The sequence below is a fragment of the Oncorhynchus tshawytscha genome, unplaced genomic scaffold, assembly GCF_018296145.1.
Source record: "Oncorhynchus tshawytscha isolate Ot180627B unplaced genomic scaffold, Otsh_v2.0 Un_contig_3886_pilon_pilon, whole genome shotgun sequence".
Classification (NCBI taxonomy): Eukaryota; Metazoa; Chordata; class Actinopteri; order Salmoniformes; family Salmonidae; genus Oncorhynchus; species Oncorhynchus tshawytscha.
Genome location: NW_024609328.1, coordinates 76,731 through 140,824, shown reverse-complemented (window position 1 = coordinate 140,824; position 64,094 = coordinate 76,731). Strand labels below are relative to the sequence as shown.

Below are 64,094 nucleotides of genomic sequence, written 5' to 3'. Positions count from 1 at the left end.
AGCCTCTGTTATTGGTAATGGTGAGAGGTTAGTATGTTTTGTTGTAGCCTCTGTTATTGATAATGGTGAGAGGTTAGTATGTTTTGTTGTAGACTCTGTGCCTCTGTTATTGGTAATGGTGAGAGGTTAGTATGTTTTGTTGTAGCCTCTGTTATTGATAATGGTGAGAGGTTAGCATGTTTTGTTGTAGACTCTGTTATTGGTAATGGTGAGAGGTTAGCATGTTTTGTTGTAGTCTCTGTTATTGGTAATGGTGAGAGGTTAGTATGTTTTGTTGTAGCCTCTGTTATTGATAATGGTGAGAGGTTAGCATGTTTTGTTGTAGACTCTGTTATTGGTAATGGTGAGAGGTTAGTATGTTTTGTTGTAGCCTCTGTTATTGGTAATGGTGAGAGGTTAGCATGTTTTGTTGTAGCCTCTGTTATTGGTAATGGTGAGAGGTTAGTATGTTTTGTTGTAGCCTCTGTTATTGGTAATGGTGAGAGGTTAGCATGTTTTGTTGTAGCCTCTGTTATTGGTAATGGTGAGAGGTTAGCATGTTTTGTTGTATCCTCTGTTATTGGTAATGGTGAGAGGTTAGCATGTTTTGTTGTATCCTCTGTTATTGGTAATGGTGAGAGGTTAGCATGTTTTGTTGTATCCTCTGTTATTGGTAATGGTGAGAGGTTAACATGTTTTGTTGTAGTCTCTGTTATTGGTAATGGTGAGAGGTTAACATGTTTTGTTGTAGTCTCTGTTATTGGTAATGGTGAGAGGTTAACATGTTTTGTTGTATCCTCTGTTATTGGTAATGGTGAGAGGTTATCATGTTTTGTTGTAGCCTCTGTTATTGGTAATGGTGAGAGGTTAGCATGTTTTGTTGTAGCCTCTGTTATTGGTAATGGTGAGAGGTTAGCATGTTTTGTTGTAGCCTCTGTTATTGGTAATGGTGAGAGGTTAGCATGTTTTGTTGTATCCTCTGTTATTGGTAATGGTGAGAGGTTAGCATGTTTTGTTGTAGCCTCTGTTATTGGTAATGGTGAGAGGTTAGCATGTTTTGTTGTAGTCTCTGTTATTGGTAATGGTGAGAGGTTAGTATGTTTTGTTGTAGCCTCTGTTATTGGTAATGGTGAGAGGTTAGCATGTTTTGTTGTAGCCTCTGTTATTGGTAATGGTGAGAGGTTAGCATGTTTTGTTGTATCCTCTGTTATTGGTAATGGTGAGAGGTTAGCATGTTTTGTTGTATCCTCTGTTATTGGTAATGGTGAGAGGTTAGCATGTTTTGTTGTAGTCTCTGTTATTGGTAATGGTGAGAGGTTAGCATGTTTTGTTGTAGCCTCTGTTATTGGTAATGGTGAGAGGTTAGCATGTTTTGTTGTAGCCTCTGTTATTGGTAATGGTGAGAGGTTAGCATGTTTTGTTGTAGTCTCTGTTATTGGTAATGGTGAGAGGTTAGCATGTTTTGTTGTAGCCTCTGTTATTGGTAATGGTGAGAGGTTAGTATGTTTTGTTGTAGCCTCTGTTATTGGTAATGGTGAGAGGTTAGTATGTTTTGTTGTAGTCTCTGTTATTGGTAATGGTGAGAGGTTAGCATGTTTTGTTGTAGCCTCTGTTATTGGTAATGGTGAGAGGTTAGCATGTTTTGTTGTAGCCTCTGTTATTGGTAATGGTGAGAGGTTAGCATGTTTTGTTGTAGCCTCTGTAACTTTCTCAATCATTATAATTCATGATTCATTCATGATTTGTCTTAATCATCGAGTCATCAGGATTATTTTAGTAGTGTTATCTACAGTCCTGGCCAAAAGTTTTGAGAATGACACAATTATTTATTTTCACAAAGTGAGCTGCCTCAGTTTGTATGATGGCAATTTGCATATACTCCAGAATGTTATGAAGAGTGATCCGATTAATTGCAATTAATTGCAAAGTCCTTCTTTGCCGTGCAAATTTTACTTAATCCCCCAAAAACATTTCCACTGCATTTCAGCCCTGCCACAAAAGGACCACCTGACATCATGTCAGTGATTCTCTCATTAACACAGGTGAGTGTTGATGAGGACAAGGCTGGCAATCACTCTGTCATGCTGATTGAGTTCGAATAACAGACTGGAAGCTTCAAAAGGAGGGTTGTCCTTGGAATCATTGTTCTTCCTCTGTCAACCACGGTTATCAGCAAGGAAACACGTGCCATTATCATTGCTTTGCGCAAAAAGGGCTTCACAGGCAAGGATATTGCTGGCAGTAAGATTGCACCTAAATCAACCATTGATAGGATCATCAAGAACTTCAAGGAGAGCGGTTCAATTGTTGTGAAGAAGGCTTCAGGGTGCCCAAGAAAGTCCAGCAAACGCCAGGACCGTCTCCTGAAGTTGATTCAGCTGTGGGATCGGGGCACCACCAGTACAGAGCTTGCTCAGGAATGGCAGTAGGCAGGTGTGAGTGCATCTGCACGCAGTGAGGCGAAGACTTTTGGAGGATGGCCTGGTGTCAAGAAGGGCAGCAAAGAAGCCACTTCTCTCCAGGAAAAACATCAGTGACAGACTGATATTCTGCAAAAGGTACAGGGATTGGACTACTGAGGACTGGGGTAAAGTCATCATCCGGAAAAAAGCTTGTCCGGAGAAGACAAGGTGAGCACTACCATCAGTCCTGTGTCATGCCAACAGTAAAGCATCCTGAGACCAATCATGTGTTGGGTTGCTTCTCAGCCAAGGGAGTGGGCTCACTCACAATTGTTCCTAAGAACACAGCCATGATTAAAGAATGGACTAACACATCCTCCAAGAGTAACTTCTCCCAACCATCCAGGAACAGTTTGGTGACGAACAATGCTTTTTCCAGCATGATGGAGCACCTTGCCATAAGGCAAAAGTGAAAACTAAGTGGCTCGGGAACAAAACATTGATATTTTGGGTCCGTGGCCAGGAGACTCCCAGACCTTAATCCCATTGAGAACTTGTGGTCAATCCTCAAGAGGCAGGTGGATAAACAAAAACCCACAAATTCTGACAAACTCCAAGCATTGATTATGCAAGAATGGGCTGCCATCAGTCAGGATGTGGCCCAGAAGTTAATTGACAGCATGCCAGGGTGGATTGCAGAGGTCTTGAAAAAGAAGGGTCAACACTGCAAATATTGACTCTTTGCATCAACTTCATGTAATTGTCAATAAAAGCCTTTGACATTTATGAAATTCTTGTAATTATACTTCAGTATTAACATCTGACAAAAATATCTAAAGACACTGAAGCAGCAAACGTTGTGGAAATTACTATTTGTGTCATTCTCAAAACTTTTGTCCACAACTGTACTCACTTATAAAGAAAACTCCAGTCACCATCTGTAATGAACAAAATGGGAGACAGAGAGCTGGTTTCAAGCGCAGGGTGCAGCAGGTGTTTATTGTAAAGGACCACAGGCGGAGGCAGGTAGCTGGGTCCAGGGGCAGGCAGAAGGTCAAACACAAAAAGGCAACAGTACAGGCTGGGAAAAGTCTACTAACGTCGCCCGGGAGATAGGTTGATAACAGGAAATCCAATTTATTTTATTTTATTTTTTATTTCACCTTTATTTAACCAGGTAGGCTAGTTGAGAACAGGTTCTCATTTACAACTGCGACCTGGCAAAGATAAAGCATAGCAGTGTGAACAGACAACACAGAGTTACACATGGAGTAAACAATTAACAAGTCAATAACACAGTAGAGAAAAAAAGAAAAAAAGGGGAGTCTATATACACTGTGTGCAAAAGGCATGAGGAGGTAGGCGAATAATTACAATTTAGCAGATTAATACTGGAGTGATAAATGATCAGATGGTCATGTACAGGTACCCACTCCACTCCACTCCTGACCCACTCCAATTTGCTTACCGCCCAAATAGGTCCACAGACGATGCAATCTCAACCACACTGCACACTGCCCTAACCCATCTGGACAAGAGGAATACCTATGTGAGAATGCTGTTCATCGACTACAGCTCGGCATTCAACACCATAGTACCCTCCAAGCTCGTCATCAAGCTCGAGACCCTGGGTCTCGACCCCGCCCTGTGCAACTGGGTTCTGGACTTCCTGACGGGCCGCCCCCAGGTGGTGAGGGTAGGCAACAACATCTCCTCCCCGCTGATCCTCAACACTGGGGCCCCACAAGGGTGCGTTCTGAGCCCTCTCCTGTACTCCCTGTTCACCCACGACTGCGTGGCCATGCACGCCTCCAACTCAATCATCAAGTTTGCGGACGACACAACAGTGGTAGGCTTGATTACCAACAACGACGAGACGGCCTACAGGGAGGAGGTGAGGGCCCTCGGAGTGTGGTGTCAGGAAAATAACAAAACTAAGGAGATGATTGTGGACTTCAGGAAACAGCAGAGGGAACACCCCCATCCACATCGATGGAACAGTAGTGGAGAGGGTAGCAAGTTTTAAGTTCCTCGGCATACACATCACAGACAAACTGAATTGGTCCACTCACACAGACAGCATCGTGAGGAAGGCGCAGCAGCGCCTCTTCAACCTCAGGAGGCTGAAGAAATTCGGCTTGTCACCAAAAGCACTCACAAACTTCTACAGATGCACAATCGAGAGCATCCTGGCGGGCTGTATCACCGCCTGGTATGGCAACTGCACCGCCCTCAACCGTAAGGCTCTCCAGAGGGTAGTGAGGTCTGCACAACGCATCACCGGGGGCAAACTACCTGCCCTCCAGGACACCTACACCACCCGATGCTACAGGAAGGCCATAAAGATCATCAAGGACATCAACCACCCAAGCCACTGCCTGTTCACCCCGCTGTCATCCAGAAGGCGAGGTCAGTACAGGTGCATCAAAGCTGGGACCGAGAGACTGAAAAACAGCTTCTATCTCAAGGCCATCAGACTGTTAAACAGCCACCACTAACATTGAGTGGCTACTGCCAACACACTGTCAATGACACTGACTCTACTCCAGCCACTTTAATAATGGGAATTGATGGGAAATGACGTAAATATATCACTAGCCACTTTAAACAATGCTACCTTATATAATGTTACTTACCCTACATTATTCATCTCATATGCATACGTAGATACTGTACTCTATATCATCGACTGCATCCTTATGTAATACATGTATCACTAGCCACTTTAACTATGCCACTTGGTTTACATATTCATCTCATATGTATATACTGTACTCGATATCATCTACTGTATCTTGCCTATGCTGCTCTGTACCATCACTCATTCATATATCCTTATGTACATATTCCTTATCCCCTTACACTGTGTATAAGACAGTAGTTTTTTTGGAATTGTTAGTTAGATTACTTGTTCGTTATTACTGCATTGTCGGAACTAGAAGCACAAGCATTTCGCTACACTCGCATTAACATCTGCTAACCATGTGTATGTGACAAATACAATTTGATTTGATTTGATTTGATTTGAGGTAGAGATACTGGTGTGCAAAAGAACAGAAAAGTAAAAAAGTAAATAAATATAAACAGTATGGGGATGAGATAGGTAAATTGGGTGGGCTATTTACCGATAGACTATGTACAGCTGCAGTGATCGGTTAGCTGCTCAGATAGCAGATGTTTGAAGTTGGTGAGGGAGATAAAAGTCTCCAACTTCAGCGATTTTTGCAATTCGTTCCAGTCACAGGCATCAGAGAACTGTAACGAAAGGCGGCCAAATGAGGTGTTGGCTTTAGGGATGATCAGTGAGATACACCTGCTGGAGTGCGTGCTACGGGTGGGTGTTGCCATCATGACCAGTGAACTGAGATAAGGCGGAGCTTTACCTAGCATGGACTTGTAGATGACCTGGAGCCAGCGGTCCTGGCGACGAATATGTAGCGAGGGCCAGCTGACTAGAGCATACAGGTCGCAGTGGTGGGTGGTATAAGGTGCTTTAGTGACAAAACGGATGGCACTATGATAAACTGCATCCAGTTTGCTGAGTAGAGTATTGGAAGCTATTTTGTAGATGACATCACCGAATTCGAGGATCGGTAGGATAGTCAGTTTTACTAGGGTAAGTTTGGCGGCGTGAGTGAAGGAGGCTTTGTTGCGGAATAGAAAGCCGACTCTAGATTTGATTTTAGATTGGAGATGTTTGATATGAGTCTGGAAGGAGAGTTTACAGTCTAGCCAGACACCTAGGTACTTATAGATGTCCACATATTCAAGGTCGGAACCATCCAGGGTGGTGATGCTAGTCGGGCATGCGGGTGCAGGCAGCTGGAGCAGTTGGAGGCCACGGAAGGAGTGTTGTATGGCGTTGAAGCTCGTTTGGAGGTTAGATAGCACAGAGTCCAAGGAAGGGCCGGAAGTATACAGATTGGTGTCGTCTGCGTATAGGTGGATCAGGGAATCGCCCGCAACAAGAGCAACATCATTGATATATACAGAGAAAAGAGTCGGCCTGAGAATTGAACCCTGTGGTACAGGTGGGGATTAGGCAAAAGGCGTCATTAGTGAGGCAAATACTATCATCCACAGGAGACATAATATACAGGAAAAACAGAGCTCAGAATGTGTCATAAAACAAACCTCACAGTGACGGGGTGCAAAGAACTGAACTAAATAGTGTAAATGTCATACAGGTGTGTGAACAGTTGATCAGAATTCAGGTGATTGGAATGCGTTCATGAGTTGGAAGCAGACGTTACACCATTTTAATATTGGGAAAAACAAACTGCAAATGCAATAAACGTATGACTTCTTCAAATGGGGGACTGGATAAATAAAGTGTTTTAATTTCTAAACAGTGAAACAGATATGTATTAAAATATCCTCAAATAAAAGGTGACATTATAAACTGTCACCTCATATGAAACATTTGATCTGAAATCCAAAATGTTGGAGTATAGAGACACATTTAAAATGTCAGCTTCACTGTCAAAATAGATATGGTGTGGACTGTATACTCAATACAATCTAAATCTGATACCTCACTGTCTAAATAGATATGGTGTGGACTGTATACTCAATACAATCTAAATCTGATACCTCACTGTCTAAATAGATATGGTGTGGACTGTATACTAAATACAATCTAAATCTGATACCTCACTGTCTAAATAGATATGGTGTGGACTGTATACTCAATACAATCTAAATCTGATACCTCACTGTCTGTCTTTTGACTGATACTGCTTTTTAAACTGGTCTGGTCAGTCTACTCAAATATTTGTGCTATACATGTTTCTATCTACAAGCAATACTTGGATTATTTGTCATTTCTAATAATGATACATTAATTTGTAAATAGATTTGGCAGGTTTCAGGACACTGATGTATCTAAACATTTTGAAAAATATACTGCCACTATTTTCACCACCAAAGAATATCAGTGTGATTTTAATATGATTTGACTCTTTGCAGGCTGTCAGGCTGTCTAGTTACAGAGGAAGGCTGCGCTTCTATGGTCTCGGCTCTGAGGTCAAACCCCTCACACCTGAGAGAGCTGGACCTGAGCTACAATCACCCAGGAGACTCAGGAGTCAGACTGCTCTCTGCTGGACTGGAGGATCCACACTGCAGACTGGAGAAACTCAAGTATGTAGAGGGTTTATGTCAATGTTCATATCAGACATGTTGGACTTATCAGACTAGTTAAGACAAACATTCTTACCAACACTTGGACAAAGCTGACTGACTGACTGACACACAATGTGTGTGTGTGTCCAGTGTGTGTGTCCATTGTGTGTGTGTCCAGTGTGTGTGGGTCCAGTGTGTGTGTGTCCAGTGACAATCTCTGAATGACACACACACTGGACACACACACACACACACAGACAAACATTCGCTTGACGTTATATGCTATATATCCGTGTGTGTGTGTGCGTGTGTGTGAGTTCAGGTGTATCTGTTCAATGACTGTCTGTTCTTCTGCTTACCGCTACAGTGTGGAACATGGTGGAGAGAACAGAATGAAACCTGGGCTTAGAAAATGTGAGTGTTGACTGCTGTGAAGAATATGACTAAGAATAAGTCTTAATACAAGTTAAGTCAAAGTCAAAGACCACCATCATCATTACTGACTTGGTCATATTAAATATCAGCTGTAGTTCTACAGAAGCAGAAATCAGGGACACCAAAGCTGACTTGGTCATATTAAAGTGGGATTCGCGTTCGTGTTACGTAAGTGTGTCTTTGTGTTCAGGTGAGTGTGTGGTCAAATCAAATCAAATGTATTTATATAGCCCTTCGTACATCAGCTGATATCTCAAAGTGCTGTACAGAAACCCAGCCTAAAACCCCAAACAGCAAGCAATGCAGGTGTAGAAGCACGGTGGCTAGGAAAAACTCCCTAGAAAGACAGGAACCTAGGAAGAAACCTAGAGAGGAACCAGGCTATGTGGGGTGGCCAGTCCTCTTCTGGCTGTGCCGGGTGGAGATTATAACAGAACATGGACAAAATGTTCAAATGTTCATAAATGACCAGCATGGTCCAATAATAATAAGGCAGAACAGTTGAAACTGGAGCAGCAGCACGGCCAGGTGGACTGGGGACAGCAAGGAGTCATCATGTCAGGTAGTCCTGAGGCATGGTCCTAGGGCTCATGTCCTCCGAGAGAGAGAAAGAAAGATAAAATTAGAGAGAGCACACTTAAATTCACACAGGACACCGGATAAGACAGGAGAAGTACTCCAGATATAACAGACTGACCCTAGCCCCCCAACACATAAACTACTGCAGCATAAATACTGGAGGCTGAGACAGGAGGGGTCAGGAGACACTGTGGCCCCATCCGAGGACACCCCTGGACAGGGCCAAACAGGAAGGATATAACCCCACCCACTTTGCCAAAGCACAGCCCCCACACCACTAGAGGGATATCTTCAACCACCAACTTACCATCCTGAGACAAGGCCGAGTATAGCCCAGTGTGGTCAGTGTGTCTCTGTGTGTGTGTGTGTGTGCGTGTGTGTCTTTGTGTAATTAATGGGAATAAGTGTGTTTTATATTACCATACAGTATAACATATGATCATTCAACAAGTCTCAAGTTACCTTAACTTCTCCTTTTGATTCATAGAAACATCTACATTAAATTAATTATTGAAAAGTGAGTTAACATTCTAATGTGAATGATGATGATTTCTAATATTGTGTCTGGTTTCATCCGTCAGATGTCTGTGATCTCACACAGGACCCAAACACAGTAAACAGACACCTCTCTCTGTCTGAGGAGAGCAGAAAGGTGACATGGACGACAGAGAAGCAGCCATATCCTGATCACCCAGAGAGATTTGAGGACTGTGGACAGGTGTTGTGTAGAGAGGGTCTGACTGGGCGCTGTTACTGGGAGGTAGAGTGGAGTGGGATAATGGGGGCTGTTATAGGAGTGACATATAAAGGAATCAACAGGAGAGGATGGGGTGATGACAGTAGGCTTGGATGCAATGACAAGTCCTGGTGTCTGACCTGTCCAGTACAACAGTTACTATGCCTGTCACAATAATAATCCCACTACCATAGACGTCCCCTCCTCCAGCTCCCACAGAGTAGGAGTGTATCTGGACTGGCCAGCCGGCACTCTGTCCTTCTATAGAGCCTCCTCTGACACACTGACCCACCTGATCACATTCACCTCCACATTCACTGAGCCCCTCTATCCAGGGTTTAGGGTTTATGATGATGATGACTCCTCAGTGTCCCTGTAAATAATAACCTGACACACACACACACATACTGGACACACACATACTGGACAAACTCACACACACAAAACCACACTGGACACACACACACACACAAACACACACTGGACACACACTGGACACACACACACTGGACAAACACACACTAGACAACCAAACACACACTAGACAAAAATACACACACACACTGGACACTGGACACACACAGTCTTGTATTTCTAACCAATTTAGGACTCCTCACATTTACCTGTTGAGGACCCTGCTTTCCAGACATCATAGAAGCACAGAAATATGTAAAAAATAAATAAATAAAAAACATTGAGGAAATCAAGTCGCTGACTTCTTGAAAAAAAGTTCACTTGTAATTTTACCTTCTACTTGAGACCGCACATTGCAAATCAAATCTAATCAAATCGGTCAAATACACATGGTTAGCAGACGTTAATGCGAGCGTAGCGAATTGCTTGTGCTTCTAGTTCCTTCCGTGCCATTCCGTAATATCTAACAAGTAATGTAACAATTTCACAACAACTACCTTTTACACACAAGTGTAAATGAATGAATATGAATATGTGCATATAAATTATATGGCCAAACGGCAAAATGCAGTAGATGGTATAGAGTACAGTAGATACATATGAGATGAGTAATGTAGGGTATGTAAACATTATATAAAGTGGCATTGTTTAAGTGACTAGTGATACATTTATTACATTGAATGATTAATTATTAAAGTGGCTAGAGGTTGAGTCTGTATGTTGGCAGCAGCCACTCAGCCATCGAGAGAATGCCTCCTATAAAATCTATAAAATCTATCCAACTGCCTGTGTTGTACCTAATGGAAGCCTAAAATAATTGACAAGTTTTAAATTCTCGATATTTGATGCATTCATTCTATTTTATGACTGAAAATATTGCATGTAGGATGCCACAATGATGCAACACGGATGGCAACTCAACGACTGTAGTGTAGTTCTACTGTAGTGTAGTTCTTCTGTAGTCTAGTTCTACTGTAGTGTAGTTCTACTGTAGTGTAGGTCTACTGTAGTGTAGTTCTACTGTCATGTTGTACTACTGTAGTCTAGTTCTACTGTGGTGTAGTTCTACTGTAGTCTAGTTCTACTGTAGTGTAGTTCTACTGTAGTCTAGTTCTACTGTAGTCTAGTTCTACTGTAGTCTAGTTCTACTGTAGTCTAGTTCTACTGTAGTCTAGTTCTACTGTAGTCTAGTTCTACTGTAGTGTAGTTCTACTGTAGTCTAGTTCTACTGTAGTCCAGTTCTACTGTAGTCTAGGTCTACTGTAGTCTAGTTCTACTGTAGTCTAGTTCTACTGTAGTCTAGTTCTACTGTAGTCCAGTTCTACTGTAGTCTAGTTCTACTGTAGTGTAGTTCTACTGTGGTGTAGTTCTTCTGTCGTGTAGTTCTACTGTAGTGTAGTTCTACTGTAGTGTAGTTCTTCTGTAGTCTAGTTCTACTGTAGTGTAGTTCTACTGTAGTCTAGTTCTATTGTAGTGTAGTTCAACTGTAGTGTAGTTCTTCTGTAGTGTAGTTCTACTGTAGTCTAGTTCTACTGTAGTCTAGTTCTACTGTAGTGTAGTTCAACTGTAGTGTAGTTCTTCTGTAGTCTAGTTCTACTGTAGTCTAGTTCTACTGTAGTGTAGTTCAACTGTAGTCTAGTTCTACTGTAGTCTAGTTCTACTGTAGTCTAGTTCTACTGTAGTGTAGTTTTACTGTAGTCTAGTTCTACTGTAGTGTAGTTTTACTGTAGTCTAGTTCTACTGTAGTCTAGTTCTACTGTAGTCTAGTTCTACTGTAGTCTAGTTTTACTGTAGTCTAGTTCTACTGTAGTCTAGTTCTACTGTAGTCTAGTTCTACTGTTGTCTAGTTCTACTGTAGTCTAGTTTTACTGTAGTCTAGTTCTACTGTAGTCTAGTTCTACTGTAGTGTAGTTCTACTGTAGTCTAGTTCTACTGTAGTCTAGTTCTACTGTAGTCTAGTTTTACTGTAGTCTAGTTCTACTGTAGTCTAGTTCTACTGTAGTCTAGTTTTACTGTAGTCTAGTTCTACTGTAGTGTAGTTCTACTGTAGTCTAGTTCTACTGTAGTCTAGTTCTACTGTAGTCTAGTTCTACTGTAGTGTAGTTCTACTGTAGTCTAGTTCTACTGTAGTCTAGTTTTACTGTAGTCTAGTTCTACTGTAGTCTAGTTCTACTGTAGTCTAGTTTTACTGTAGTCTAGTTCTACTGTAGTCTAGTTCTACTGTAGTCTAGTTCTACTGTAGTCCAGTTCTACTGTAGTGTAGTTCTACTGTAGTCTAGTTCTACTGTAGTCTAGTTCTACTGTAGTCTAGTTCTATTGTAGTCTAGTTCTACTGTAGTCTAGTTCTACTGTAGTCTAGTTCTACTGTAGTCTAGTTCTACTGTAGTCTAGTTTTACTGTAGTCTAGTTCTACTGTAGTCTAGTTCTACTGTAGTCCAGTTCTACTGTAGTCTAGTTCTACTGTAGTCTAGTTCTACTGTAGTCTAGTTCTACTGTAGTCCAGTTCTACTGTAGTCCAGTTCTACTGTAGTGTAGTTCTACTGTGGTGTAGTTCTACTGTAGTCTAGTTCTACTGTAGTGTAGTTCTACTGTAGTCTAGTTCTACTGTAGTCTAGTTCTACTGTAGTCTAGTTCTACTGTAGTCTAGTTCTACTGTAGTCTAGTTCTACTGTAGTCTAGTTCTACTGTAGTCTAGTTCTACTGTAGTCTAGTTCTACTGTAGTCTAGTTCTACTGTAAAGTATTTAAACTGGAACAACCATTTCAGTAATGGAGTCAATATATCCAAGTAACAGATTAATAGTTTTTCTGTATCAAGGTCAGAAGGCTTTGTATTCTTGAGTCTTTCCAAAAGTGAACAACCTGGAAAAACTTCCCCGAACAGAGAGATGGAGGACATTCATCACAGCTGTATCTGCAGAGTGTTGAGGTTAAACTAACAATCCCAACTAAATAACTACATAGATACGGATGTGAGAGGAGAATGTGCAATGCTGACATCAAGGAATCTTCAACTGCATCCACCTCTATTGTCGACCAGAACCTTGTTGTTCCTGTGGCACCTTTGGACAGAGATAACATGATGAATGACTACATTAAATACAGGTTGACTACAACACAGTACTTTGTAAAGAGATGACATGATGAATGACTACATTAAATAGAGGTTGACTACAACACAGTATTTTGTAAAGAGATGACATGATGAATAACATTAAATAGAGGTTGACTACAACACAGTACTTTATAAAGAGATGACATGATGAATGACTACATTAAATAAAGGTTGACTACAACACAGTACTTTGGAAAGAGATGACATGATGAATGACTACATTAAATAAAGGTTGACTACAACACAGTACTTTTAAAGAGATGACATGATGAATAACATTAAATAGAGGTTGACTACAACACAGTACTTTGTAAAGAGATGACATGATGAATAACATTAAATACAGGTTGACTACAACAAATCAAATCAAATCAAATTTTATTTGTCACATACTCATGGTTAGCAGATGTTAATGCGAGTGTAGCGAAATGCTTGTGCTTCTAGTTCCGACAATGCAGTAATAACGAGCAAGTAATCTAACTAACAATTCCAAAAAAAACTACTGTCATACACAGTGTAAGGGGATAAAGAATATGTACATAAGGATATATGAATGAGTGATGGTACAGAGCAGCATAGGCAAGATACAGTAGATGATATCGAGTACAGTATATACATATGAGATAAGTATGTAAACCAAGTGGCATAGTTAAAGTGGCTAGTGATACATGTATTACATAAGGATGCAGTCGATGATATAGAGTACAGTATCAACGTATGCATATGAGATGAACAATGTAGGGTAAGTAACATTATATAAGGTAGCATTGTTTAAAGTGGCTAGTGATATATTTACATCATTTCCCATCGATTCCCATGATTAAAGTGGCTGGAGTAGAGTCAGTGTCATTGACAGTGTGTTGGCAGTAGCCACTCAATGTTAGTGGTGGCTGTTTAACAGTCTGATGGCCTTGAGATAGAAGCTGTTTTTCAGTCTCTCGGTCCCAGCTTTGATGCACCTGTACTGACCTCGCCTTCTGGATGGCAGCGGGGTGAACAGGCAGTGGCTCGGGTGGTTGGTGTCCTTGATGATCTTTATGGCCTTCCTGTAGCATCGGGTGGTGTAGGTGTCCTGGAGGGCAGGTAGTTTGCCCCCGGTGATGCGTTGTGCAGACCTCACTACCCTCTGGAGAGCCTTACGGTTGAGGGCGGTGCAGTTGCCATACCAGGCGGTGATACAGCCCGCCAGGATGCTCTCGATTGTGCATCTGTAGAAGTTTGTGAGTGCTTTTGGTGACAAGCCGAATTTCTTCAGCCTCCTGAGGTTGAAGAGGCGCTGCTGCGCCTTCCTCACGATGCTGTCTGTGTGAGTGGACCAATTCAGTTTGTCTGTGATGTGTATGCCGAGGAACTTAAAACTTGCTACCCTCTCCACTACTGTTCCATCGATGTGGATGGGGGGTGTTCCCTCTGCTGTTTCCTGAAGTCCACAATCATCTCCTTAGTTTTGTTGACGTTGAGTGTGAGGTTATTTTCCTGACACCACACTCCGAGGGCCCTCACCTCCTCCCTGTAGGCCGTCTCGTCGTTGTTGGTAATCAAGCCTACCACTGTTGTGTCGTCCGCAAACTTGATGATTGAGTTGGAGGCGTGCATGGCCACGCAGTCGTGGGTGAACAGGGAGTACAGGAGAGGGCTCAGAACGCACCCTTGTGGGGCCCCAGTGTTGAGGATCAGCGGGAGGAGATGTTGTTGCCTACCCTCACCACCTGGGGCGGCCCGTCAGGAAGTCCAGTACCCAGTTGCACAGGGCGGGGTCGAGACCCAGGGTCTCGAGCTTGATGACGAGCTTGGAGGGTACTATGGTGTTGAATGCCGAGCTGTAGTCGATGAACAGCATTCTCACATAGGTATTCCTCTTGTCCAGATGGGTTAGGGCAGTGTGCAGTGTGGTTGAGATTGCATCGTCTGTGGACCTATTTGGGCGGTAAGCAAATTGGAGTGGGTCAAGGGTGTCAGGTAGGGTGGAGGTGATATGGTCCTTGACTAGTCTCTCAAAGCACTTCATGATGACGGATGTGAGTGCTACGGGGCGGTAGTCTTTTAGCTCAGTTACCTTAGCTTTCTTGGGAACAGGAACAATGGTGGCCCTCTTGAAGCATGTGGGAACAGCAGACTGGTATAGGGATTGATTGAATATGTCCGTAAACACACCGGCCAGCTGGACTGCGCATGCTCTGAGGGCGCGGCTGGGGATGCCGTCTGGGCCTGCAGCCTTGCGAGGGTTAACACGTTTAAATGTCTTACTCACTTCGGCTGCAGTGAAGGAGAGACCGCATGTTTCCGTTGCAGGCCGTGTCAGTGGCACTGTATTGTCCTCAAAGCGGGCAAAAAGTTATTTAGTCTGCCTGGGAGCAAGACATCCTGGTCCGTGACTGGGCTGGGTTTCTTCCTGTAGTCCGTGATTGACTGTAGACCCTGCCACATACCTCTTGTGTCTGAGCCGTTGAATTGAGATTCTACTTTGTCTCTGTACTGGCGCTTAGCTTGTTTGATAGCCTTGCGGAGGGAATAGCTGCACTGTTTGTATTCAGTCATGTTACCAGACACCTTGCCCTGATTAAAAGCAGTGGTTCGTGCCTTCAGTTTCACACGAATGCTGCCATCAATCCACGGTTTCTGGTTAGGGAATGTTTTAATCGTTGCTATGGGAACGACATCTTCAACGCACGTTCTAATGAACTCGCACACCGTATCAGCGTATTCGTCAATGTTGTTGTCTGACGCAATACGAAACATCTCCCAGTCCACATGATGGAAGCAGTCTTGGAGTGTGGAGTCAGCTTGGTCGGACCAGCGTTGGACAGACCTCAGCGTGGGAGCTTCTTGTTTTAGTTTCTGTCTGTAGGCAGGGATCAACAAAATGGAGTCGTGGTCAGCTTTTCCGAAAGGGGGGCGGGGCAGGGCCTTATATGCGTCGCGGAAGTTAGAGTAACAATGATCCAGGGTCTTTCCACCCCTGGTTGCGCAATCGATATGCTGATAAAATTTAGGGAGTCTTGTTTTCAGATTAGCCTTGTTAAAATCCCCAGCTACAATGAATGCAGCCTCCGGATAAATCGTTTCCAGTTTGCAGAGAGTTAAATAAAGTTCGTTCAGAGCCATCGATGTGTCTGCTTGGGGGATATATACGGCTGTGATTATAATCGAAGAGAATTCTCTTGGTAGATAATGCGGTCTACATTTGATTGTGAGGAATTCTAAATCAGGTGAACAGAAGGATTTGAGTTCCTGTATGTTTCTTTCATCACACCATGTCACGTTGGCCATAAGACATACGCCCCCGCCCCTCTTCTTACCAGAAAGATGTTTGTTTCTGTCGGCGCGATGCGTGGAGAAACCCGCTGGCTGCACCGCTTCGGATTGCGTCTCTCCAGTTAGCCATGTTTCCGTGAAGCAGAGAACGTTACAGTCTCTGATGTCCCTCTGGAATGCTACCCTTGCTCGGATTTCATCAACCTTGTTGTCAAGAGACTGGACATTGGCAAGAAGAATGCTAGGGAGTGGTGCACGATGTGCCCGTCTCCGGAGTCTGACCAGAAGACCGCTTCGTTTCCCTCTTTTTCTGAGTCGTGACACAGTACTTTGTAAAGAGATGACATGATGAATGACATTAAATAAAGGTTGACTACAACACAGTACTTTGTAAAGAGATGACATGATGAATAACATTAAATACAGGTTGACTACAACACAGTACTTTGTAAAGAGATGACATGATGAATGACATTAAATAAAGGTTGACTACAACACAGTACTTTGTAAAGAGATGACATGATGAATGACATTAAATAAAGGTTGACTACAACACAGTACTTTGTAAAGAGATGACATGATGAATAACATTAAATACAGGTTGACTACAACACAGTACTTTGTAAAGAGATGACATGATGAATGACATTAAATAAAGGTTGACTACAACACAGTACTTTGTAAAGAGATGACATGATGAATAACATTAAATAAAGGTTGACTACAACACAGTACTTTGTAAAGAGATGACATGATGAATGACTACATTAAATAGAGGTTGACTACAACACAGTACTTTGTAAAGAGATGACATGATGAATGACATTAAATAGAGGTTGACTACAACACAGTACTTTGTAAAGAGATGACATGATGAATGACTACATTAAATAAAGGTTGACTACAACACAGTACTTTGTAAAGAGATGACATGATGAATGACTACATTAAATAAAGGTTGACTACAACACAGTACTTTGTAAAGAGATGACATGATGAATGACTACATTAAATACAGGTTGACTACAACACAGTACTTTGTAAAGAGATGACATGATGAATGACTACATTAAATACAGGTTGACTACAACACAGTACTTTGTAAAGAGATGACATGATGAATGACATTAAATAAAGGTTGACTACAACACAGTACTTTGTAAAGAGATGACATGATGAATAACATTAAATACAGGTTGACTACAACACAGTACTTTATAAAGAGATGACATGATGAATGACTACATTAAATAAAGGTTGACTACAACACAGTACTTGAACATCTCTGTATTAACTCTACCAGGTTACAACTGTATCTGCAGAGTGTTGAGGTTAAACTAACAATCCCAACTAAATAACTACATAGAGAAGGATGTGAGAGGAGAATGTGCAATGCTGACATCAAGGCAGAATCAGGCATAATCAGATCTAATGTCTTGACTACAATCCAAACTGATCCGTTCTGTTACCATCTATCCTGACACACTAGTTCCATCCTCCAGGTAAAACAATGTAAAGCCTGGTAATCCTTCTGTGTTGTCATCTATCCTGACAGACTAGTTCAGATCTAATGTCTTGACTCAAATCAAATGTTATTTGTCACATACACATAGTTAGCACATGTTAATGCGAGTGTAGCGAAATGCTTGTGCTTCTAGTTCCGACAATGCAGTAATAACCAACAAGTAATCTAACTAACAATTCCAAAACTACTACCTTATACACACAAGTGTAAAGGGATAAAGAATATGTACATAAAGATATATGAATGAGTGATGGTACAGAACGGCATAGGCAAGATGCAGTAGATGGTATCGAGTACAGTATATACATATGAGATGAGTAATGTAGGGTATGTAAACAAAGTGGCATAGTTTAAAGTGGCTAGTGATACATGTATTACATAAAGATGCAGTAGATGATATAGAGTACAGTATATACATATGAGATGAGTAATGTAGGGTATGTAAACATTATATTAAGTAGCATTGTTTAAAGTGGCTAGTGATATATTTTACATCAATTTCCATCAATTCCCATTATTAAAGTGGCTGGAGTTGAGTCAGTGTGTTGGCAGCAGCCACTCAAATGTTAGTGGTGGCTGTTTAACAGTCTGATGGCCTTGAGATAGAAGCTGTTTTTCAGTCTCTCGGTCCCATCCAAACTGAACCGTTCTGTTATCATCTATCCTGACAGACTAGTTCAGATCTAATGTCTTGACTACAATCCAAACGGGCGGCAGGGTAGCCTAGTGGTTAGAGCGTTGGACTAGTAACCGGAAGGATATGATAACGATTCAACCATCCCCAGTATCCTCATTCTAAACAACTGACATACCTGAGCTTGGGGATTTATCATTTCCTTTTCAAATCTGGCCTCACGAGTTATATTATGTTTCTTTCGAGTTTCCATTAGAGTTTCCATGCATCTTCTTAGCCTCTGCAAAGAATTTGAAAAGGAAAACAAGTTACAAAAACAATAGTTGAGATGAAATCGAATGACAAGATTGGCTCACAACATAGAGGGGCTGTGGGACAATAAGGCTGGTGAGGAAGGGCACGACTATACTGAGGAAAGGTAGAAGATAACCCCTGGCAGCAATAAGACTGGTGATGAAGGACACGACTATACTGAGTAAAGGTAGAAGATAACCCCTGGCAGCAATAAGACTGGTGATGAAGGACACGACTATACTGAGTAAAGGTAGAAGTTAACCCCTGGCAGCAATAAGACTGAGTGATGAAGGGCACGACTATACTGAGTAAAGGTAGAAGATAACCCCTGGCAGCAATAAGACTGGTGATGAAGGACACTATACTGAGTAAAGGTAGAAAATAACCCCTGGCAGCAATAAGACTGGTGATGAAGGACACTATACTGAGTAAAGGTAGAAGATAACCCCTGGCAGCAATAAGACTGGTGATGAAGGACACTATACTGAGTAAAGGTAGAAGATAACCCCTGGCAGCAATAAGACTGGTGATGAAGGACACTATACTGAGTAAAGGTAGAAGATAACCCCTGGCAGCAATAAGACTGGTGATGAAGGACACTATACTGAGTAAAGGTAGAAGATAAACCCTGGCAGCAATAAGACTGGTGATGAAGGACACGACTATACTGAGTAAAGGTAGAAGATAACCCATGGCAGCAATAAGACTGGTGATGAAGGACACTATACTGAGTAAAGGTAGAAGATAACCCCTGGCAGCAATAAGACTGGTGATGAAGGACACTATACTGAGTAAAGGTAGAAGATAAACCCTGGCAGCAATAAGACTGGTGATGAAGGACACGACTATACTGAGTAAAGGTAGAAGATAACCCATGGCAGCAATAAGACTGGTGATGAAGGACACTATACTGAGTAAAGGTAGAAGATAACCCCTGGCAGCAATAAGACTGGTGATGAAGGACACGACTATACTGAGTAAAGGTAGAAGATAACCCCTGGCAGCAATAAGACTGGTGATGAAGGACACTATACTGAGTAAAGGTAGAAGATAACCCATGGCAGCAATAAGACTGGTGATGAAGGACACGACTATACTGAGTAAAGGTAGAAGATAACCCATGGCAGCAATAAGACTGGTGATGAAGGACACTATACTGAGTAAAGGTAGAAGATAACCCATGGCAGCAATAAGACTGGTGATGAAGGACACTATACTGAGTAAAGGTAGAAGATAACCCCTGGCAGCAATAAAACTGGTGATGAAGGACACGACTATACTGAGTAAAGGTAGAAGATAACCCCTGGCAGCAATAAGACTGGTGATGAAGGACACTATACTGAGGAAAGGTAGAAGATAACCCCTGGCAGCAATAAGACTGGTGATGAAGGACACTATACTGAGTAAAGGTAGAAGATAACCCCAGACTGTTTGGTATTTTTATTTTGAAGACTTGCCCTTTTATTGGCAAAGAGTTTGATCTGTGTCTTTTGTCTCTTTAATTGTTTTAATTGTGTCAGGGTGAGTGGAATGTGTCCTTTGAGAAGATTCAAAGCAATCTCACGTAGGGATAATATGAGATCTGTAGAACAATGCCCCAAGATGGCCTTACGTTCTTTATGGGTAGCCCCAACCAGGGATCTCAAGAGCGGTAGGTGTCTGTTTAAAAGCAGATTAAAACGTTTTATGAATGTAACCTGTCGGCCACTCCCATGAAACAATCCTGTTCTCAGCCTCAGGTGTTCTGGAGGATTCCACTTTAAATCCACTGATTAAATAAGAAAATGCTGCTTTGGTAGCGTCCTCATATCTTTCCATAAAGTAGGATTTCCTTCCAGGGTACATTCCTTCCAGGGTACATTCCTTCCAGGGTACATTCCTTCCAGGGTACATTCCTTCCAGGGTACAATCCTTTCAGGGTACATTCCTTCCAGGGTACATTCCTTCCAGGGTACATTCCTTCCAGGGTACAATCCTTTCAGGGTACAATCCTTTCAGGGTACATTCCTTCCAGGGTACATTCCTTCCAGGGTACAATCCTTTCAGGGTACATTCCTTCCAGGGTACATTCCTTCCAGGGTACATTCCTTCCAGGGTACATTCCTTCCAGGGTACAATCCTTTCAGGGTACATTCCTTCCAGGGTACATTCCTTCCAGGGTACATTCCTTCCAGGGTACATTCCTTTCAGGGTACATTCCTTTCAGGGTACATTCCTTTCAGGGTACAATCCTTCCAGGGTACATTCCTTCCAGGGTACATTCCTTCCAGGGTACAATCCTTTCAGGGTACATTCCTTTCAGGGTACATTCCTTCCAGGGTACATTCCTTCCAGGGTACATTCCTTTCAGGGTACCTTCCTTCCAGGGTACATTCCTTCCAGGGTACATTCCTTCCAGGGTACATTCCTTCCAGGGTACATTCCTTCCAGGGTACATTCCTTCCAGGGTACATTCCTTCCAGGGTACATTCCTTTCAGGGTACATTCCTTCCAGGGTACATTCCTTCCAGGGTACATTCCTTCCAGGGTACATTCCTTCCAGGGTACATTCCTTCCAGGGTACATTCCTTTCAGGGTACATTCCTTCCAGGGTACATTCCTTCCAGGGTACATTCCTTCCAGGGTACACCCAGGTGGGTGTTTATTTGTAGATTGTCTCTAGGGTTTTTGAACAAAACCATGTAATTGGCGTTCAAACTGATGATGCGGCTATTTTTACCTTGGTGAAACACATTCTGCACCAAGTAAAGCACGGACAGGTTTCTATGATGAGAATATCGAGTAAAATCTCAAGCTGTTTCGGGATGTTCGCTACCTGCAAAAAGCATATCATCCAAAACCAGCAGATTGTTTTTATGAGGTGGTAAAAGTTCCTCCTCAGACAGGGATTCAGGTATTCCTTCAACAAACTTGATTTTTATTTTCTTCAACAGCTCATCATACAAAAGGTTGGTAACATGAATAACACCACAGAAATATGTCAGGTTTATGAGATAACACATGTTCAGAATTCTCTGAAATACTTTTTTATAGAACAAGTTGTATCGCTATTGGATGGGCCTGCGATTAAGGCCAAAAATGGTAGTTGCAACCTGGGATCAAAACCTTCTACAGCAGCCATTATGTTAAGGGTTAACACACACAGGGCTTGTCACATCAATCAGTAACCAAAGGACAAGGTGGCCCCGTCAGGTATAAGCAAACTCTTGTCATGGACCTGGAATATTTTAGTAAGTGGGGCATTATGTAGCTGGAACCCCTTTCATCCCTAACTATCTCATTGTAGGAGTTCAACATTTCTAATACACTATGTTGGTCATTATGTAGCTGGAACCCCTTTCATCCCTAACTATCTCTTTGTAGGAGTTCAACATATCTAATACACTATGTTGGTCATTATGTAGATGGGCCCCTTTTCATCCCTGACTATCTCATTGTAGGAGTTCAACATTTCTAATACACTATGTTGGTCATTATGTAGATGGACCCCTTTTCATCCCTAACTATCTCTTTGTAGGAGTTCAACATTTCTAATACACTATGTTGGTCATTATGTAGATGGACCCCTTTTCATCCCTAACTATCTCATTGTAGGAGTTCAACATTTCTAATACACTATGTTGGTCATTATGTAGCTGGAACCCCTTTCATCCCTAACTATCTCATTGTAGGAGTTCAACATATCTAATACACTATGTTGGTCATTATGTAGCTGGAACCCCTTTTCATCCCTAACTATCTCATTGTAGGAGTTCAACATATCTAATACACTATGTTGGTCATTATGTAGATGGGACCCCTTTTCATCCCTAACTATCTCATTGTAGGAGTTCAACATTTCTAATACACTATGTTGGTCATTATGTAGATGGACCCCTTTTCATCCCTAACTATCTCTTTGTAGGAGTTCAACATATCTAATACACTATGTTGGTCATTATGTAGATGGACCCCTTTTCATCCCTAACTATCTCTTTGTAGGAGTTCAACATTTCTAATACACTATGTTGGTCATTATGTAGATGGACCCCTTTTCATCCCTAACTATCTCTTTGTAGGAGTTCAACATTTCTAATACACTATGTTGGTCATTATGTAGATGGACCCCTTTTCATCCCTAACTATCTCTTTGTAGGAGTTCAACATATCTAATACACTATGTTGGTCATTATGTAGATGGACCCCTTTTCATCCCTAACTATCTCTTTGTAGGAGTTCAACATATCTAATACACTATGTTGGTCATTATGTAGATGGACCCCTTTTCATCCCTAACTATCTCTTTGTAGGAGTTCAACATTTCTAATACACTATGTTGGTCATTATGTAGCTGGAACCCATTTCATCCCTAACTATCTCTTTGTAGGAGTTCAACATTTCTAATACACTTTGGTCGTTTATGAACCCCTCGACAAAGTGAGTGATTGATTCCAAGTTTACACGTGGGACATTTTCATAGTTTTGTGTCACGCCTTCGGCTTTCAACACTACTTGATTGTTTTTTGTCCTAAAAGCATAGCTTTTGGGTCCACAGGATGACCACTCTCTGAAATGGTCACCATCTTTGCATCCACTGGTTAAACCACCCAGATAGTTGCTAAGAGGAGGGTTCCAATCACCCTGTTTCCTTACACAGACCACAGAGTCTGTGTCGTGGTAAACCACCCAGATAGTTGCTAAGAGGAGGGTTCCAATCACCCTGTTTCCTTACACAGACCACAGAGTCTGTGTCGTGGTAAACCACCCAGATAGTTGCTAAGAGGAGGGTTCCAATCACCCTGTTTCCTTACACAGACCACAGAGTCTGTGTCGTGGTAAACCACCCAGATAGTTGCTAAGAGGAGGTTCCAATCACCCTGTTTCCTTACACAGACCACAGAGTCTGTGTCGTGGTAAACCACCCAGATAGTTGCTAAGAGGAGGGTTCCAATCACCCTGTTTCCTTACACAGACCACAGAGTCTGTGTCGTGGTAAACCACCCAGATAGTTGCTAAGAGGAGGGTTCCAATCACCAGGTTTCCTTACACAGACCACAGAGTCTGTGTCGTGGTAAACCACCCAGATAGTTGCTAAGAGGAGGGTTCCAATCACCCTGTTTCCTTACACAGACCACAGAGTCTGTGTCGTGGTAAACCACCCAGATAGTTGCTAAGAGGAGGGTTCCAATCACCCTGTTTCCTTACACAGACCACAGAGTCTGTGTCGTGGTAAACCACCCAGATAGTTGCTAAGAGGAGGGTTCCAATCACCCTGTTTCCTTACACAGACCACAGAGTCTGTGTCGTGGTAAACCACCCAGATAGTTGCTAAGGAGGGGGTTCCAATCACCCTGTTTCCTTACACAGACCACAGAGTCTGTATCGTGGTAAACCACCCAGATAGTTGCTAAGAGGAGGGTTCCAATCACCCTGTTTCCTTACAGAGACCACAGAGTCTGTGTCGTGGTAAACCACCCAGATAGTTGCTAAGAGGAGGGTTCCAATCACCCTGTTTCCTTACACAGACCACAGAGTCTGTGTCGTGGTAAACCACCCAGATAGTTGCTAAGAGGAGGGTTCCAATCACCCTGTTTCCTTACACAGACCACAGAGTCTGTGTCATGGTAAACCACCCAGATAGTTGCTAAGAGGAGGGTTCCAATCACCCTGTTTCCTTACACAGACCACAGAGTCTGTGTCGTGGTAAACCACCCAGATAGTTGCTAAGAGGAGGGTTCCAATCACCCTGTTTCCTTACACAGACCACAGAGTCTGTGTCGTGGTAAACCACCCAGATAGTTGCTAAGGAGGGGGGTTCCAATCACCCTGTTTCCTTACACAGACCACAGAGTCTGTGTCGTGGTAAACCACCCAGATAGTTGCTAAGAGGAGGGTTCCAATCACCCTGTTTCCTTACACAGACCAGAGTCTGTGTCGTGGTAAAGAACCCTCCTCTGCAGCTGCTCCATGAGGGTGTACAGTTCAAGTCGACCAATAGGCCTGGTAAAAGCTGCAAGAAACACGTTTACAGTACCAGGGGGTAGAACCCACTTCTTGTTACGTCTCCATTAAACCAGAGATTTGTCTTGACTCAAGAACAATAAATTTGACATTTCATAATGGTCTGAAAAATGAATTCCATAAATTCTTTGGGATCTTTAATGATAGATGTCGTTATCATATTGCTTATCTGAGCAAATTTGCCCCATAAAATGTTCAAGAGAAGTTTACACACATTTTATTTTGGGAGCTCCTAAGAAACCTCTGATGTTGGTAATACCATAAAAAAAAATGTTTTGCACATAAAGTAACAGAATATGAGGATGAGGTTGAGGGTTGTTCTGGAATTTCAAGAGAGCTGAATTATCCCTACTTCAGCTGAATCTGTAGCACGTTCTAAAAGTTCTCCTCGAGTATCCAAAATCATCACATAAACAACATATCATCAAAATCAAGTCTCTGATTCGTATGTGTGGAATAAAAAAAATGGACAAATCTCTGTATTGTTACATTTGTTTGTGTACAAAACGTGCTTCTATCAATACCATCCCCACACTACTATCAATACCATCCCCACACTACTATCAATACCATCCCCACACTACTATCAATACCATCCCCACACTACTATCAATACCATCCCCACACTACTATCAATACCATCCCCACACTACTATCAATACCATCCCCACACTACTATCAATACCATCCCCACACTACTATCAATACCATCCCCGCACTACTATCAATACCATCCCCACACTACTATCAATACCATCCCCACACTACTATCAATACCATCCCCACACTACTATCAATACCATCCCCACACTACTATCAATACCATCCCCACACTACTATCAATACCATCCCCACACTACTATCAATACCATCCCCACACTACTATCAATACCATCCCCACACTACTATCAATACCATCCCCACACTACTATCAATACCATCCCCAGCTGATTTATTACACCATTTTACAATTCATCAAAATCATAATATGGTTTCAAGGGCTGTAGGAGGGTTAGGTGTCCTCATGGCCTACGGGGTCTGTAGGAGGGTTAGTGTCCTCATGGCCTACAGGGGCTGTAGGAGGGTTAGGTGTCCTCATGGCCTACAGGGCTGTAGGGGGTTAGGTGTCCTCATGGCCTACAGGGGCTGTAGGAGGGTTAGGTGTCCTCATGGCCTACAGGGCTGTAGGGGGTTAGGTGTCCTCATGGCCTACAGGGTCTGTAGGAGGGTTAGGTGTCCTCATGGCCTACAGGGGCTGTAGGAAGGTTAGGTGTCCTCATGGCCTACAGGGGCTGTAGGAAGGTTAGGTTTCCTCATGGCCTACAGGGGCTGTAGGACGGTTAGTGTCCTCATGGCCTACAGGGGCAGTCTCTCCTTTTTAAGGACCTATTGTAACCTGACACCCCATCAGTCTCTCCTTTTCAGGGGCCTATTATAACCTGACACCCCATTAGTCTCCAAATCCCCATCTTCAAGCTGTGAGGGCCTCAGACGTTGCCTCTTCCACGCTGGCTGTCCATGGCCTTCCAGGTGTCGTATGTTTTCTTTTCCCTGATAGATCAACCTTCTTGCCGTTCAGCCCAAGTTTTGTGTTGAGGACAAAAGGGACCATCTTCGTAAATGTTCACGATGGTGGAAAACTGCTGTACTTGTTTTATCCTATCAAGCACTGTAAACCAATCTCACCACTTGAAGCTAAAGACAGGCACAAAGTAGTTGACCACTGTACAAGTTTTTGAAAATATATATGAACTAACAGATTTGGTTGCATTTGCGCTATTGAATTCAGAAAAACCTAAAATTGTCACTTCGGAGTCTGGACTATAAGCCACTGAAGAGATTCTTATAACTTTCAAATCATCTCTCCTGCAGACTTCCTCTTCCAACACGTACCCAGGCAGGGATGTTCAGCTCAGGGCCTGTTAGATCTGACAGGAATATTAAATTATGTGTTAAATATATTCTCTCTTACAGTTCTACAGGAATATTAAATGATGTGTTAAATATATTCTCTCTTACAGTTCTACAGGAATATTAAATATATTCTCTCTTACAGTTCTACAGGAATATTAAATATATTCTCTCTTACAGTTCTACAGGAATATTAAATATATTCTCTCTTACAGTTCTACAGGAATATTAAATATATTCTCTCTTACAGTTCTACAGGAATATTAAATGATGTGTTAAATATATTCTCTCTTACAGTTCTACAGGAATATTAAATGATGTGTTAAATATATTCTCTCTTACAGTTCTACAGGAATATTAAATGATGTGTTAAATATATTCTCTCTTACAGTTCTACAGGAATATTAAATGATGTGTTAAATATATTCTCTCTTACAGTTCTACAGGAATATTAAATGATGTGTTAAATATATTCTCTCTTACAGTTCTACAGGAATATTAAATATATTCTCTCTTACAGTTCTACAGGAATATTAAATGATGTGTTAAATATATTCTCTCTTACAGTTCTACAGGAATATTAAATATATTCTCTCTTACAGTTCTACAGGAATATTAAATATATTCTCTCTTACAGTTCTACAGGAATATTAAATATATTCTCTCTTACAGTTCTACAGGAATATTAAATATATTCTCTCTTACAGTTCTACAGGAATATTAAATGATGTGTTAAATATATTCTCTCTTACAGTTCTACAGGAATATTAAATATATTCTCTCTTACAGTTCTACAGGAATATTAAATGATGTGTTAAATATATTCTCTCTTACAGTTCTACAGGAATATTAAAGGATGTGTTAAATATATTCTCTCTTACAGTTCTACAGGAATATTAAATATATTCTCTCTTACAGTTCTACAGGAATATTAAATATATTCTCTCTTACAGTTCTACAGGAATGTTAAATATATTCTCTCTTACAGTTCTACAGGAATATTAAATGATGAGTTAAATATATTCTCTCTTACAGTTCTACAGGAATATTAAATATATTCTCTCTTACAGTTCTACAGGAATATTAAATATATTCTCTCTTACAGTTCTACAGGAATATTAAAGGATGTGTTAAATATATTCTCTCTTACAGTTCTACAGGAATATTAAATATATTCTCTCTTACAGTTCTACAGGAATATTAAATATATTCTCTCTTACAGTTCTACAGGAATATTAAATGATGTGTTAAATATATTCTCTCTTACAGTTCTACAGGAATATTAAATATATTCTCTCTTACAGTTCTACAGGAATATTAAATATATTCTCTCTTACAGTTCTACAGGAATATTAAATGATGTGTTAAATGTGTTATTTTAATTGTAATTGAAACAATTGTGTGATTCCAAGTGTCTTATTGTTCGTAACAACTCAGTTTGCTGCTATAGGCAGTTAGCTGCCTACTGTTGGTACTGGTTGCAACCTTGTAACTCTGATGGGAATAGTTGAAGACCATGTTTAGTTTCCAAGTGCTACTGAATAAGCTCAAGTTCTACTCAAATGCTCCAACATGATACATGTCATTATTCTAGTTTATCAATCCATTTGAAATCATTATCTGCAGAGCAGGTTGCTCTCTGCCATACTTTACAGAACACAAGGGCAGCATATATAGCCTAGTGCGTCAGAACTGCTAGGATACTGCTTGTTCTCTGAGCTCTTTATGTTTCTGGAGGCTGATGTCCCTTTATACCACAGGCTGGACAATTCATGTCCTTACAACAGCATGTAGAAGTCTGATGTCCCTTTATACCACAGGCTGGACAATTCATGTCCTTACAACAGCATGTAGAAGTCTGATGTCCCTTTATACCACAGGCTGGACAATTCATGTCCTTACAACAGCATGTAGAAGTCTGATGTCCCTTTATACCACAGGCTGGACAATTCATGTCCTTACAACAGCATGTAGAAGTCTGATGTCCCTTTATACCACAGGCTGGACAATTCATGTCCTTACAACAGCATGTAGAAGTCTGATGTCCCTTTATACCACAGGCTGGACAGTCCATGTCCTTACAACAGACTGGACAGTCCATGTCCTTACAACATCATGTAGAAGTCTGATGTCCCTTTATACCACAGGCTGGACAGTCCATGTCCTTACAACAGCATGTAGAAGTCTGATGTTCCTTTATACAACAGGCTGGACAGTCCATGTCCTTACAACAGGCTGGACAGTCCATGTCCTTACAACAGCATGTAGAAGTCTGATGTTCCTTTATACAACAGGCTGGACAGTCCATGTCCTTACAACAGGCTGGACAGTCCATGTCCTTACAACAGGCTGGACAGTCCATGTCCTTACAACAGGCTGGACAGTCCATGTCCTTACAACAGGCTGGACAGTCCATGTCCTTACAACAGGCTGGACAGTCCATGTCCTTACAACAGGCTGGACAGTCCATGTCCTTACAACAGGCTGGACAGTCCATGTCCTTACAACAGGCTGGACAGTCCATGTCCTTACAACAGGCTGGACAGTCCATGTCCTTACAACAGGCTGGACAGTCCATGTCTTTACAACAGGCTGGACAGTCCATGTCCTTACAACAGGCTGGACAGTCCATGTCCTTACAACAGGCTGGACAGTCCATGTCCTTACAACAGGCTGGACAGTCCATGTCCTTACAACAGGCTGGACAGTCCATGTCCTTACAACAGGCTGGACAGTCCATGTCCTTACAACAGGCTGGACAGTCCATGTCCTTACAACAGGCTGGACAGTCCATGTCCTTACAACAGCAGGTAGAAGTCTGATGTCCCTTTATACCACAGGCTGGACCATGTCCTTACAACAGCAGGTAGAATGGATATTATCCCCATATGTCTTATTACCTGTTCTGTCTGATGTAACAGGCTGACTAGTAAATTACATGTCTTTGGCCCCATTACACAAAAAACTTTAAGCACAATGTTGTCCTCAACCATGTAATTTACAAGAACAAAATATTCAAACCGTTCTGAATATGAGCTCCACTGCTCAATGGTTCCATCAAACTGTCCAATGTTTCCAACAATTAGAGACATTTATCATTTCTCTATAGGCTCCTGTGTCACGTTCTGACATTAGTTATTTTATTATGTCTTTGGTTTAGTATGGTCAGGGCGTGAGTTGGGTGGGTAGTCTATGTTCTTTTTTCTATGTTGTATTCCTGTGTTTGGCCTGGTATCGTTCTCAATCAGAGGCAGCTGTCAATCGTTGTCCCTGATTGAGAATCATACTGAGGTAGCCTGGTTTCACTGTTGAGTGGTGGGTGGTTGTTTTCAGTCTGTGTGTGTCTCCACCAGACAGAACTGTTCCTGTTGTTTTCAGTCTGTGTGTGTCTGCACCAGACAGAACTGTTCCTGTTGTTTTCAGTCTGTGTGTGTCTGCACCAGAAATAACTGTTCCTGTTGTTTTCAGTCTGTGTGTGTCTCCACCAGACAGAACTGTTCCTGTTGTTTTCAGTCTGTGTGTGTCTGCACCAGACAGAACTGTTCCTGTTGTTTTCAGTCTGTGTGTGTCTGCACCAGAAATAACTGTTCCTGTTGTTTTCAGTCTGTGTGTGTCTGCACCAGACAGAACTGTTCCTGTTGTTTTCAGTCTTTGTGTGTCTGCACCAGACAGAACTGTTCCGGTTGTTTCTTTGTTGTTTGTTATTCATTTTTTCCATTAACTAAGATGAACACTTCCCACGCTGTGCTTTGGTCCTCACCTTCTTACACCAACGACAGCCGTTACATCCTGATTGTCATTCACTTTAGCATTGTCCTCAACCACAGCAATATTTTCCTCGGTCATGTAAACTTCATTAGTTTCGCTCATTTAGCAGTTTTTAATTCCAAAGTTTGTCTTCACAGTTGAATAAACATCCTTTCCTTTAATCAAGGTATATTCCTCCCTTTCTAATCAAGTTGTTTTCCCGCTCAGACATCCATCTCGAGTCTTTTTCTGTGGTCCATGACGATGTTAACTCTCTCTGTTAGCTCCACTTTGCACTTGCCTCTGCTAGCAATACACTGTGCTAACATTAGCCTAGACTGAACCACAGAAAATAACCGTTTTAAAAGTTGTTAAAACATACTTCTTCCAGACAGAATAGTTCCTGTAGATTCAGACTCATCACCAATCTGTTGTTATATTTTGTGGGTTTCATAACCAGGTCTGTGTAACAATTCAATAATGATGAGACGGGAGACAGGAATCAGTTCAACCATTTATCTGGAACGTGATCATCTCAACACATACAAACTCCAATGATGCTCTGTGGCACAACCCCAATATACAGCAAATACACAAGTAAATGGGCACTAAACAAAACTCAGAGGACTTTAAATGTTCAGTTGTAGAAAGTAGAACCATGGGACAGGGTCAGAAAGGTCATTATAACACAGTGAAGTAGGGCCATGGGACAGGGTCAGAAAGGTCATTATAACACAGTGAAGTAGGGCCATGGGACAGGGTCAGAAAGGTCATTATAACACAGTGAAGTAGGACCATGGGACAGGGTCAGAAAGGTCATTATAACACAGTGAAGTAGGGCCATGGGACAGGGTCAGAAAGGTCATTATAACACAGTGAAGTAGGACCATGGGACAGGGTCAGAAAGGTCATTATAACACAGTGAAGTAGGACCATGGGACAGGGTCAGAAAGGTCATTATAACACAGTGAAGTAGGGCCATGGGACAGGGTCAGAAAGGTCATTATAACACAGTGAAGTAGGACCATGGGACAGGGTCAGAAAGGTCATTATAACACAGTGAAGTAGGACCATGGGACAGGGTCAGAAAGGTCATTATAACACAGTGAAGTAGGGCCATGGGACAGGGTCAGAAAGGTCATTATAACACAGTGAAGTAGGACCATGGGACAGGGTCAGAAAGGTCATTATAACACAGTGAAGTAGGACCATGGGACAGGGTCAGAAAGGTCATTATAACACAGTGAAGTAGGGCCATGGGACAGGGTCAGAAAGGTCAGTTACATCAGGTCCATTATAACACAGTGAAGTAGGACCATGGGACAGGGTCAGAAAGGTCAGTATGTTTGATAGCTGGTTACAGAGGTGACATAACAAGCATAAGGTCCATTATAACACAGTGAAGTAGAGGTGGGAGCTAAAAGCAGACATGGACAGTGAGACGGTGTGAGGAGGTCAGGGGTCAAACACTAGATCAGGACAGGTAGAAATGGCAGGGCTGGAAATAGACAGAGACACATTCTGATCATGGCTCAGACCTGAACTGAGACACCCAATCAGAAGATGTCATAACAAAGTCCTGACCTGAGACACCCAATCAGAAGATGTCATAATAAAGTCCTGACCTGAGACACCCAATCAGAAGATGTCATAACAAAGTCCTGACCTGAGACACCCAATCAGAAGATGCCATATCAAAGTCCTGACCTGAGACACCCAATCAGAAGATGCCATAACAGAGTCCTGACCTGAGACACCCAATCAGAAGATGTCATAACAAAGTCCTGACCTGAGACACCCAATCAGAAGATGCCATAACAAAGTCCTGACCTGAGACACCCAATCAGAAGATGTCATAACAAAGTCCTGACCTGACACCCAATCAGAAGATGCCATAACAAAGTCCTGACCTGAGACACCCAATCAGAAGATGCCATAACAAAGTCCTGACCTGAGACACGCAATCAGAAGATGCCATAATAAAGTCCTGGCCAGTAGGCTTTATGGGATTTCCTTTCATCAACATCCAGAACATTTAAATGAGGCATCTGTCAATAAAAAGTTACTTTAGAGCTTTAGTTGTTGTGTCCACATATACCCCACATATGCTCTCTCTAATTCTCTCTTTCTTTCTTTCTCTCGGAGGACCTGAGCCCCAGGACTACCTGACATGATGACTCCTTGCTGTCCCCAGTCCACCTGACTGTGCTGCTGCTCCAGTTTAAACTGTTCTGCCTTATTATTATTATTCGACCATGCTGGTCATTTATGAACATTTGAACATCTTGGCCATGTTCTGTTATAATCTCCACCCGGCACAGCCAGAAGAGGACTGGCCACCCCACATAGCCTGGTTCCTCTCTAGGTTTCTTCCTAGGTTTTGGCCTTTCTAGGGAGTTTTTCCTAGCCACCGTGCTTCTACACCTGCATTGCTTGCTGTTTGGGGTTTTAGGCTGGGTTTCTGTACAGCACTTTGAGATATCAGCTGATATATGAAGGGCTATATAAATACATTTGATTTGATTTGATTTGTCCAGTGTGTGTGTCACTGACAGAGGGACACTGATTCACCATCATCCCAAACCCAAACCCTGGATAGAGGGGCTCAGTGAATATGGAGGTGAACGTGATCAGGTGGGTCAGTGTGTCAGAGGAGGCTCTATAGAAGGACAGAGTTCCAGCTGGCCAGTCCAGATACACTCCTACTCTGTGGTGGCTGGAGGAGGGGCAGACGTCTATGGTAGTGGGATTATTATTGTGACATGCAGAGTAACTGTTGTCAGAGCAGAACAGACCTCAAATCTCTCTGGGTGATCAGGATACGGCTGCTCCTCTGTCCTACATGTCACCTTTCTGTTCTCCTCAGACAGAGAGAGGAATCTGTTTACTGTGTTTAGGTCCAGTGTGAGATCACAGACATCTGAGGGATGAGAACAGAGAGCAGAGAACAGAAAGAGCGAGCAGAAAGAGAGCAGAGAGAACTCTGTTGCTATAGTGACCCTGCATTACAACACTATGTTGCTATAGTAACCCTGCATCACAACACTCTGTTGCTATAGTAACCCTGCATTACAACACTCTGTTGTACAAATTGTACAATTTGTTTAATTCATTTTCACATATTTAATTGTTTCATATTTCATTTCATATTTGTTTCATGTTTCAACCAGTCGCAGGTTAACATCAACCTGACAGAGGCAACGTAAAATCAATAAACAAACTCTTTTCACAATTAATGTCACGAATCCCGCCGAAGATGGTGCCTCTTCCTGTTCGGGCGGCGCTCGGCGGTCGTCTCCTAGCTGATCCCCTTTTCTGTTTCATTTAGTTGCACCTGTTTGTTGTTTGGGTTTTGGGCTGTTTAACCCCGGAGGCCCGCTGGCTTTTCTGTTCATGTGGATTATTGTGGATTCCGGTTTTCTGGACAGTTCCGTCCTGTTTGTTGGGTTACGCCCTTGTGTTTGGCCGTTACTCTGTTCTTGGAATAAAGATCCTGACTCCTCCACCCAGAAGATCCACGTTCTGAACCCTGCTCTCTGCCCCTGACTCCTCCACCCAGAAGATCCACGTGTTGAACCCTGCTCTCTGCCTGACTCCTCCACCCAGAAGATCCACGTGTTGAACCCTGCTCTCTGCCTGACTCCTCCACCCAGAAGATCCACGTGTTGAACCCTGCTCTCTGCCTGACTCCTCCACCCAGAAGATCCACGTGTTGAACCCTGCTCTCTGCCTGACTCCTCCACCCAGAAGATCCACGTGTTGAACCCTGCTGCTCTGCCTGACTCCTCCACCCAGAAGATCCACGTGTTGATCCCTGCTCTCTGCCTGACTCCTCCACCCAGAAGATCCACGTTTTGAACCCTGCTCTCTGCCTGACTCCTCCACCCAGAAGATCCACGTGTTGATCCCTGCTCTCTGCCTGACTCCTCCACCCAGAAGATCCACGTGTTGTACCCTGCTCTCTGCCCCTGACTCCTCCACCCAGAAGATCCACGTGTTGATCCCTGCTCTCTGCCTGACTCCTCCACCCAGAAGATCCACGTGTTGATCCCTGCTCTCTGCCTGACTCCTCCACCCAGAAGATCCACGTTCTGAACCCTGCTCTCTGCCCCTGACTCCTCCACCCAGAAGATCCACGTGTTGAACCCTGCTCTCTGCCCCTGACTCCTCCACCCAGAAGATCCACGTGTTGAACCCTGCTCTCTGCCTGACTCCTCCACCCAGAAGATCCACGTGTTGAACCCTGCTCTCTGCCTGACTCCTCCACCCAGAAGATCCACGTGTTGAACCCTGCTCTCTGCCTGACTCCTCCATCCAGAAGATCCACATTTTGAACCCTGCTCTCTGCCTGACTCCTCCACCCAGAAGCCTTTACAATTAACAAAATTGTTTTCACAATTAACAGGCCTTTTCTTGTTTCAAGTCTGTTTTATTATGAAAAGTACAATATATCCTTGTATACTTGTACAACTATGGAGCGTATGTCCATATATAATTATACAATTTGTTATTCAACTTAAAAGACAACAAATGATCACATTGGTATTTTAAGTGTTATAAAACAGGAAGAGGTTGGAAGAGGTCCTCACAACTATAGGAAGACGCGCATGTGTGTGTTTGTCCAGTGAATGTGTGTGTGTCCAGTGTCTGTGTGTGTGTCCAGCGTGTGTGTGTCCAGTGTGTGTGTGTGTGTCCAGCGTGTGTGTGTCCAGTGTGTGTGTGTGTGTCCAGCGTGTGTGTGTCTGTGTCCAGTGTGTGTGTCCAGAGTGTGTGTGTGTGTCCAGTGTGTGTGTCCAGCGTGTTTGTGTGTGTGTGTCCAGTGTGTGTGTGTGTGTGTGTGTGTATATCACTGACACTGAGTCACCAAACAACCATTATTATTTCAGGGACACTGAGGAGCCAACATAAACATAAATCCCTGGATAGAGGGGCTCAGTGAATGTGGAGGTGAATGTGATCAGGTGGGTCCGTGTGTCAGAGGAGACTCTATAGAAGGACAGAGTTCCAGCTGGCCAGTCCAGATACACTCCTACTCTGTGGGAGCTGGAGGAGGGGACGTCTATGGTAGTGGGATTATTATTGTGACAGGCATAGTAACTGTTGTCATAGCAGACCAGACTCCAGGACTTGTCACTGTATCCAAGACAACAATCAAGACGCCTTCCTCTCCTGTTGATTCCTTTATATGTCACTCCTATAACAGCCCTTCTCCCACTCCACTCTACCTCCCAGTAACAGCGCCCAGTCAGACCCTCTCTACACAGCACCTGTCTACAGACCTCAAATCTTTCTGGGTGATCAGGATACGGCTGCTCCTCTCTCCTACCTGTCATCTTTCTGTTCTCCTCAGACAGAGAGAGGAGTCTGTTTACTGTGTTTGGGTCCAGTGTGAGATCACAGACATCTGATGGATGAAACCAGACACAATATTAGAAATCATCATCATTCACATTAGAATGTTAACTCACTTTTCACTAATTAATTTAAGGTAGATGTTTCTAGGTATCAAAAGGAGAAGTTAAGGTAACTTGAGACTTGTTGAATGATTATATGTTATACTGTATGGTAACATAAAACACACTTATTCCCATTAATTACACACACACACACATTTCCAATGTAACATGAACACGCCACACACACACACACACACAAAGAAATTCTTTGTAAATGTTGGTGTCCCTGATTTCTGCTTCTGTAGAACTACAGCTGATATTTAATATGACCAAGTAAGTAATGATGGTGGTCTTTGACTTTGACTTAACTTGAATTAAGACTTATTCTTAGTCATATTCTTCACAGCAGTCAACACTCACATTTTCTAAGCCCAGGTTTCATTCTGTTCTCTCCACCATGTTCCACACTGTAGCGGTAAGCAGAAGAACAGACAGTCATTGAGGGATACACCTGAACACACACACACACACACACACACACACACACACACACACACACACACACACACACACACACACACGGTCAGCAAATAACTAAGAATGGTTTGTGTGTGCGTGTGTGTGTGTGTCCAGTGTGTGTCCAGTGTGTGTGTGAGTCCAGTGTGTGTTTCCAGTGTGTGTGTGTCCAGTGTGTGTGTGTGTGTGTGTGTGTGTGTGTGTGTGTATGTCCAGTATGTATCCAGTGTGTGTGTGTGTCCAGTGTTTCCAGTGTGTGTGTCCAGTATGTGTCCAGTGTGTGTGTGTGTCCAGTGTCTGTGTGTGTGTGTGTCCAGTATGTGTCCAGTGTGTGTGTGTGTCCAGTGTTTCCAGTGTGTGTGTCCAGTATGTGTCCAGTGTGTGTGTGTGTGTGTGTGTCTGTGTATGTCCAGTATGTATCCAGTGTGTGTGTGTGTCCAGTGTTTCCAGTGTGTGTGTCCAGTATGTGTCCAGTATGTGTCCAGTGTGTGTGTGTGTCCAGTGTTTGTGTGTGTGTCCAGTATGTGTCCAGTGTCTGTGTGAGTGTGTGTCCAGTATGTGTCCAGTGTGACAGACACTGGACAGACACACTGGAAACACTGAACATATACACACACACACACACACACACACACACATACACACACACACACACACACACACACACACACACACACACACACACACACACACACACTAGATACACACACACACATACAGTATAACTTTGTCCAAGTGGTATATAAATATCCAGTTAGTTAACCACAACACCCCTGTGGTGAAACGATTATTGCTGTGGAAGGTAATGAGCAACATATTGTGTCCAGTGTGTGTGTGTGTGTCCTGTTGGTCCTGTTGGTGTCCTATGTGTGTCCAGTGTGTGTGTGTCCTGTTGGTGTCCTATGTGTGTCCAGTGTGTGTGTGTCCTGTTGGTATCCTATGTGTGTCCAGTGTGAATGTTCAGTGAGTGTCTTGCCAGTGAAAGGACACACACACACACACACACACAGCATATAACTTTGTCCAAGTGGTGGTAAGAATGTTTGTCTTAACTAGCCTGATAAGTCAAACATGTCTGATATGAACATTGACATAAACCCTCTACATACTTGACTTTCTCCAGTCTGCAGTGTGGATCCTCCAGTCCAGCAGAGAGCAGTCTGACTCCTGAGTCTCCTGGGTGATTGTAGCTCAGGTCCAGCTCTCTCAGGTGTGAGGGGTTTGACCTCAGAGCTGAGACCAGAGAAGCACAGCCTTCCTCTGTGACTAGACAGCCTGACAGCCTGCAAAGAGTAAAATTATATTAAAATCACACTGATATTCTTTGGTGGTGAAAAGAGTGACAGTATATTTTTTCAACATATTCAGAAACATCAGTGTCCTGAAACCATATATCTATTCATAAATGAATGTATCATTATTATATTAATCCGTCATCCGTCATTAATTAACATAATTGTATCATTATTCGAAAAAGAATCTAAGTAATCTAAGCTTGTTGAGATGTACAAATATTTTAGTAGACTGACCAGACCAGTTTAAAAAGCCAGAAGTCAGACTTAATCTTAATCTTATGTCTAAGTGATTAGATAACGAGTTGCCTTGAATAATAAAAATAATGTATCAATCATGAAAAATTGTGAGAGTTACAGAGGCTAGAACAAAACAGATTTGCTTTTCCTTCAGCCCAGTCCAGAATGAACTTCTGCACAGAGACTGTTTTTCCAATGCCAGCGACTCCCTTTGTCAGCACAGTTCTGATAGGTTTATCTTGTCCAGTTAAGGGTTTGAAGATGTCGTTACATTTGATTGCAGTCTCTGGTCTTGCTTGTTTCCTGGTTGTTGTCTCAATCTGTCTCAGCTCATGTTCATTATTGACCTCTCCTGTTCCACCCTCTGTGATGTAGAGCTCTGTGTAGATCTTATTGAGAAGTGTTGGCTTTCCTTGTTTAGCGATCCCCTCAAATACACATTGAAACTTCTTCTTAAGATTAGATTTGAGTTCACGTTGGCAAATCACAGCAAGCTCATCTGAATGAAGAAATAACATGTACAGTATTGTAGGAATGTTATAAAGTTTTCAAGTTATTAGTAGTTATTATATTGTAATTTCTTCTCTTCACTGACTGTCTAAATGTGTAAATGTTTTCATAATGCATTACAGACTGGTGTGACTGATTAATATTATTATTGATATTATGGATGGTATTTTTAATGTTGTCTCTCTCTCTCTAAATTAATCATCCCTGCTGCTACTTGATGAGGTCACTAGGTGTTGTGTTAAGGCTGCTACAATATCATTGAGTTACACAGCTACTTTAGCTGTACTTTAGCTACAGCTTTTAAATGTTATAAAACATCATTCAACATGAGGCAGACAGATCTTACATTTCTCCAGTGTGTCAGCAAGCTCCTTCTGGTTCATTTTCCTCAGGATGTGCAGTGTGATCTTCAGAGCCCCCTCTCTGGCACTGCTCTCCTGCTTCTCATCTTCAGCATCCACCACTTCCTTATCCTGCTTCTGACTCTCAAAGCCTTCTGGGAGTTCTGGACTAAGAATCCTCTTGAACATCTTCAGTTCGTTCTTCACAAATGTCATAATTTTCTCTTCAAGCAACTGAAATAAATAAAGTAAATAAGTTAAGCAAGAGACTAAATGCTTTCTCATTAACACATTAATGAATGATTGACAGATCAACTTTACTTGAGGTAAACAAAAACAAATGTACATAACAGGACCACATACACTGAATATGGAGGCCAGGTCTGTTTGATGACTCTGGGAAGACTGACCACTGAGAATCTCTGACTCTGATCTCTCCTGTTGGTTTCTGTGGACAAAACATGAGATTACATCTCCTCATCCAGGGAGTACACACACACACACACACACACACACACACACACACACACACACACACACACACACACACACACACACACACACAGGGAGGGAATGTTGTGTTTGTTTAATATTGTTTTAGGACTATGAAAATGGACAAAATGATGAGCCTATGGATTATGAAAACAACAACAATAAATGGGAAAATGGGAGAGGAGAAATGACTAGAGACAGTGTTGTTTAACTCACTGACCAGGACCCAGGAGTTCTTCTTACCTTTGTTCAGTAGAAAAGTCTCCCTCTCTAAACAGTATAGGTAGACCCATAGACTTATCACTCTTCATGGACACACAGCTGGGAACAGGGGAGGCTGGTCTCTCCTGCTTGAATGGGCTTCAACACAACAGAGACAAACATTACATCTCTCATCATCTGAGCTCAGATGGGTAAAGAAGAGTTTCATTCCAAAACGCCATCTTCAGAAATGTTGGTACATTCGATTTTATTGTTTAAAGATATTATTAAACCACTATAAAGGCTTTATTATTATTATTATATTATATATATACTATTATAAAGGCTTCTAAAGTGTTTTTCTTCATTTAAACATGTTAGACTTGTTTTGCCCATTTAATATATATATAAACCTAAACATTTAATATATATATAAACTTAAACATTTAATATATATATAAACTTAAACATTTAATATATATATAAACTTAAACATTTAATATATATATAAACTTAAACATTTAATATATATATAAACTTAAACATTTAATATATATATAAACTTAAACATTTAATATATATATAAACTTAAACATTTCCATCTCATTAAAAAAAAAAATTAAGTTATTTTCCTGCTGTGAGAAACTGGGTCAAATTAAGATATAGCATCTGTAAGTGCATTCATCTATAGATATCTACATCAACAGTGGGACAAAAAAGTATTTAGTGGATATATAGATATCTGGGTGAGACAACCACATATCACAGTCAGATATACAGGATACCAACATTCCTGTTAAATAATGGATATATAGATATCTAGGTGAGACAACCACATATCACAGTCTAATATACAGGATACCAACATTCCTGTTAAATAATGGATATATAGATATCTAGGTGAGACAACCACATATCACAGTCTAATATACAGAATACCAACATTCCTGTTAAATAATGGATATATAGATATCTAGATGAGACAACCACATATCACAGTCTAATATACAGGATACCAACATTCCTGTTAAATAATGGATATATAGATATCTAGATAAGACAACCACATATCACAGTCTAATATACAGAATACCAACATTCCTGTTAAATAATGGATATATAGATATCTAGGTGAGACAACCACATATCACAGTCTAATATACAGGATACCAACATTCCTGTTAAATAATGGATATATAGATATCTAGATGAGACAACCACATATCACAGTCAGATATACAGGATACCAACATTCCTGTTAAATAATGGATATATAGATATCTAGGTGAGACAACCACATATCACAGTCTAATATACAGGATACCAACATTCCTGTTAAATAATGGATATATAGATATCTAGATGAGACAACCACATATCACAGTCTAATATACAGGATACCAACATTCCTGTTAAATAATGGATATATAGATATCTAGGTGAGACAACCACATATCACAGTCTAATATACAGGATACCAACATTCCTGTTAAATAATGGATATATAGATATCTAGGTGAGACAACCACATATCACAGTCTAATATACAGGATACCAACATTCCTGTTAAATAATGGATATATAGATATCTAGATGAGACAACCACATATCACAGTCTAATATACAGGATACCAACATTCCTGTTAAATAATGGATATATAGATATCTAGGTGAGACAACCACATATCACAGTCTAATATACAGGATACCAACATTCCTGTTAAATAATGGATATATAGATATCTAGGTGAGACAACCACATATCACAGTCTAATATACAGGATACCAACATTCCTGTTAAATAATGGATATATAGATATCTAGATGAGACAACCACATATCACAGTCTAATATACAGGATACCAACATTCCTGTTAAATAATGGATATATAGATATCTAGATGAGACAACCACATATCACAGTCTAATATACAGGATACCAACATTCCTGTTAAATAATGGATATATAGATATCTAGATGAGACAACCACATATCACAGTCTAATATACAGGATACCAACATTCCTGTTAAATAATGGATATATAGATATCTAGATGAGACAACCACATATCACAGTCTAATATACAGGATACCAACATTCCTGATAAATAATGGATATATAGATATCTAGATGAGACAACCACATATCACAGTCTAATATATAGATATCTAGGTGAGACAACCACATATCACAGTCTAATATATAGATATCTAGATGAGACAACCACATATCACAGTCTAATATACAGGATACCAACATTCCTGTTAAATAATGGATATATAGATATCTAGATGAGACAACCACATATCACAGTCTAATATACAGGATACCAACATTCCTGTTAAATAATGGATATATAGATATCTAGATGAGACAACCACATATCACAGTCTAATATACAGGATACCAACATTCCTGTTAAATAATGGATATATAGATATCTAGATGAGACAACCACATATCACAGTCTAATATACAGGATACCAACATTCCTGTTAAATAATGGATATATAGATATCTAGATGAGACAACCACATATCACAGTCTAATATACAGGATACCAACATTCCTGTTAAATAATGGATATATAGATATCTAGATGAGACAACCACATATCACAGTCTAATATACAGGATACCAACATTCCTGTTAAATAATGGATATATAGATATCTAGATGAGACAACCACATATCACAGTCTAATATACAGGATACCAACATTCCTGTTAAATAATGGATATATAGATATCTAGATGAGACAACCACATATCACAGTCTAATATACAGGATACCAACATTCCTGTTAAATAATGGATATATAGATATCTAGATGAGACAACCACATATCACAGTCTAATATACAGGATACCAACATTCCTGTTAAATAATGGATATATAGATATCTAGATGAGACAACCACATATCACAGTCTAATATACAGGATACCAACATTCCTGTTAAATAATGGATATATAGATATCTAGATGAGACAACCACATATCACAGTCTAATATACAGGATACCAACATTCCTGTTAAATAATGGATATATAGATATCTAGATGAGACAACCACATATCACAGTCTAATATACAGGATACCAACATTCCTGTTAAATAATGGATATATAGATATCTAGATGAGACAACCACATATCACAGTCTAATATACAGGATACCAACATTCCTGTTAAATAATGGATATATAGATATCTAGATGAGACAACCACATATCACAGTCTAATATACAGGATACCAACATTCCTGTTAAATAATGGATATATAGATATCTAGATGAGACAACCACATATCACAGTCTAATATACAGGATACCAACATTCCTGTTAAATAATGGATATATAGATATCTAGATGAGACAACCACATATCACAGTCTAATATACAGGATACCAACATTCCTGTTAAATAATGGATATATAGATATCTAGATGAGACAACCACATATCACAGTCTAATATACAGGATACCAACATTCCTGTTAAATAATGGATATATAGATATCTAGATGAGACAACCACATATCACAGTCTAATATACAGGATACCAACATTCCTGTTAAATAATGGATATATAGATATCTAGATGAGACAACCACATATCACAGTCTAATATACAGGATACCAACATTCCTGTTAAATAATGGATATATAGATATCTAGATGAGACAACCACATATCACAGTCATATCACAGTCTAATATACAGGATACCAACATTCCTGTTAAATAATGGATATATAGATATCTAGATGAGACAACCACATATCACAGTCTAATATACAGGATACCAACATTCCTGTTAAATAATGGATATATAGATATCTAGATGAGACAACCACATATCACAGTCTAATATACAGGATACCAACATTCCTGTTAAATAATGGATATATAGATATCTAGATGAGACAACCACATATCACAGTCTAATATACAGGATACCAACATTCCTGTTAAATAATGGATATATAGATATCTAGATGAGACAACCACATATCACAGTCTAATATACAGGATACCAACATTCCTGTTAAATAATGGATATATAGATATCTAGATGAGACAACCACATATCACAGTCTAATATACAGGATACCAACATTCCTGTTAAATAATGGATATATAGATATCTAGATGAGACAACCACATATCACAGTCTAATATACAGGATACCAACATTCCTGTTAAATAATGGATATATAGATATCTAGATGAGACAACCACATATCACAGTCTAATATACAGGATACCAACATTCCTGTTAAATAATGGATATATAGATATCTAGATGAGACAACCACATATCACAGTCTAATATACAGGATACCAACATTCCTGTTAAATAATGGATATATAGATATCTAGATGAGACAACCACATATCACAGTCTAATATACAGGATACCAACATTCCTGTTAAATAATGGATATATAGATATCTAGATGAGACAACCACATATCACAGTCTAATATACAGGATACCAACATTCCTGTTAAATAATGGATATATAGATATCTAGATGAGACAACCACATATCACAGTCTAATATACAGGATACCAACATTCCTGTTAAATAATGGATATATAGATATCTAGATGAGACAACCACATATCACAGTCTAATATACAGGATACCAACATTCCTGTTAAATAATGGATATATAGATATCTAGGTGAGACAACCACATATCACAGTCTAATATACAGGATACCAACATTCCTGTTAAATAATGGATATATAGATATCTAGATGAGACAACCACATATCACAGTCTAATATACAGGATACCAACATTCCTGTTAAATAATGGATATATAGATATCTAGATGAGACAACCACATATCACAGTCTAATATACAGGATACCAACATTCCTGTTAAATAATGGATATATAGATATCTAGATGAGACAACCACATATCACAGTCTAATATACAGGATACCAACATTCCTGTTAAATAATGGATATATAGATATCTAGATGAGACAACCACATATCACAGTCTAATATACAGGATACCAACATTCCTGTTAAATAATGGATATATAGATATCTAGATGAGACAACCACATATCACAGTCTAATATACAGGATACCAACATTCCTGTTAAATAATGGATATATAGATATCTAGATGAGACAACCACATATCACAGTCTAATATACAGGATACCAACATTCCTGTTAAATAATGGATATATAGATATCTAGATGAGACAACCACATATCACAGTCTAATATACAGGATACCAACATTCCTGTTAAATAATGGATATATAGATATCTAGATGAGACAACCACATATCACAGTCTAATATACAGGATACCAACATTCCTGTTAAATAATGGATATATAGATATCTAGATGAGACAACCACATATCACAGTCTAATATACAGGATACCAACATTCCTGTTAAATAATGGATATATAGATATCTAGATGAGACAACCACATATCACAGTCTAATATACAGGATACCAACATTCCTGTTAAATAATGGATATATAGATATCTAGATGAGACAACCACATATCACAGTCTAATATACAGGATACCAACATTCCTGATAACCAATGGATATATAGATATCTAGATGAGACAACCACATATCACAGTCTAATATACAGGATACCAACATTCCTGTTAAATAATGGATATATAGATATCTAGATGAGACAACCACATATCACAGTCTAATATACAGGATACCAATACAGGATACCAACATTCCTGATAAACAATGGATATATAGATATCTAGATGAGACAACCACATATCACAGTCTAATATACAGGATACCAACATTCCTGATAACCAATGGATATATAGATATCTAGATGAGACAACCACATATCACAGTCTAATATACAGGATACCAACATTCCTGTTAAATAATGGATATATAGATATCTAGGTGAGACAACCACATATCACAGTCTAATATACAGGATACCAACATTCCTGTTAAATAATGGATATATAGATATCTAGATGAGACAACCACATATCACAGTCTAATATACAGGATACCAACATTCCTGTTAAATAATGGATATATAGATATCTAGATGAGACAACCACATATCACAGTCTAATATACAGGATACCAACATTCCTGTTAAATAATGGATATATAGATATCTAGATGAGACAACCACATATCACAGTCTAATATACAGGATACCAACATTCCTGTTAAATAATGGATATATAGATATCTAGATGAGACAACCACATATCACAGTCTAATATACAGGATACCAACATTCCTGTTAAATAATGGATATATAGATATCTAGATGAGACAACCACATATCACAGTCTAATATACAGGATACCAACATTCCTGTTAAATAATGGATATATAGATATCTAGATGAGACAACCACATATCACAGTCTAATATACAGGATACCAACATTCCTGTTAAATAATGGATATATAGATATCTAGATGAGACAACCACATATCACAGTCTAATATACAGGATACCAACATTCCTGTTAAATAATGGATATATAGATATCTAGATGAGACAACCACATATCACAGTCTAATATACAGGATACCAACATTCCTGTTAAATAATGGATATATAGATATCTAGATGAGACAACCACATATCACAGTCTAATATACAGGATACCAACATTCCTGTTAAATAATGGATATATAGATATCTAGATGAGACACAACCACATATCACAGTCTAATATACAGGATACCAACATTCCTGTTAAATAATGGATATATAGATATCTAGATGAGACAACCACATATCACAGTCTAATATACAGGATACCAACATTCCTGTTAAATAATGGATATATAGATATCTAGATGAGACAACCACATATCACAGTCTAATATACAGGATACCAACATTCCTGTTAAATAATGGATATATAGATATCTAGATGAGACAACCACATATCACAGTCTAATATACAGGATACCAACATTCCTGTTAAATAATGGATATATAGATATCTAGATGAGACAACCACATATCACAGTCTAATATACAGGATACCAACATTCCTGTTAAATAATGGATATATAGATATCTAGATGAGACAACCACATATCACAGTCTAATATACAGGATACCAACATTCCTGTTAAATAATGGATATATAGATATCTAGATGAGACAACCACATATCACAGTCTAATATACAGGATACCAACATTCCTGTTAAATAATGGATATATAGATATCTAGATGAGACAACCACATATCACAGTCTAATATACAGGATACCAACATTCCTGTTAAATAATGGATATATAGATATCTAGATGAGACAACCACATATCACAGTCTAATATACAGGATACCAACATTCCTGTTAAATAATGGATATATAGATATCTAGATGAGACAACCACATATCACAGTCTAATATACAGGATACCAACATTCCTGTTAAATAATGGATATATAGATATCTAGATGAGACAACCACATATCACAGTCTAATATACAGGATACCAACATTCCTGTTAAATAATGGATATATAGATATCTAGATGAGACAACCACATATCACAGTCTAATATACAGGATACCAACATTCCTGTTAAATAATGGATATATAGATATCTAGATGAGACAACCACATATCACAGTCTAATATACAGGATACCAACATTCCTGTTAAATAATGGATATATAGATATCTAGATGAGACAACCACATATCACAGTCTAATATACAGGATACCAACATTCCTGTTAAATAATGGATATATAGATATCTAGATGAGACAACCACATATCACAGTCTAATATACAGGATACCAACATTCCTGTTAAATAATGGATATATAGATATCTAGATGAGACAACCACATATCACAGTCTAATATACAGGATACCAACATTCCTGTTAAATAATGGATATATAGATATCTAGATGAGACAACCACATATCACAGTCTAATATACAGGATACCAACATTCCTGTTAAATAATGGATATATAGATATCTAGATGAGACAACCACATATCACAGTCTAATATACAGGATACCAACATTCCTGTTAAATAATGGATATATAGATATCTAGATGAGACAACCACATATCACAGTCTAATATACAGGATACCAACATTCCTGTTAAATAATGGATATATAGATATCTAGATGAGACAACCACATATCACAGTCTAATATACAGGATACCAACATTCCTGTTAAATAATGGATATATAGATATCTAGATGAGACAACCACATATCACAGTCTAATATACAGGATACCAACATTCCTGTTAAATAATGGATATATAGATATCTAGATGAGACAACCACATATCACAGTCTAATATACAGGATACCAACATTCCTGTTAAATAATGGATATATAGATATCTAGATGAGACAACCACATATCACAGTCTAATATACAGGATACCAACATTCCTGTTAAATAATGGATATATAGATATCTAGATGAGACAACCACATATCACAGTCTAATATACAGGATACCAACATTCCTGTTAAATAATGGATATATAGATATCTAGATGAGACAACCACATATCACAGTCTAATATACAGGATACCAACATTCCTGTTAAATAATGGATATATAGATATCTAGATGAGACAACCACATATCACAGTCTAATATACAGGATACCAACATTCCTGTTAAATAATGGATATATAGATATCTAGATGAGACAACCACATATCACAGTCTAATATACAGGATACCAACATTCCTGTTAAATAATGGATATATAGATATCTAGATGAGACAACCACATATCACAGTCTAATATACAGGATACCAACATTCCTGTTAAATAATGGATATATAGATATCTAGATGAGACAACCACATATCACAGTCTAATATACAGGATACCAACATTCCTGTTAAATAATGGATATATAGATATCTAGATGAGACAACCACATATCACAGTCTAATATACAGGATACCAACATTCCTGTTAAATAATGGATATATAGATATCTAGATGAGACAACCACATATCACAGTCTAATATACAGGATACCAACATTCCTGTTAAATAATGGATATATAGATATCTAGATGAGACAACCACATATCACAGTCTAATATACAGGATACCAACATTCCTGTTAAATAATGGATATATAGATATCTAGATGAGACAACCACATATCACAGTCTAATATACAGGATACCAACATTCCTGTTAAATAATGGATATATAGATATCTAGATGAGACAACCACATATCACAGTCTAATATACAGGATACCAACATTCCTGTTAAATAATGGATATATAGATATCTAGATGAGACAACCACATATCACAGTCTAATATACAGGATACCAACATTCCTGTTAAATAATGGATATATAGATATCTAGATGAGACAACCACATATCACAGTCTAATATACAGGATACCAACATTCCTGTTAAATAATGGATATATAGATATCTAGATGAGACAACCACATATCACAGTCTAATATACAGGATACCAACATTCCTGTTAAATAATGGATATATAGATATCTAGATGAGACAACCACATATCACAGTCTAATATACAGGATACCAACATTCCTGTTAAATAATGGATATATAGATATCTAGATGAGACAACCACATATCACAGTCTAATATACAGGATACCAACATTCCTGTTAAATAATGGATATATAGATATCTAGATGAGACAACCACATATCACAGTCTAATATACAGGATACCAACATTCCTGTTAAATAATGGATATATAGATATCTAGATGAGACAACCACATATCACAGTCTAATATACAGGATACCAACATTCCTGTTAAATAATGGATATATAGATATCTAGATGAGACAACCACATATCACAGTCTAATATACAGGATACCAACATTCCTGTTAAATAATGGATATATAGATATCTAGATGAGACAACCACATATCACAGTCTAATATACAGGATACCAACATTCCTGTTAAATAATGGATATATAGATATCTAGATGAGACAACCACATATCACAGTCTAATATACAGGATACCAACATTCCTGTTAAATAATGGATATATAGATATCTAGATGAGACAACCACATATCACAGTCTAATATACAGGATACCAACATTCCTGTTAAATAATGGATATATAGATATCTAGATGAGACAACCACATATCACAGTCTAATATACAGGATACCAACATTCCTGTTAAATAATGGATATATAGATATCTAGATGAGACAACCACATATCACAGTCTAATATACAGGATACCAACATTCCTGTTAAATAATGGATATATAGATATCTAGATGAGACAACCACATATCACAGTCTAATATACAGGATACCAACATTCCTGTTAAATAATGGATATATAGATATCTAGATGAGACAACCACATATCACAGTCTAATATACAGGATACCAACATTCCTGTTAAATAATGGATATATAGATATCTAGATGAGACAACCACATATCACAGTCTAATATACAGGATACCAACATTCCTGTTAAATAATGGATATATAGATATCTAGATGAGACAACCACATATCACAGTCTAATATACAGGATACCAACATTCCTGTTAAATAATGGATATATAGATATCTAGATGAGACAACCACATATCACAGTCTAATATACAGGATACCAACATTCCTGTTAAATAATGGATATATAGATATCTAGATGAGACAACCACATATCACAGTCTAATATACAGGATACCAACATTCCTGTTAAATAATGGATATATAGATATCTAGATGAGACAACCACATATCACAGTCTAATATACAGGATACCAACATTCCTGTTAAATAATGGATATATAGATATCTAGATGAGACAACCACATATCACAGTCTAATATACAGGATACCAACATTCCTGTTAAATAATGGATATATAGATATCTAGATGAGACAACCACATATCACAGTCTAATATACAGGATACCAACATTCCTGTTAAATAATGGATATATAGATATCTAGATGAGACAACCACATATCACAGTCTAATATACAGGATACCAACATTCCTGTTAAATAATGGATATATAGATATCTAGATGAGACAACCACATATCACAGTCTAATATACAGGATACCAACATTCCTGTTAAATAATGGATATATAGATATCTAGATGAGACAACCACATATCACAGTCTAATATACAGGATACCAACATTCCTGTTAAATAATGGATATATAGATATCTAGATGAGACAACCACATATCACAGTCTAATATACAGGATACCAACATTCCTGTTAAATAATGGATATATAGATATCTAGATGAGACAACCACATATCACAGTCTAATATACAGGATACCAACATTCCTGTTAAATAATGGATATATAGATATCTAGATGAGACAACCACATATCACAGTCTAATATACAGGATACCAACATTCCTGTTAAATAATGGATATATAGATATCTAGATGAGACAACCACATATCACAGTCTAATATACAGGATACCAACATTCCTGTTAAATAATGGATATATAGATATCTAGATGAGACAACCACATATCACAGTCTAATATACAGGATACCAACATTCCTGTTAAATAATGGATATATAGATATCTAGATGAGACAACCACATATCACAGTCTAATATACAGGATACCAACATTCCTGTTAAATAATGGATATATAGATATCTAGATGAGACAACCACATATCACAGTCTAATATACAGGATACCAACATTCCTGTTAAATAATGGATATATAGATATCTAGATGAGACAACCACATATCACAGTCTAATATACAGGATACCAACATTCCTGTTAAATAATGGATATATAGATATCTAGATGAGACAACCACATATCACAGTCTAATATACAGGATACCAACATTCCTGTTAAATAATGGATATATAGATATCTAGATGAGACAACCACATATCACAGTCTAATATACAGGATACCAACATTCCTGTTAAATAATGGATATATAGATATCTAGATGAGACAACCACATATCACAGTCTAATATACAGGATACCAACATTCCTGTTAAATAATGGATATATAGATATCTAGATGAGACAACCACATATCACAGTCTAATATACAGGATACCAACATTCCTGTTAAATAATGGATATATAGATATCTAGATGAGACAACCACATATCACAGTCTAATATACAGGATACCAACATTCCTGTTAAATAATGGATATATAGATATCTAGATGAGACAACCACATATCACAGTCTAATATACAGGATACCAACATTCCTGTTAAATAATGGATATATAGATATCTAGATGAGACAACCACATATCACAGTCTAATATACAGGATACCAACATTCCTGTTAAATAATGGATATATAGATATCTAGGTGAGACAACCACATATCACAGTCTAATATACAGGATACCAACATTCCTGTTAAATAATGGATATATAGATATCTAGATGAGACAACCACATATCACAGTCTAATATACAGGATACCAACATTCCTGTTAAATAATGGATATATAGATATCTAGATGAGACAACCACATATCACAGTCTAATATACAGGATACCAACATTCCTGATAACCAATGGATATATAGATATCTAGATGAGACAACCACATATCACAGTCTAATATACAGGATACCAACATTCCTGTTAAATAATGGATATATAGATATCTAGATGAGACAACCACATATCACAGTCTAATATACAGGATACCAACATTCCTGTTAAATAATGGATATATAGATATCTAGATGAGACAACCTCATATCACAGTCTAATATACAGGATACCAACATTCCTGTTAAATAATGGATATATAGATATCTAGATGAGACAACCACATATCACAGTCTAATATACAGGATACCAACATTCCTGTTAAATAATGGATATATAGATATCTAGATGAGACAACCACATATCACAGTCTAATATACAGGATACCAACATTCCTGTTAAATAATGGATATATAGATATCTAGGTGAGACAACCACATATCACAGTCTAATATACAGGATACCAACATTCCTGTTAAATAATGGATATATAGATATCTAGATGAGACAACCACATATCACAGTCTAATATACAGGATACCAACATTCCTGTTAAATAATGGATATATAGATATCTAGGTGAGACAACCACATATCACAGTCTAATATACAGGATACCAACATTCCTGTTAAATAATGGATATATAGATATCTAGGTGAGACAACCACATATCACAGTCTAATATACAGGATACCAACATTCCTGTTAAATAATGGATATATAGATATCTAGATGAGACAACCACATATCACAGTCTAATATACAGGATACCAACATTCCTGTTAAATAATGGATATATAGATATCTAGATGAGACAACCACATATCACAGTCTAATATACAGGATACCAACATTCCTGTTAAATAATGGATATATAGATATCTAGATGAGACAACCACATATCACAGTCTAATATACAGGATACCAACATTCCTGTTAAATAATGGATATATAGATATCTAGATGAGACAACCACATATCACAGTCTAATATACAGGATACCAACATTCCTGTTAAATAATGGATATATAGATATCTAGATGAGACAACCACATATCACAGTCTAATATACAGGATACCAACATTCCTGTTAAATAATGGATATATAGATATCTAGATGAGACAACCACATATCACAGTCTAATATACAGGATACCAACATTCCTGTTAAATAATGGATATATAGATATCTAGATGAGACAACCACATATCACAGTCTAATATACAGGATACCAACATTCCTGTTAAATAATGGATATATAGATATCTAGATGAGACAACCACATATCACAGTCTAATATACAGGATACCAACATTCCTGTTAAATAATGGATATATAGATATCTAGATGAGACAACCACATATCACAGTCTAATATACAGGATACCAACATTCCTGTTAAATAATGGATATATAGATATCTAGATGAGACAACCACATATCACAGTCTAATATACAGGATACCAACATTCCTGTTAAATAATGGATATATAGATATCTAGATGAGACAACCACATATCACAGTCTAATATACAGGATACCAACATTCCTGTTAAATAATGGATATATAGATATCTAGATGAGACAACCACATATCACAGTCTAATATACAGGATACCAACATTCCTGTTAAATAATGGATATATAGATATCTAGATGAGACAACCACATATCACAGTCTAATATACAGGATACCAACATTCCTGTTAAATAATGGATATATAGATATCTAGATGAGACAACCACATATCACAGTCTAATATACAGGATACCAACATTCCTGTTAAATAATGGATATATAGATATCTAGATGAGACAACCACATATCACAGTCTAATATACAGGATACCAACATTCCTGTTAAATAATGGATATATAGATATCTAGATGAGACAACCACATATCACAGTCTAATATACAGGATACCAACATTCCTGTTAAATAATGGATATATAGATATCTAGATGAGACAACCACATATCACAGTCTAATATACAGGATACCAACATTCCTGTTAAATAATGGATATATAGATATCTAGATGAGACAACCACATATCACAGTCTAATATACAGGATACCAACATTCCTGTTAAATAATGGATATATAGATATCTAGATGAGACAACCACATATCACAGTCTAATATACAGGATACCAACATTCCTGTTAAATAATGGATATATAGATATCTAGATGAGACAACCACATATCACAGTCTAATATACAGGATACCAACATTCCTGTTAAATAATGGATATATAGATATCTAGGTGAGACAACCACATATCACAGTCTAATATACAGGATACCAACATTCCTGTTAAATAATGGATATATAGATATCTAGATGAGACAACCACATATCACAGTCTAATATACAGGATACCAACATTCCTGTTAAATAATGGATATATAGATATCTAGATGAGACAACCACATATCACAGTCTAATATACAGGATACCAACATTCCTGTTAAATAATGGATATATAGATATCTAGATGAGACAACCACATATCACAGTCTAATATACAGGATACCAACATTCCTGTTAAATAATGGATATATAGATATCTAGGTGAGACAACCACATATCACAGTCTAATATACAGGATACCAATACAGGATACCAACATTCCTGTTAAATAATGGATATATAGATATCTAGGTGAGACAACCACATATCACAGTCTAATATACAGGATACCAACATTCCTGTTAAATAATGGATATATAGATATCTAGGTGAGACAACCACATATCACAGTCTAATATACAGGATACCAACATTCCTGTTAAATAATGGATATATAGATATCTAGATGAGACAACCACATATCACAGTCTAATATACAGGATACCAACATTCCTGTTAAATAATGGATATATAGATATCTAGGTGAGACAACCACATATCACAGTCTAATATACAGGATACCAACATTCCTGTTAAATAATGGATATATAGATATCTAGATGAGACAACCACATATCACAGTCTAATATACAGGATACCAACATTCCTGTTAAATAATGGATATATAGATATCTAGATGAGACAACCACATATCACAGTCTAATATACAGGATACCAACATTCCTGTTAAATAATGGATATATAGATATCTAGATGAGACAACCACATATCACAGTCAGATATACAGGATACCAACATTCCTGTTAAATAATGGATATATAGATATCTAGATGAGACAACCACATATCACAGTCTAATATACAGGATACCAACATTCCTGTTAAATAATGGATATATAGATATCTAGATGAGACAACCACATATCACAGTCTAATATACAGGATACCAACATTCCTGTTAAATAATGGATATATAGATATCTAGATGAGACAACCACATATCACAGTCTAATATACAGGATACCAACATTCCTGTTAAATAATGGATATATAGATATCTAGATGAGACAACCACATATCACAGTCTAATATACAGGATACCAACATTCCTGTTAAATAATGGATATATAGATATCTAGATGAGACAACCACATATCACAGTCTAATATACAGGATACCAACATTCCTGTTAAATAATGGATATATAGATATCTAGATGAGACAACCACATATCACAGTCTAATATAAGGATACCAACATTCCTGTTAAATAATGGATATATAGATATCTAGATGAGACAACCACATATCACAGTCTAATATACAGGATACCAACATTCCTGTTAAATAATGGATATATAGATATCTAGATGAGACAACCACATATCACAGTCTAATATACAGGATACCAACATTCCTGTTAAATAATGGATATATAGATATCTAGGTGAGACAACCACATATCACAGTCTAATATACAGGATACCAACATTCCTGTTAAATAATGGATATATAGATATCTAGATGAGACAACCACATATCACAGTCTAATATACAGGATACCAACATTCCTGTTAAATAATGGATATATAGATATCTAGATGAGACAACCACATATCACAGTCTAATATACAGGATACCAACATTCCTGTTAAATAATGGATATATAGATATCTAGGTGAGACAACCACATATCACAGTCTAATATACAGGATACCAACATTCCTGTTAAATAATGGATATATAGATATCTAGATGAGACAACCACATATCACAGTCTAATATACAGGATACCAACATTCCTGATAACCAATGGATATATAGATATCTAGATGAGACAACCACATATCACAGTCTAATATACAGGATACCAACATTCCTGATAAATAATGGATATATAGATATCTAGGTGAGACAACCACATATCACAGTCTAATATACAGGATACCAACATTCCTGTTAAATAATGGATATATAGATATCTAGGTGAGACAACCACATATCACAGTCTAATATACAGGATACCAACATTCCTGTTAAATAATGGATATATAGATATCTAGGTGAGACAACCACATATCACAGTCTAATATACAGGATACCAACATTCCTGTTAAATAATGGATATATAGATATCTAGGTGAGACAACCACATATCACAGTCTAATATACAGGATACCAACATTCCTGTTAAATAATGGATATATAGATATCTAGATGAGACAACCACATATCACAGTCTAATATACAGGATACCAACATTCCTGTTAAATAATGGATATATAGATATCTAGGTGAGACAACCACATATCACAGTCTAATATACAGGATACCAACATTCCTGTTAAATAATGGATATATAGATATCTAGATGAGACAACCTCATATCACAGTCTAATATACAGGATACCAACATTCCTGTTAAATAATGGATATATAGATATCTAGATGAGACAACCACATATCACAGTCTAATATACAGGATACCAACATTCCTGTTAAATAATGGATATATAGATATCTAGATGAGACAACCTCATATCACAGTCTAATATACAGGATACCAACATTCCTGTTAAATAATGGATATATAGATATCTAGATGAGACAACCACATATCACAGTCAGATATACAGGATACCAACATTCCTGTTAAATAATGGATATATAGATATCTAGGTGAGACAACCACATATCACAGTCTAATATACAGGATACCAACATTCCTGTTAAATAATGGATATATAGATATCTAGGTGAGACAACCACATATCACAGTCTAATATACAGGATACCAACATTCCTGTTAAATAATGGATATATAGATATCTAGGTGAGACAACAATGGATATATAGATATCTAGATGAGACAACCACATATCACAGTCTAATATACAGGATACCAACATTCCTGTTAAATAATGGATATATAGATATCTAGATGAGACAACCACATGACAACAATGGATATATATATTTATTTGCATTTAGCAAATGCATTTTCATACAAATCTAGAACAGTTATATAGAATGTAGTATATAGTATATAGTTACAGTATATAGAATGTACCCATAAGCAATTTCTGATTAAAAAAACATTTTAGAATATACATTCTTAAACAATATTGTCAGCTCACCTTTTAGTTTTGGTGACATGTCCCCCAGAGAGACTCATTTTAGAGGCAGGGCCCCCCTTCTTTCTCTCTCCAGAGAGACTCATTTTAGAGCACTGACCCCTAAACAGAGATCCAGCATGTTGGTTGTGGTTAACACAGTGACCCCTAAACAGAGTGGTTGTTGTCTAATTGTCCAGCTTTTATTTAGTTGAATGAACATTCTCAAAGATGATATGCTGTTATTGAAATATGTTTCAGTCCATTGTCATTGTCATTTTGGTAATGTCATCCCCCGACCACCTGGACCCCTGCTGTGACCCACAAGTGGTCCTGACAGAGTTTACATAGACTACCAGTAGCAGGACTCATCACCTTCAAATCATTTTCATTCTAAATAACTGAGCATGTAGCGACATCTTCTAAACATTTCCCACAGAGACCATCAGGTCGTTCAGCAATATAAAGGATATTTCCTAAACATTTCCCACAGAGACCCTCAGGTCGTTCAGCAATATAAAGGATATTTCCTAAACATTTCCCACAGAGACCATCAGGTCGTTCAGGAATATAAAGGATATTTCCTAAACATTTCCCACAGAGACCATCAGGTCGTTCAGGAATATAAAGGATATTTCCTAAACATTTCCCACAGAGACCATCAGGTCGTTCAGCAATATAAAGGATATTTCCTAAACATTTCCCACAGAGACCATCAGGTCGTTCAGGAATATAAAGGATATTTCCTAAACATTTCCCACAGAGACCATCAGGTCGTTCAGGAATATAAAGGATATTTCCTAAACATTTCCCACAGAGACCATCAGGTCGTTCAGGAATATAAAGGATATTTCAAACATTTCCCACAGAGACCATCATTCTGTCAGGAATTAAAGGATATTTCCTAAACATTTCCCACAGAGACCTCAGTTCAGGAATAAAAGGATATTTCCTCCAAACATTTCCTCAGAGACTTAGGTCTTCAGGAATATAAAGGATATTTCTAACTGTATAACTGTATAATAGTTCTATTTCCCACAGAGACCATAGTCTATATAAAGACTAAACTAAGAGACTTACTAACTGTAAAGGATAACTTTAATATGTAGTCTATAGTAGACTTACTAGACTTACTAACTGTATAACTGTATAATAGTTCTATGTAGTCTATAGTAGACTTACTAGACTTACTAACTGTATAACTGTATAATAGTTCTATGAATAGTAGACTATAGTAGACTTACTAGACTTACTAACTAACTATAACTGTATAATAGTTCTATGTAGTCTATAGTAGACTTACTAGACTTACTAACTGTATAACTGTATAATAGTTCTATGTAGTCTATAGTAGACTTACTAGACTTACTAACTGTATAACTGTATAATAGTTCTATGTAGTCTATAGTAGACTTACTAGACTTACTAACTGTATAACTGTATAATAGTTCTATGTAGTCTATAGTAGACTTACTAGACTTACTAACTGTATAACTGTATAATAGTTCTATGTAGTCTATAGTATACTTACTAGACTTACTAACTGTATAACTGTATAATAGTTCTATGTAGTCTATAGTAGACTTACCAGTCTGCCCGTCTTCCCTTCAAATCAACACATTTATCCCACTTCTAGTTGTGCAGACAAATCTGTGCCACAGTTTCTACAGCCATTTTGTAACTGTGTAAGCTACACACTTATTTACAATTTCATGAGGAAATCCCATATTTTCTGACGCTGTTGCAGAGGCAGTACTCTGTATTACAAACTTCAAAAACCTTTTTATATTCATCTCAAATACACTACAAGGTTTACATTCCCTACATTGCAGGAAAGTTCTCATGCAAAAGGTTATACATTCAGATCCTGTGCAGAGATTGTCTTTGGTTTTGGGAAGGCTGAAAGATAACATTGAATTCCCCTCAAGTATTGAAAACAGGAAGTGAACTGAGGAAAGGCTGGTCGGAGGAGCTATAGTCTGGTGGGAGGAGTTATAGTCTGGTGGGAGGAGCTATAGGAGGACGGGTTCATTTTTATGGCTGAAATGGAATAAATTAATTAAGTGTTTGATGTTCCAGTTATTCCATTCCAGTCTTTACACTGAGCCTGTCCTCATAGCTCCTCCACCAGCCTCCTCTGGTGTGTATGTGAAAGTATTCAGGTGTTCATGTTGCTGTGGAGGCAAATTATATATAAAACACTACCTTTAAAGGTCCTTTTCAGCCATAAAAGTAAAATAACATCAGAATATATATAAAACACTACATTTAAAGGTCCTTTTCAGCCATAAAAGTAAAATAACATCAGAATATATATAAAACACTACCTTTAAAGGTCCTTTTCAGCCATAAAAATAAAATAACATCAGAATATATATAAAACACTACCTTTAAAGGTCCTTTTCAGCCATAAAAATAAAATAACATCAGAATATATATAAAACACTACATTTAAAGGTCCTTTTCAGCCAGCCTGTCCTAAAATAACATCAGCCTCCTATATAAAACACTACCTTTAAAGGTCCTTTTCAGCCATAAAAATAAAATAACATCAGAATATATATAAAACACTACCTTTAAAGGTCCTTTTCAGCCATAAAAATAAAATAACATCAGAATATATATAAAACACTACATTTAAAGGTCCTTTTCAGCCATAAAAGTAAAATAACATCAGAATATATATAAAACACTACCTTTAAAGGTCCTTTTCAGCCATAAAAATAAAATAACATCAGAATATATATAAAACACTACCTTTAAAGGTCCTTTTCAGCCATAAAAATAAAATAACATCAGAATATATATAAAACACTACCTTTAAAGGTCCTTTTCAGCCATAAAAAAAAAAAATACCATCAGAATATATATAAAACACTACCTTTACAGGTCCTATTCAGCCATTAATAATAAAATAACATCAGAATATATATAAAACACTACCTTTACAGGTCCTATTCAGCCATTAATAATAAAAGAACATCAGAATATATATAAAACACTACCTTTACAGGTCCTATTCAGCCGTACAAACAAAATAACATCAGAAATGAATATAAATGTAAATGGTTCATTTTGAAGTTTTGAAGAAAAAATATAAAGTTAAAAAGTTCTACCTGATGACATCATCACAAGTTTAATCATTTTAAAAGCAGTGATTTTCAAACACAATTAGATGATCAGGTGTGGGGAGCAATAAAATACCCTCCATGGGGCCAGTAACTGTCACAGGGTGGAGGTCATCGGTGGCCAGAAAACTACTGCAGGTTTGGAAAATGAGTTTTTTACTTTTATGTCACAGATCATTTTTTAAAGACTTGTCTACTTGTCTTTTTAACTACAGATCATAGAAATGTGCCATTTTGACAAATACACATTCTGTTTGGTGCTGGAGAGGATGAATATGAGGTTGAAAAGTGGAGGGATTACCTTTTAACACTAGAATCAGACAACCCAAAAAACCTACCTCCTGCTCCCTGACTTTTCCTAAATGTTTGTATTTTCTACTGCTCCTTTGTCAGAATGTTGAAATCAAACACGTATTCAGAGCCTTTAAACCAATTTCCCTCACACCTTCCTAACTTAATCTGCCTTTAAACCCATTTCCCTCACACCTTCCTAACTTAATCTGCCTGTTAACCCATTTCCCTCACACCTACCTAACTTAATCTGCCTTTAAACCCATTTCCCTCACACCTACCTAAGAGGTTGATTTAATGTAGCACAACAGTGTATTGATGAGTTGAAGAGGTTGATTTAATGTAGCACAACAGTGTATTGATGAGTTGAAGAGGTTGATTTAATGTAGCACAACAGTGTATTGATGAGTTGAAGAGGTGATTTAATGTAGCACAACAGTGTATTGATGAGTTGAAGAGGTGATTTAATGTAGCACAACAGTGTATTGATGAGTTGAAGAGGTGATTTAATGTAGCACAACAGTGTATTGATGAGTTGAAGAGGTGATTTAATGTAGCACAACAGTGTATTGATGAGTTGAAGAGGTGATTTAATGTAGCACAACAGTGTATTGATGAGTTGAAGAGGTGATTTAATGTAGCACAACAGTGTATTGATGAGTTGAAGAGGTTGATTTAATGTAGCACAACAGTGTATTGATGAGTTGAAGAGGTGATTTAATGTAGCACAACAGTGTATTGATGAGTTGAAGAGGTTGATTTAATGTAGCACAACAGTGTATTGATGAGTTTGTGTTATGCCTGTTTATCAGCAGTAAATCATTTGACCACACGCCTTGTGGCTTGATATTATTCTCTTTTATGTTTAACTTTCTATAACTAAACTGTTATGGGACTGTTCTATTGACTGTAACTCTAATACTAATCGCATGTATTGTAAAGGGAAATGACAACATGCTATGAGTTGCAGCCTTTAGAATAATGTAAAAAATGTCCTTGACTCTATCAAGTTGATGAACGAAAGTTAGCCTGAAGACAAGATTACATTTACAATAATCTGATGAGTGACAATATTAGGCCTCTCAGTTTTCATATTGTACATGAAGAGATGGGAGCATCTAGTACATGAAGAGATGGGAGCATCTAGTACATGAAGAGATGGGAGCATCTAGTACATGAAGAGATGGGAGCATCTAGTTCATGAAGAGATGGGAGCATCTAGTACATGAAGAGATGGGAGCATCTAGTACATGAAGAGATGGGAGCATCTAGTACATGAAGAGATGGGAGCATCTAGTACATGAAGAGATGGGAGCATCTAGTACATGAAGAGATGGGAGCATCTAGTACATGAAGAGATGGGAGCATCTAGTACATGAAGAGATGGGAGCATCTAGTACATGAAGAGATGGGAGCATCTAGTACATGAAGAGATGGGAGCATCTAGTACATGAAGAGATGGGAGCATCTAGTACATGAAGAGATGGGAGCATCTAGTACATGAAGAGATGGGAGCATCTAGTACATGAAGAGATGGGAGCATCTAGTACATGAAGAGATGGGAGCATCTAGTACATGAAGAGATGGGAGCATCTAGTACATGAAGAGATGGGAGCATCTAGTACATGAAGAGATGGGAGCATCTAGTACATGAAGAGATGGGAGCATCTAGTACATGAAGAGATGGGAGCATCTAGTACATGAAGAGATGGGAGCATCTAGTACATGAAGAGATGGGAGCATCTAGTACATGAAGAGATGGGAGCATCTAGTACATGAAGAGATGGGAGCATCTAGTACATGAAGAGATGGGAGCATCTAGTACATGAAGAGATGGGAGCATCTAGTACATGAAGAGATGGGAGCATCTAGTACATGAAGAGATGGGAGCATCTAGTACATGAAGAGATGGGAGCATCTAGTACATGAAGAGATGGGAGCATCTGGTACATGAAGAGATGGGAGCATCTAGTACATGAAGAGATGGGAGCATCTAGTACATGAAGAGATGGGAGCATCTAGTACATGAAGAGATGGGAGCATCTAGTACATGAAGAGATGGGAGCATCTAGTACATGAAGAGATGGGAGCATCTAGTACATGAAGAGATGCAGTGAAAGGAGGATCTATTTATTAAATCCTCCTTCAGTCACAAGCAGGTTAAACATTGTGATTTCTATATAATACTGTATCAGAGTTTAAACATTGTGATTTCTATATAATACTGTATCTGAGATCAGATTCTGCAGGTTAAACATTGTGATTTCTATATAATACTGTATCAGAGTTTAAACATTGTGATTTCTATATAATACTGTATCTGAGATCAGATTCTGCAGGTAAAACATTGTGATTTCTATATAATACTGTATCTGAGATCAGATTCTGCAGGTTCCTTGACACGTACCTTTATCAAATAACTCTCAACATTCAGGAGGTGCAGCTTTATTTCCAAAGTTCACTTTTTCTTCAACAACATCCGTGTTGTCCAGGTATTTATCACAGGACCCCTGCAGCAGCAGCATTGATCAACATCCGTGTTGTCCAGGTATTTATCACAGGACCCCTGCAGCAGCAGTATTGATCAACATCCGTGTTGTCCAGGTATTTATCACAGGACCCCTGCAGCAGCAGCATTGATCAACATCCGTGTTGTCCAGGTATTAATCACAGGACCCCTGCAGCAGCAGTATTGATCAACATCCGTGTTGTCCAGGTATTAATCACAGGACCCCTGCAGCAGCAGTATTGATCAACATCCGTGTTGTCCAGGTATTAATCACAGGACCCCTGCAGCAGCATTGATCTGCAACTAGGCAGAAACTAGTACCACAATCAAATTAAAATCTGATATTTTGTCGTCAATGGATGAATGGCCAATAGAAACCAGATAGAAACTGATCATGGTGCATGTGACTTCAGTTCTGGTTAGCCACAGACTTGCTCAATGTCTTTCCATGTCTGGGGAAATGAAACCAGGCCAGTGGTTGAGTGTCTGAGACTGTGGTCTTGAGTCAAGTGGAGCCTGACATGGACAAAGGCAGACATGTGACCATGGAAAACATCTTCACATCATTTTCCTGTCAGACAAGTTGATTGCAAACAAGACTAGCCTGCTAGGAACAGTGAACACACAAACAAGACTAGCCTGCTAGGAACAGTGAACACACAAAGAAGACTAGCCTGCTAGGAACAGTGAACACACAAAGAAGACTAGCCTAGCCAGGTCATAACAGTATAAACAGTATCTCTACCATATACAGACACCAACTAGTATCCCCTTTATGATCTAGCCAGGTCATTACAGTATAAACAGTATCTCTACCATATACAGACACCAACTAGTATCCCCTTTATGATCTAGCCAGGTCATTACAGTATTTACAGTATCTCTACCATATAGAGACACCAACTAGTATCCCCTTTATGATATAGCCAGGTCATTACAGT

General features: G+C 38.7%; 1 protein-coding gene and 1 long non-coding RNA gene across 2 annotated transcripts; one reads left to right on the top strand and one right to left on the bottom strand.

The window, feature by feature from the left end:
- The first annotated feature begins 7,289 nt into the window (after positions 1-7,289).
- On the top strand, positions 7,290-9,594 carry LOC112238563 (vespryn-like). Its single transcript, XM_042314885.1, has 3 exons — positions 7,290-7,523; positions 7,873-7,919; positions 9,101-9,594. Exons 1-3 carry the CDS (start codon positions 7,390-7,392, stop codon positions 9,430-9,432), a joined length of 513 nt encoding a protein of 170 aa, XP_042170819.1. The 5' UTR covers positions 7,290-7,389; the 3' UTR covers positions 9,433-9,594.
- Positions 9,595-38,684: 29,090 nt separating this feature from the next.
- LOC121844605 lies at positions 38,685-63,253 on the bottom strand. Its single transcript, XR_006082065.1, has 4 exons — positions 63,052-63,253; positions 57,250-57,348; positions 39,180-39,296; positions 38,685-38,892 (listed from the first exon to the last, which is right to left on the bottom strand). It is a non-coding gene; the product is annotated as an uncharacterized LOC121844605 (long non-coding RNA).
- Between the last annotated feature and the right edge of the window lie 841 nt (positions 63,254-64,094).

Excerpts from the sequence above, each read along its gene's own strand:
- LOC112238563 (XM_042314885.1), top strand. The coding sequence starts at position 7,390 with ATGGTCTCGGCTCTGAGGTCAAACCCCTCACACCTGAGAGAGCTGGAC. Across the intron at positions 7,524-7,872 it reads TGCAGACTGGAGAAACTCAA|TGTGGAACATGGTGGAGAGA; the intron begins GTATGTAGAGGG and ends TTACCGCTACAG. Across the intron at positions 7,920-9,100 it reads GAAACCTGGGCTTAGAAAAT|ATGTCTGTGATCTCACACAG; the intron begins GTGAGTGTTGAC and ends TTCATCCGTCAG.